General features: G+C 36.6%; 7 protein-coding genes across 13 annotated transcripts in view; 3 read left to right on the top strand and 4 right to left on the bottom strand.

The window, feature by feature from the left end:
• The window catches only part of LOC112283310 (uncharacterized), a 3,191-nt gene extending 1,160 nt beyond the window's left edge, over positions 1-2,031 (bottom strand). The window contains exons 1-3 of one of the 4 annotated variants that reach the window (XM_024521855.3): positions 1,796-2,031; positions 350-1,499; positions 1-119 (exon numbers count right to left, since the gene is read on the bottom strand). The exon at positions 1-119 is cut by the window's left edge and continues 1,160 nt beyond it. In XM_024521855.3, coding sequence (XP_024377623.1) covers positions 1-119; positions 350-1,411 — 1,181 coding nt within the window. In that variant the 5' untranslated portion in view covers positions 1,412-1,499; positions 1,796-2,031. The remainder of the gene's footprint in view (positions 120-349; positions 1,500-1,795) is intronic. The other 3 variants (XM_024521854.3, XM_024521853.3, XM_024521856.3) reach the window with 3 other exon arrangements.
• Positions 2,032-5,839: 3,808 nt separating this feature from the next.
• On the top strand, positions 5,840-7,854 carry LOC112283311 (sufE-like protein 1, chloroplastic/mitochondrial). Of its 2 annotated transcripts, none has more exons than XM_024521857.3 (2): positions 5,840-5,876; positions 6,285-7,854. In XM_024521857.3, the coding sequence occupies exon 2, from the start codon at positions 6,369-6,371 to the stop codon at positions 7,449-7,451; it is 1,083 nt and encodes a 360-aa protein (XP_024377625.1). In that variant the 5' UTR covers positions 5,840-5,876; positions 6,285-6,368; the 3' UTR covers positions 7,452-7,854. The 2 variants fall into 2 exon arrangements, with proteins under 2 accessions (XP_024377625.1, XP_024377626.1); XM_024521858.3 differs by having other exon boundaries at positions 5,840-6,036.
• A 2,952-nt stretch (positions 7,855-10,806) lies between these two features.
• LOC112283898 (uncharacterized) lies at positions 10,807-12,789 on the bottom strand. 2 transcript variants are annotated; one of them, XM_024523231.3, is made up of 2 exons: positions 12,469-12,789; positions 10,807-11,825 (listed from the first exon to the last, which is right to left on the bottom strand). In XM_024523231.3, exons 1-2 carry the CDS (start codon positions 12,487-12,489, stop codon positions 11,055-11,057), a joined length of 792 nt encoding a protein of 263 aa, XP_024378999.1. In that variant the 5' UTR covers positions 12,490-12,789; the 3' UTR covers positions 10,807-11,054. The 2 variants fall into 2 exon arrangements, with proteins under 2 accessions (XP_024378999.1, XP_073390992.1); XM_073534891.2 differs by lacking the exon at positions 12,469-12,789 and adding an exon at positions 12,118-12,458.
• Positions 12,790-23,389: 10,600 nt separating this feature from the next.
• Positions 23,390-24,470, top strand: LOC112283927 (heavy metal-associated isoprenylated plant protein 28). Its single transcript, XM_024523335.3, has one exon. The coding sequence runs from the start codon at positions 23,587-23,589 to the stop codon at positions 24,115-24,117; it is 531 nt and encodes a 176-aa protein (XP_024379103.1). The 5' UTR covers positions 23,390-23,586; the 3' UTR covers positions 24,118-24,470.
• Positions 24,471-32,792: 8,322 nt separating this feature from the next.
• On the top strand, positions 32,793-34,807 carry LOC112283342 (uncharacterized). The gene is made up of 4 exons (XM_024521929.3): positions 32,793-33,067; positions 33,312-33,530; positions 33,850-33,922; positions 34,165-34,807. The coding sequence occupies exons 1-4, from the start codon at positions 33,044-33,046 to the stop codon at positions 34,506-34,508; spliced, it is 660 nt and encodes a 219-aa protein (XP_024377697.1). The 5' UTR covers positions 32,793-33,043; the 3' UTR covers positions 34,509-34,807.
• A 2,882-nt stretch (positions 34,808-37,689) lies between these two features.
• Positions 37,690-42,292, bottom strand: LOC112283067 (cationic amino acid transporter 6, chloroplastic). Of its 2 annotated transcripts, none has more exons than XM_024521337.3 (5): positions 40,942-42,292; positions 40,224-40,479; positions 39,439-40,013; positions 38,944-39,175; positions 37,690-38,766 (listed from the first exon to the last, which is right to left on the bottom strand). In XM_024521337.3, the coding sequence occupies exons 1-5, from the start codon at positions 41,083-41,085 to the stop codon at positions 38,078-38,080; spliced, it is 1,896 nt and encodes a 631-aa protein (XP_024377105.1). In that variant the 5' UTR covers positions 41,086-42,292; the 3' UTR covers positions 37,690-38,077. The 2 variants fall into 2 exon arrangements, with proteins under 2 accessions (XP_024377105.1, XP_090107088.1); XM_090250962.1 differs by having other exon boundaries at positions 40,224-40,740; positions 40,942-41,592.
• An 8,390-nt stretch (positions 42,293-50,682) lies between these two features.
• LOC112284049 (uncharacterized) lies at positions 50,683-54,617 on the bottom strand. The gene is made up of 3 exons (XM_024523552.3): positions 54,033-54,617; positions 52,321-52,427; positions 50,683-51,303 (listed from the first exon to the last, which is right to left on the bottom strand). The coding sequence occupies exons 1-3, from the start codon at positions 54,085-54,087 to the stop codon at positions 51,013-51,015; spliced, it is 453 nt and encodes a 150-aa protein (XP_024379320.1). The 5' UTR covers positions 54,088-54,617; the 3' UTR covers positions 50,683-51,012.
• Between the last annotated feature and the right edge of the window lie 17,137 nt (positions 54,618-71,754).

Here is a 71,754-nt window from a genome sequence, read left to right as displayed (position 1 = left end):
ATGACAGCATCAATCCTTCCTATGGTACCCAGACTGCGAATAAGGATGGTGTAAGTGTAAACATCGGGCGAGACATTGAGTTTGAACATGTCACCAAAGACATTGCAAGCTTCCTCAACCTGCCGCAACACAGACAGAACCAGTGGGTTATGATTCTATACGAGTACAAACATAAACTTAAGATGAAACCAAAGATGACGTGTAGGGTTGGAAACAGCGTACTAATAACTTCCGACGACACTTCTGGGTGCACAATCATAGCATACATTGCAAGGAACAATGGAGTGATTAATTAACTAGAGACGCAGCGCAGAAAAAACCGATATGGAACTCAACAACAATCACTGACCTGATCAGCCTTTGCCAAGCTGTCAATGAGAATGTTGAAGGTGGTGTGATCCGGCACAAACTTCGCTTTCAACATCTGTTTATACATCAACAAGCCGTTTTGAACATCGCCCCCTTTCATGAAAACTTGAATCATAGAACTGTAAGTATAAGCCGTCGGCCGGCCCCCTTCTTTTGTAAACGCAGCAAGTGTCTGCAGTGCCTTCTCCATCATATTGGCCTCACCATAGATGTGGATGAGAGTATTGAATAGCTGCGTGTCCAGTTTAGTGCGATCCTTTTGCATTGATTCAACAAGCCGCTGAACATCGTCGTATCTCCTCGCAGCGCCTAGAAGAGTCAACATTTTAGCGTGAGTGCGGGAGTTGTGACTGTAATAGGGCTGTTTCCTCACATACTCAAAAAACCCCATCGCTTTGTCCACATCTTGCTGGCAGCGTAAAACTTCGTTCACTAAGCTCGGAGTAAAATAAACGCCCAGCTCTTGTAAAGCCTCCTCCGTTCCCTGACCCCATTCCGTATCCCGGAGCACTTGGCAAACCTTTCCTATCAATAACTTCGGGGTGGAGAACCTCGGCGACTGTTGGGGTTGCCGTATTCGTTGCGCAGATTGAACTGGAGGGGCATGAAGGGATGATGATGGCATAGCTTGTAGAAGTGCAGCACCTTGATCATCTGAATCTCTTTCACTGTCCAAAAATACAACATTGCTTGCTAATCTTGCACCTAAGCACGAAGTTCTGCTCTTGACAGACATTCCATTACCACTCAACGCCGAAATGCTACAAGCTCTAACCTTCGAAAGGTCATCAGAGATAGTGACCCCTTCATTAATCGACAATGCATTACTGGGCAATTCAAGACTGCCGGTGTCTCTGCTGCCCAAATCTCTACCCACTTGAGCGCTTGTCCCAGGATGGCATCCTCCTGATGAAAGTTGAGTCGCGCCCAGCTGCAATCCCTTTCCCCAGATTACACCAGGCTCCCTAGAAGTGACCCCTTTGGAGAGTATCGAAAACGGCTGAGACTTCAAGATTTTTAGCGCCGCGTCCCGCCTCGCCATGGCGCCCACCGCGAGTCACGGCTCTCACGAACAAAGCCTTCATACACTTCTCTACGAATGCACTCCATACTCAGTAACAGGCAAAATCCTTCAAATTATACAATCGTTCAACTTAAAACCCCTTCAACAACAAAATTTTAAAAAAAACAAAAAAGTAACCAATTCGCAACCAAAAGAGCTTCCAACACTCCCAATACACGGCACTCTCTCCACTGTCGCTCACGGACAATCCGAAAAGCTAATCTTCATATCCAATGCCCTAATAACATCCTTGATTGATCGTAGCTTCTGAATTTCTGATTCGACACTTCTCGTCAAGGCTGAATGTCAAAAACCCTAATCCACGATCCATTCACAGAAAAACATCCCGAATCCGAAACCCACCTTGCAGTAGTTCAGTTGGTCGAGCATCCCGGATCGCACCACCGCATCATCCTCCACGTTTGAGTGCAGCTGCGTCTCCGCATGCCCTGCCAAACAAATCCACCGCGCATTCCAGCAAAGTACTAAACGACAACTACAACTCTCTCACAGGGTTCACAGTGTGGTGAATCTGCGGAGCAATGGCGGGGACTGGACCCAGGAATTTGCGAAGAGTTTCCCCAAAACCCTAAAGGCCTGCTGCAACGAAGCCATGGGTCTCCGCAAACGGATGTTAAGAGATGAAGTGGACTATTTTTGGATGAGCGCATTCGTCTGTTTGTCATTCGTCGAAGGGTGCTTAAGCAAAAACGAAGGCATTCGTTCCTTAATCTCGAATATGTATGAATATGTATGAATATGTATGAAGTTTAATTGATAGTTTGGAGATCTTGATATTGTGTTGTGGTAATACTACTTCGGGAATTTCGATGTGATTTTTTGGATGGGTTTTCGAGTCTCAAGTATCATGAGAAAAAGAGATAAGTAAAGTATGGTGAAAGAGTGGAAAATTTGTATAAAAATTGGTAGAGGGATTTGACAAAATGTCAGAAAATGTATGTATATATATATATATATATATATACTATTGAAAGATAATAAATGATAAGATAATCTTATTTAAGAATACCAAGTCAAAATATAAAATATATATTAAAAAAACTAGTTTTATAAGTTACATTAAATCATTTTTTAAAATATACTTAAGATTTGATGACTTTTGAAAATCAAATTAAAATAAGGTATAAATATATAGAATTTTTTTATTACATAATTTATTTATTTTATTATTTGTATTATGAATTTTAAAATCTATAGAAAAAATTACAAGAAAGAGCTATACTCATTGATTAAAGGATATATGTTTTATAACACTTTAAATTTGATATTCAATTGCTTGCATAAATTTTTTGATAACACATTGATTTTGGCCTTCTTGTATTAAAGCTAGTTGACAAGCTTGGACACTTCTCTAATTCCTTGCTTGTTGAAGTAGACACTTTATATGCTTGCCACTCTATCCTATTAGATGTCTAAGAAAAGTCAATAATTTTTTTAATACAATATGACATACTCTAAATATGTCATTTAAAAATATTAGATATAAGTTTGTTAATTATGTTGTTGTTGTTGTTGTTGTTGTTTTTCTTTTTTTTCTTTTTTTCTTATAGTTTAAATAATGGTTTCTAAAAAACCTAGAATACTGAGTGAATACTTAAGTTATACATGTTTTACATGTCTAAGTAATAATTTGTAACAAGTATCAAATCATGGTAGCATTCACTATATATATATATATATATATAAGAGAGAATGTTAAATAGATCCATGTTTTTACTAAATTGACCCATCTTTGATGAGGAATATGATAATCATGATGAATATGGTTGATTTTTATTGGTTGTAGATTCAATAGTGAATCTAGTGATCATTGTTTTTTCCCATAATGGTTAAGATGGGTAGACCCATTTAGTAAAAACTTGAATATATATATATATATATATATATATATATTACACTTTTAAAAGATTAAAAAGATTAAATTAAAGAAATATATTTATAAAATATTATGTGATAATATCATTATCTATGTTTTTAATAAAATTATAAACTATTAAACTTTTATACACATATACATATACACATATACACATATATTAAACTTTTCACACATATACATAATTGAAATATTTTAAATACTAAGAAAAAATAAATTAGTATGGGTACTACAAGTATACAACTTTGATTAGAACAAACCTCATCTAACTTGACAGTGATGCAAAACAAAAGTACCTATAATTGTAGTAAAGTTATATACTCTTAATACGTATTGTGCTGGTGTCTTTTAAATTCTAAGCAAGAAACAGCACTCTTCAAAAGAATCAAACAATAACCCAAATCCCATTATCATGAGTTCTAACTCTGATTTTCATATTTTATATTCATACACTAGTTTACAAGCAAAAGCTAACAATTTACAAAACATCAGTAGACCATGGCTAGGGTTTAAGGGGCTCTCACTTCTCCTGGCCTTGTAGGGTTTAAGAGCTTCTGATGTGCATTTCGTGAAGCATGGTTAGGACAGTTTTCGATGAGCGAGACGATGACGAGAGTGACGACGATTGTGATACCATCACCTTCCGAAACTATGATTTTGGTCTTGTCACAATGATTTCTTGCACATGAACAAGTATACAACAACAGCTTGTATACATCATGCTTGCTGAAGCTATAACCTTTCTCGAGGAATTAAGGCGTCATGCTGACTCTCTTAGTTGTAAATGTTTTGGCTGTAGTTGTGAAGCCTGTTGCAGTGGCGCTGACGTCCACAGATTCCGCGGCTTTCTTTTGTGATGTTGCGTCTGGTGTAAACTCGTCAATGCATCGTGTCTCTTGCATCGTGTCTCTTATTCTGTGTCATCATCTGGAAGCTATTCTACCCGGCGAATATTTGCATCATTGTCTGATGTAATCAGGGAAGACAACAGCCATTGACTGGCCTATGTGATTACGTTCATACTATTCGAATGTTTGTCTTGATGTTGTGAACTTGCATGCAGCAGTTGATGGGCTGTCTTACGACGGCTGCTTTAACAAGCTTCATGAAAGCTGCATTTGCATGTGTTTCCCGTAGGAGTCATAGGCATCTGGGGGAGTCGATTGGGCTTAGCCCAATTTAAGAAGGAAGACTTTGCAAACCGTGGATTAAGAGTCTTATCAATTTAAGAAGTTTTGGGGGTTGGAACGATGGGCCAAGCTTCAAAGTCTTCGTGCTTCATTCATACAGACGGCTGAAGCAGCTCGAAATGTGCAACAGATCCTTTACTTGAAGCTGTTAGCTTCTACCACGTCTGTAACAGTAAATTTGCTTTGCATTGGTTAGCTGTCTCATGACTTTCGTGCATTACGTTCCTGCAATTGATGGTGTGGATGTACTTGTGAGGGTTTACTTTGAAGGTGCACTGTCTTTGGTATTTGCAGGATCATTGTTGCTTTGTTCTTTGGACTGGATAAATCCATTAGGTTATCTCTTAATTTCTTGCTATCCCTGGACCTCCTCTCGTGTTTTCTCTTCTATTAAAAAAAATACGCACCGCACTCAGTTGGGTTTTACTTGACTGGTCGCTTTGAAGATATACAAGTACCTTGCGTTTTCTGACTTCGTTTTGTGTTGCATGTGTTACAGATGAATGTCACGATGGTGAATGAGTTTGATGATTGCATCTCAAGGAGTGGCCAATTAACTTGACACCTAAACCAATGCTTGTGATATTCAATAATATGCATGGTTCGAATGAAGGCTGTTTTGCTGCAGGAGTTCAAAACTCGTTTCTCATCTGTAGGCTTCACACGAAGAGTTGAGACAAAACTTTTAGAACCTCGCACCTGTGGATTGTTTACACATTCACATGTACGTAAAGCAAAAATTCTAATTAACCTCAAGGCTAACGAAATACACCGGTTATGTTTCTCCTACGCCAACTCTGAAACTTGGGGTCATCCTCGTGGATTTGCTAAGCTCCATTCTCTTGGCCTCGATCCTCAGTTAGAATTCAAATTTGCTCTACCTTGATTTTCAATGTAAAACGAACCTCACCGATGGGTGAAATGGTTTTTAATTCGAAAATCCTTCTTGGCCTCTTTTCTCGTTGACCGGCCGACCAAATCAAAAAAGTTAATTAAAACAATGTTTAGTAAATCTACAGATTGGTCACTTACAACGAAACGGTAGACCTCCCTGCAGTTTCCGCAAGCATGAGCATGGCGCACATGGTTGAAGGAATGCAGCACAGCACTGACAGGAGTGGAAGTGCGAATTGTTTGTGGCCACACCGTTGCCGGGAGCCACCCCTTAATCAGGAAGCCGTCAGCGGCGTCATGCTTCGATGTTGGCTGCCTCGAAAAAGCTCATGCATCCAATCACTTTTACGTCATCATCCGGTGCAATCTCTCATTCCAATGGAACATATTCCCCGCCTCACATCTCTCACTGTTAGGAGCCTCGGCATTGTTGGGTGCCTTGCCATCCTGCGGGACATAGTTGGTAAGTGGAAGTTCTCTTGTCGAGATTGAATATCGTTTTTTTTCTGTGGACTGGTTCGATTCCTCCAATTGGGATGCTTGATTTGGAACCCCACATCATTGCCAGCCTTCGGCATTGTGTATTGTGTATTGGTATTGATATTGATTGGAGGTTGCAGCTGGTAAGATTGGTATGGATTAGGTCTTTTTGTTGTTGTTTGGGTTGTTGTTTAGAACCAAAGACTTCTGCGTTTGATTTGGATTGAGAAGAGGGAAGGTGGGGCTTTAGGTGTTGTGTGCATTGAGGCAAGGTCTTGTTACGTGGTGCTCTGGAAAATTGTTGGAGGTGACGGGATTGCATATATTTTGGTGGAGAATGACTTGTGTATTGAAATGGGCTGAGATATTTGAAATTGCAAATTCTTTCCAGATTTTAGGTGATTATTGGAGGCGGGTTTTGTGAGGAGATTGCTGCTTACGGATTAGAGCCTCACAGATTCGCTAAAATTTGGCAATGGCCACGGTTGTCACGTGTTGCTCTTGTGCATCTACTTCCCTTGCAAGATCTCCCCCTGTGGCGGCAGAATTTCGTCACCAATCGTGCCTCACAGTTCCTGGGCTCCCGCTTCGCCGGACACACATTTGCCGGCTCTCGTGTGATGGGCCTAATCAAGGTTTCCCTATCCAGAAAAGGATTGCACCAGGAATTCAAAGTTTGAGCTCGAGGAGAGTCTGGAGCTTGGCGTCGTCAGCCCAAGTGCAGACAACAGATAATGCGGAGGAGGAACTTCCGGCCAAGCTGCGTGAGATCGTGCGCTTGTTTCAGGCGGTGGGAGAGCAACGAGCGCGCTACCAGCAACTGCTGTATTATGGCCAGAAACTGAAGCCCCTTGCGAAAGAGTTCTGCACTCCAGAGAATAAAGTTAATGGCTGTGTGTCGCAAGTGTGGGTGGTATGCAAGTTCGGCGAGAATGGGTGTGTTTACTTCGAGGCTGAGTCGGATTCTGCTCTTACGAAGGGCCTGGCAGCTCTGCTAGTTGAGGGGCTTTCGGGCGCGACCCCTGCGGAGGTTTTGAAGGTTTCTCCAGATTTTGTGGAGAAGCTGGGGTTACAGCAGAGCCTCACTCCATCCCGAAGCAACGGCTTCCTCAACATGCTGAAACTGATGCAGAAGAAAACGATGCAATTGTACATGGAATCTTCTGTTCCGAAATCTGACAGCGCTGCGTCGTCTTCCGTAGCAGATGCCGAGCCAAGCCAGGTAGATTCTCCACCATCCAGCAGTGAAGGAAAACCCATGGACGGAAAAGTGACAACAGTGCGAGACTCTATCGTAAGAAAACTTTCGGAGAGGTTGAAGCCCTTGCAATTGGAGGTGGAGGATGTGTCTCACCAACATGCTGGCCATGCTGGCGCGCCGAGAGGTTCCTCCGAGACGCATTTTAATGTGAAGGTGATTTCGGGAGAGTTTCAAGGATTGAGCCTCGTGAAGCGACATCGTCTTATTTACGGATTGCTGCAGGAGGAGCTGCAAAACGGTTTGCATGCTCTCTCCCTTATCACTAAAACCCCAGCTGAGGTTTCCAACAGTCCTTAAGAACTTATCGTTCTACCTCAATTATTTGCCACATCACAGTCATCTGGTCTCATTTCATTTTAGTCTCCATTTTCTTCTATTTTATTTCCCGGTTATTGTATTTTAACGTCCTCCTGCCTTTGTAGCAGTGCGGACAAATTATATGGCACCTCGAGACTGGGCCAGATAAAAGTGAGAATTTAGAGGCTGAATGAGTATTCTGTGTTTCTAGTCACGCCGTTATTATCCTGGTTCACAAATGCTGAACCCTTCGATGGAACGTACAACGCATCAGTATAGACAGTTCCTGTTCTTTGAGTGACTCTGTTCGAGAGATGGATTTTTAGTTGAGCTTATCACGATAGACGTTGCTTATAAAGCTCACCACAACAAATAAATACATAAAACAGAATTCCTTTCTCAAGCCTCACACAATAACCAAATAGTCTCTGAAGTCTGTTGAGTATCTGCTGTCTCTGTAGTTTCACAATCAGTAGGCTTTACCATTCTCTTACTATTCTCAGATATTGATTGCGGAGGTGGATGCTACACCACCTTATTGAATTTCAAAATTGCAATTTTCTGTGAATTAGACTTCTCTAACCGAATTCTGATTTTTGTGCCAACTTTAGTTCTACTCTTACCAGGAAGTTTCGACTGTGGATTACGTATTCCATAACGTAGCAGAATTTGTACCATTGCGCTTTAGTTCTGGATTTGATCCGTACAAAGCTTTGTGTATTTCATAGCTGCCTATGTTCATAAGCACCTGAACATGAAAGGTAGAGGAAACGGATGGAAATGCGATTTCTACAAGGGCTCGAATGAGATTTTTCTATACCCAGTCTAGGACTACATGACGGATCATGCACTTTTGTGTTGAATATCTCCCTTGTAGGTCTATGGTACTGTCAGTCAGGCCGTCGAAACTGATTGATCGTGATGTGCAGTCTTGTTGGTACATGCCAGATCGATTCAATGAAACATCAGCATCACATCTTTGAGGAATTATTGTTTAGGCTAAGTTAACATGGACTTATTGTTTAGGACAAGGAACACTACACTGGTTTTTACAGCAGTGAAGCACGTCAATTAGTCGTTACATGTGTGGATTGCGACATAGGGTAGAAGATATATAATGCCCATGACATCGGCTTTCATGTGTGATAAGTAGTGCCTTCGTGATGTTACCTGTCGATTGTAAGCGATTTACACTTGTAAGCAACTCAGCAGATGTAACGTGTTCAAGCACCCTTGCCAATAAGTCCTGGCAGGGTGAGATTTCTTCTGTTTGAAACAGTGGAAGACCAAGAAAGTGGGCAGACTAATCCTTCCATGAGATATCTTCAAAAAAATAACGATATTGAGTCCTGAGGACTTCGCAGCAGGAAAGGCAACCACAGTTTCTCTGTTACCAGTGCCGAAATGCTCACAATTGCCACTGGAGGGAGTGAATGCACAAGTGAAAAAAACTGACGAATATGTGTTCTTACTCTAGAAAGCCCAAGCACACGACACCTCACCATAAACAGATGATTCCAACGAATAGGGCCTGTGTGTAGCATCAGTAAGCTCCGCTGCGAAGCACAACCGTGAAGCTAAAACCAGGCGAAATGCATAGACCTTAAAAATATATTTTCTTCGCAAATTGGTCAGATGTCAAGCTTTCTACTCTGTTGGTTCGGCAGAAGTTGCCACGCGTGGATTCTCTGAAAGATTTTGTTTTCTCCTTCGCGATCTTTCCTCTCCCCTTATTTTCCATAGCATTCAGGTGTTCATTCGGAAGTGAAGAGTTTGACAGTTCTGGGTTCTGCTTCTCCGACATTGTCAGGAGTTAATGGACACAAACTTGGGTACAGTCTCAAACATTCTCAAATCAATCCTGCACAGAATGAGTGATCCTATGATGATTCTCTTGAGCTTAGTAATAGTAGTAGTAGTGCACTTCCAAACCTAATCAGGAATGCACTTGGCACCATTTCTTTTAACGTAACGCAACCAAGGACAGAACGAAGAATTTTGAATTCTATTTGTGCAGCTTTGTTGCTATGAAGAAGGACAATGATGGTGTGTAAAAACCTGCTTCAACCTGCACGTGTTAAAGGTTTCCCTACTTCAAGAATTATGTGGTCCTTGTTCCATTGTTTACCTTTACACTGTCAAAGTACGGAACATTGCCTTACGTCTTCGTCAAATGTAGTTGCAAGTTCCAAAGCTGAATTTCAGCAAAATTATGATTTTCGCTTTCGGAGCGTGAACCAATATATATTTTGCCCAAAGCTAAGGCGTTTTGAAAATGGTTAAAACAATCAATTGAATCAAATTTTAATTAGATGAAGCAACACTTCAATTAATTTTCTTTTTGCATTATTCACTGATAGAATCTTGAAATACTGTAATTTCAAAATTCTATCGTGAATCTTGTGTTTTTAGTCTACAAATTTTCCTTGAGTGAAAATATCACACAACTTTTTTGGTGGTTACGACGTATCTTCCTAAGCAGCTCATTGCAGGCATTCGACTGAGGCGTAATATTTACTTACATATTTTTTTTACGTAAACAGGTATCTTTACTTGTTTTCATACCCAGACTTCATACTTCTGTGTGTTTTGCTGGAGAAGCTTGACTTGGTGGCATAGGCAACTGGTGATAAGACTTTGTCTTGGACTGTATGTGTGGCGATCGGTCTCCGCATGATTCGTTTTCTAAATAGGTAATTAGCAGCGAAGTAATAGCTTACTTTACAAGACAGACATGCAAGATGACGTGGAGTTGGGAGCAGAGATTTTTCATTGGAATATCGCGTTGCATGAGCAGTGCCACACTGAACTACTACGTTTGGAACTAGGGGCCAGAACATGTAAAATGCTGAACCTTATCACCAACACATGTAATCCACCTCTTTCACATTCACCACGAGTGGCACAATAGTAGTTGGTGCCTGTTTCGGCAAATGAAAGTCCCTGACGTCTTGCAAAATATGCGTAGGAAAGGCCAGACTGAGGATGCCAGTTTCGAAGAAACTGCCAAGTTCGGTGGGTCTCGAAACTAGCAAGGGTTGCTAGAAGTATGTTTCCTTTGACCAACACTGTTCAATCCTACACCCTTGAATCTGTGCATATCCATGGAGGTTTAGTCTGGAAGCTCAGTGTCGAAAAAGGGTGCCGTGTTCATGAATCCCCCAGCGGATAGACTGAAGTTGCATAACAGTAGATTTGGAGAGAACCTATCGATTGTTCCTCCCAGATGACCGATGTTATACAAAGACCAACATTATTAACGACAACTTACCCTGCAATTGGTAAACAACTAATTCAATCATGCCAATAGAGCCTGCGGGAATCAAGACATATCTGGCATTGACGAAGACATAAGTGATAGTAATCTAATCGTTATTTCCTGATAAGAAAATGCCGAATTTTTATAAACAAGTGCAAGCCCTCGATAAATTTCTCGCGAACCTGCATATTATGAATACTGTGCCAAAAGCCAAAACTGTGTGTGCTCGATGCTTCATGAGCTTCACTGTAAAATCTGCCAGCTACAATGGCAACCGTTTCTGTTACCGTCGATGTGATCCCAAGCAACCTCCTCCCTACCTGTCTACAACGATCTTAACTTACTCAATAATACTCTGAATCAATGTGCTGGATGTAGTAAGGATTAGTCACCGGAACTTGGGAGAAGGACCGCTGGGAGCGGTACACTGGTCGTTCACTGCGGCTGCTCACATAGTGCGTCTCGCCATAGAATGGAGTGTACTGGTTGTCCATGGAGATGTACTCGGCGTCGTGGTGACGGTGGCGGTTGAATGAAGGCATGCGGCGCACACCTGGGAATTCTCGCCGAACATTCCTTGGCTCGTAGTCGTTGCATCGATCGTTGTAATCGACGTAGGGCTGTACTCTGCCGAAAGAGGGCAACCTGCCCAATCCTCTGCCGAAGGAGTTGGACCGGGTCAAGCCTCCTCCGTAAGAATGGTTGTGCACCATACGACTGTTGGTATAATGAGTGTCACCTTCGACGTTGTAGTGGCCAGAACGATCACCCCCGTATCCCGAGCTCTCAATGTAGCTGCCTCTCTTGAAAAACTCGGATTTCTTCTTCACCTTCCTCACCTTCCTCAGCGCCCGAATGTCATCTACATAACCGGTGACGGTTACCAGTTGGTTGTACTGGTCGCAAACAACGTCCTGCACGCCGTCGAGCTCTTCCAGAGCCTCCTTCACTTTCTCTTTGCATTTCTCACAGCACATGGGGACCCTCAGCTCCAGCACCGGCACTTCGTTGCCACGGGATCGGCCTGGGTACACTGAGTAGCTCCGAGAGTAGCCCCGGCTCGGTGCACTCTGCTGGTGGTAGCTCGAGTGATATATAGGTTCGCCATAGAACACCTGGACATGAACATGTGCAGCTACAGATTAGCAGAAAGGAACAGCTACGGATACCAAATTCACCGGAGAGAGCAACCACTGCTCTTCCTTACGCAATGTTAAGATGACTCAATTCTGTAAAAGTCTCCGAGAACTAACAGCTTTGTTAGGATAGATGCCTTCGTACACAAAACGAGAATGTGGTCCGTCAGATATCACTCACGTCTAGGATCTGTAAACGGTAGAAGGGAAGAGCATTGAATGGAAAGATCAGGTTACAGATCAACATGTAGTGAGACTGCGCAAACCTTACCCAACTTCGATGCATAATTTAACTATTGTGGCAGTGGTAACAACGAAGAAATAGAATATTCACGTACACGCAACGACTTGTTTGCAAAACCTCTCTTACTGCGACTCGACGGGAAGCGGTTCGAGTACAGTACCGACTTCTACTTCTTTCAAGAGTGCGGGATCTGAGAGGAATGACGGTAATGCCGAAGTCGTAAGAGACACTAAAAAAAACAAACGATACTACTAAAAGCCATGAAAGGGGAGAAGTTAGCGGAGGACAAATCAGTTGCAAAGGATGTAGAAATCAGCACACACGGCGAGTGCGGAGCCTCTGCCAGATTGAGGAAAAGTTAAGGGTAGAGGCATATACCTCTCTCATCCGGCTTCCCATCTTTCGCGACCCTTACAGTCCAACAACAAACAACGCGCAGCGTCACGAAGTTGTGCAACCACTAGTGTACGTTCCACAACGAAAACACAACCCAACCCCACTGTGAGAACTACAACAGTCGATGCTACGCTCCAAAAGCAGCTCCGAAGCGAAGCCTGTCTCGCTGCAACACTCCCGAAATATCCGGTCCTCGAAGCTGGCTTTACCCCCACCAACCCCAACACACACACACACCGCGAGTCTCAACATGAAACGCAAAAGGGAATCATAGCAATCGACAAAAGAGCTAGTTATCTGACTTGATCTGCGAGGAATGAGGCGGTCAGCTTAGGTGCATTATATGAATTGGCTGCTGCTGAGGATCCGAAGGCAAGTTGGGAAAAGGTGGCGGGACTGAGACGCCACCTGGTGGACGCGTGGGATACGAAACAACGTCGAAGGGGATAGTTCCGATATTCACAAAACCATTTACCATATAGAAATAAAAACAAACATATACTGAACGAAAAATGGGGGAATAAGTGCATATATCAAAAAAGAACAACAAAGCAGGGAATTTGGTGAGCTGACTCTTGAGGAATTGAAGTTCACACCCAAACCGTGAGCTTGTCTTCTACCCAATAACGCATTTCGTTACACTTCATCGGTCGCACCATGACACAGGAAGCTCAACGTATTTGAATCGCTTTGTCGATAGCAGTGAATCTGTTGATAAAACACCGATGCGTAAGTAAAAGCCGAAATGAGCGGTGTGACATGAGAACTCGGCCGAGGAATCTTGTAGCTCCGGTGTCGCTTTGACCTGAGCCTTCACCACCGCATCCCCCAACAGGCGCCGCAGATGAAGGTCATGGTTCTGCACCAGGAAGCAGGAAGGCTAATTATGCACCATCGCTCGTGGCTCATTCTGCGCTGGTTCTGACATTACGCCCATGATGCGAGGGTGGGATTGATCCAGTCAACCTCCGCAAAACACCGCCGCGGTGATGAAAACACATAAAAATCTGCAGTGAATTCCTCCGAAGCCTTGCACGTAATCGGGCTTATGGGTTCTAAGTTGTGCTCATATCCTAGACTTGTGGGTTCTAAGTTGCGCTTGTAATCTAAACTTAAGGGATCTAAGTTGTGAATTAGTGTGTGTGTGAATGAGTGTGAGTGCTTGTTGTTGTTGTTGTTGTTGTCGTCTATGTGTAAGACACGAAGAATGTGTGTGCGTAGACGATGTAATGATTTTACTTAAACTGTTATTTTTTATTAACGATGTGAGTGGTTTGGTGAATTTCAGAGTAGGTGTAATTCATTTGAAGACTGGTTCACGGTGAGTGTGACTGTCTATGAATTGAAAAATTGATGTATTTGCTTCGATTAATAAGTAAAAAGCAACATGTGATTACAAAACCCGGGTTTACATATAGATGAATGCCGTTGTTGGATTGAAGGGATGTGGTTTTATCTACCAAGAGATGTGTTATCAGATTACACAAGATTTAAAATAAAAAAATAATAATAAAAAAAACTTTTTATATCATTTTTAGAATCATTTGCATTTTTTAAAATTAAATAAAAATTTAAATTAAAGTTTTTTTTTTATTTTTTTTTATTTTATTTTTTTAAGATGGAGATTGAGCAGCAAATTTTGTCAGAGAGCCCTTTCATTGTGAGTGTTTTTCGTCAACTTTTTTCAGAAGTAATTTGATTCTGTTGTTGAATGTGATGTTTTGTAACACTGTCTTTCAAAAAAGAATAAAATAATTCTGAAGGCACATTCTTTGATTTTCATTTGCATTAAGTATTTTGAAACTATGAACATGAAATCATAATTTTTTTTTTAAATCAGTTTTTCGTTTTTTTTGTCAAAGCATGTTCCACAAACACTCCAACCAAACAAATAAAGCACATGATTTTGCCACTACCTTCAAAGTCATGACAAAGAAATTGAAAACTTGTTTTCTAACTCCTTGAACAAAATCATGCACTATGCTTTTAAAGTTTTATGCTTATGTTTATGTTTATTTTTTTATTTTTTTTTATTTTTTCCTCCATCTTTAAAATAACAACCTTATCACAAGGACCTTCCTAGACAATCTTTTTTTGTGTAATTTGCTTCAATTCTCATATGGAATGTTCTCATGGAAGCCTATAATCAATGCTCCATGCTTTTTATCTAGACTAAAACTTGTGTCTCTATTGCAAAGATCAAACAATTATGGCTCAATTTCTACCACATGGTTGGGCATTTCAACCATAACTGTACCTTTATGGAGGTTTTTCTACAAACTTTTCTCTTGTTTACAATTTATTTTCAATAGAAGAACACCATGGAACATTTTTATATCAAAGAAACCATGAAAATCATAAATGGGGCCAATGGCACCACCATTTATTTTATTTTATTTCTTTATTTTGTAAGAAATTGAAATTCAACACCATGTTGGGTTTGGATTACTTTTTGAAGTGGCATGGTTGAGATACCCAAAGCATTACAAGTTCAACAAAGATCCCAACGTTCCCCCTTCTCTTCTTACAATGCAACCATCCCCTATTTTGATCCATTCTTTGATGCTTGAATGTTTTATTGCGGAGGGGTACTTGCTCTCTTTCCATGCATACATCTATTTCTTGTATTTCATCCCCCTTTCTTTTTCTTTACAATGACTTATTTGAATTTTACATATGGACAGTCACAAAATAGCTTCTGGTGCAAGGAAGGCAAGGAAATTGGTCAAAGATGCCATGGTTGACAATATTGGGGTCAGACTTGGTGAGGAAACCCTAAACATGAACCTGATAAACACTTACTTATATATATATATATATATATATACACACACAATTATACACACTTATATATAGAAATATGGATTATCTTAGGTGAGGAATCCCAGAAGGGTGAGAGTTTGAGGCTGACATGGTGCTGCTGATGTGGCAGTGACTGACACGTGTCAATTTACAAATGACGTGGCATTTAGATTTTGATTGGAATTTGAAGAGTGTTCTCAGAACTTACCTCAAGATCCCTCTCAACTTAGAATGATTTTTTACTGGGTTCTTCACTGTGTATATATATATATATATATCCCCCTTTTTCTTTGTTGAAATGTGTGGATAAATATATATATATATATATATATATAGAAGTGAATGATTAATTGAAGGAGAAAGGGGTTGTGAAGTACATGATTTGACAGGTCTTGCGCATGAATAAAAGTATACAAGTACTATTATATGGAGAATATAGATATTATTATACATGGTTGATGTAATGTAGAAGAAATGAACTAAGAAAATTAAAAGGCCTTATTCCCCACTAAGCTGATTGGATTGAAAAAGGTAGCTATTTGTATAATTGTGTGTATTAAGTAATTATTTTAAAGAAAACTGTATGACATCCTAAGATTTTAGTAGCTAAATTTTTGAATGCAACAGTGTATTATACATTATGCAATCAAATTGCACAGTAATTATTATTTATTTGTAAAATACATTGAGTTCAATTTTTTTTAGCTACATTAACTTGGTAAACCTGCACTCATAGCTTCCCTGCAGAGCTCACAATAGTAATGTTACCATTATAGTTTATTTAATCTCAAATATTGTAGATGTATTTACTGTGACTGTTTAACCTTCACTCATTGGTGAAAAGATAAAAGAGAAAAACACTTACCTAGTTTCCCTTTTTTTACTTTAATAAATCTGTCGCAAATCAAGTTTTACTATTTATTTTAGTATATATATATATATATATATATATGAACAAATCATTTACCATTTTATGGTAACTTAATGTGAAGAAACGGACATCTAGAAGTCGCTGTTGTCGGTAACCACCGCCAGGACCCACCGCGTGTCGGCAACACACCGAAATCGCATGTCGACGAGGAGATCGGTTGCACAGCGGAGATCAGCCACACTCCGAATCCCGAATGCCTACTGCAAGCGAGCGAGATGTCAGTCACAGTCCTTGCCGCACACACGTACCGATCCCAAGTTTGCAGCATGCTGAGCTGATGGCAGTGCTTGAATCTAGCATGGGATCGTACAACTGGAGTTTGTTCTGTTTGTTGCACAGCACTTGTGCATTCCTCCCATCAGTTGTGAGTTCACTCCGCTGGAGCTTTTCCTCAACTGGGTTACTGTCTTCACACTCAGTGGGTTACAATGGCCAAAGTGGTGGGATTCGAGGTTACGGAGTGCGTTAAATTACTCGGACGTCTGTGCTTGGATGTTGCTTGGGCACAGTTTTGGCTGCATCAGGCCGCGAGGTTGAGGTTTGACAGCCAATTTTGAGTGGTAGCCGCCGCGGTTCTGACTGACCTCACAATTTTGTGGTGCATAAACAATTCTGTGGGGTTGTGTGGGTTATGTTTAGATCACAATAAGAAACCAGTCGTGTGTGTGAAATCTTGTCCTCGTGCCAGCTCTCTGCCAGTGTGGAGTTTGTACTCAGACGTGGAAGGCTATATTTGTTCGCAGTTGATGAGCTTCAATCCCTGCTGGCAAGTGCTAATGGCGTGGCCACTGCTGCGGCACAAAACTTTACCTCTACCCCTTGTGGCGGACTTGCTTGTCATTCCAAATATAGTAGAACCGTCACATTTGAAAGTTCACAAGTCTTTTTTTCCAGTGTTGATATTATTATTAACCTTCATCCACCCAGAGCGCGCCCGCGTCATGGACTTGGTGCCACTTGGCGAAGAACGGGATCTGAACTCCGCATAGTTTACAATAGCTTTTCCAACTTTGCACTGAGTAACTCAACGAAACGGGGATTTTTTAGTGGAGCTATGTTAAACAACTCCAGGGCTCGAAAGTGGCGTTGCCAGACTTGGTGACCTGAGCATGCAACGTGATTCGAAGGTTTGGTGTTTTCAAAGTGGGTAGAGCATGGTGTGCCCACATCCCGAAAATGTTTGCAGTAGTTCTTCCTTAAATTTCACAAGTTGTGGTTCTTGCAGAGGACATTACAGAAGCATCCATTCCTGCAACAAAAAAGAAAAGAAAAAAAGAAAAAAAGAAAAAAAGAAAAAAAAAAAAAAAACTTGATTGTGCGATGTTGGAGTTTAAAGCACGGCAAACCATTCCATGAATTTTATGCACAACTTTGACCAGCAGCATACGCTAAGCTAAGAGTTTACATGGGCGGGTGTCATGTGAGTGCGTTCACAATTTAGCCGGCCACGGCACTTGAAATGTTTCAAGCTGCTCACTCAATCCCATAGAAATTCCTTCCGTCACAATCACGAATTTCTATTCGTCAAAACAGAATCTAGCGTTGAAGATGATCTGTACATAATCTCCGCAGTGAAGACAGCAGCATCTTCCAGAAATCCGAACAGAAAAAAGACATAATCGTCACTGGAGTAAAATTGTACATCGGCTGGAGAATGTTTCTTGTAGTTTTTGTATCCGTCTTTGGATAACATGTACATTCAGATATTAATTAACTTGGCCCTGAAATTGATCAAACTTGCACATCCCGGGCAGACAATCGAGTCAATTTACCTCTCAATTATGAATCAGAGGATTCTTTGATAATCCGCGGCACTTGTTTGATCTAATGGCCTTCATCTCCACAAAGTTGAGGGAAAAGCCGTGTTTTGCATGAGCACATGCTCTACTACCTAAGCAACTATTCATACATGCACATAAAAACAAAGATCATTATTTCTCACCGCATTACAAGCACAACAATGCTCTAGAAATTTTCAATTCAACACAATAAGTAGAGATCATAAAAAAGTCTCTAACTTTCTCCTACACATGTCTGTCAAGCTTCAACATAACAAATCCACTTTTTCTGCTCGCCACATCCACATCGAACACCGGCATTACAATAACTTGGCCAGCTGCCGAATGCAATTGTGCTCATTGGATCGATATGCCTGGGCACAATCACGCAACAAGCCTGCTGGTCCACCCTGAATTCCAGAATTCCTTAGAGCTCAACTATGTCCTCGCATCTGTCAAACGCTTGGGCACTACAATTCGACAACGATAAGAGCTCATCAATAGCAGTAATACAATGTCGCTGAATTATATAGTGTGTGTCAAGCTTGTTTGAAAAGGCAACTTGGCTGGCTTTGCCCTCTAAAGGAGCTGTTCATGTCGATCTCCTCGAACCAAACCAACTAGTCTTTGCAACCTAATAACAACCAAACTTGGCCAGTTTGGAAAACCAAGCATTGGCAGCAGGAAAATTGGTGCTAATCACACATAGAAACAGTAATTAGTGTGAGTTTTTGGAGCGGGACTGTGATGTACGTCGGGGATGCATGATTGCAGGAACTGGCTGCTGATGGATATTCAGAGAGCTGCCCAGACCCACGAGGATGGTGGCAGCCTTACATCAGGGAGGTGAATGTGCCGAAGCGGGATGCGTCAGCCATCATTGGCTCCACCACTCCGGCGGGCTATGCCCTGTCATCTGAATAGAAATTAATAGTTTATCGGCGACTAGACGTGGCAATCGATGCTTAGACTATTACTTTCACTGACACGCGAATGATATCGAGAGTTTGGACTGATTCGCGGTTTGTTCATGGCAATAGGAGACCCTTGATTTGGTGTCGTGGGATACATATCGGCTGGAAAAAATTTCAGCCTTGAAAGCTGGGTAATATCCTTCTCAACGGAATATGGAATGTGTTGTATTCCAAAGCGTGACGATGTAGATTTCACCGTTTTTCATGGAAAGCAAGTCCGTAAAAGTAAACTTTAAACACAAAATCTGGGGTTCAGGGGTAGTTTTCTGACCTGAATGAGTATAACTAATGGAGTATTCGGATTCAAATGAGCGGCTGGTAAATCTAATGTAGATAATTCTTTTAATAGTAACGGGGCTTCGAGATTTTCAGTAACTTGAATGTGCATTCGGATTGCTGTGACATGCGCGGTATTGCACCGGAAGATCCCACAAGCTGGCTGGAGTTGGTTCTGGCCAGAGATCACTTTTGGTGTATCCTGAATAGTTAATAGGCCTGACCAGCTTTTTTGACTTCGTCGGTGATTTGATCAAGATAAAGTCACACCTGCGAAATTCTGTGACCAGTACTTTGCTGTTGCTACTTCCAAGAAAAGAAAAATAATTCCATACCAGCACAACACAGAGAGCCTACTACAGTTGGATCTCTGAAGAATAATCAGTTTTTATTTTTACGTCACTATGATCGAATTAGAGGGCCAGACATTTCTCACAAAGATGTTTCAAGTAAATTTTGTATCAACCAAATTATGCTTTTTCTCAAATGTGGAGAGGATTCGGTCCCGCTGTGAAGTGCAATCACCGAAAATTGTTTCTAGAAGGTGCAGTTTTAGACGTCAGGTCCTCTGCGTTCAAAGGAATTGATACGCTTTTACACTACAACGTGTCATTATCATTGAACTGTGTGCCATGCAAGTAGAGACTACCAGGTTTACCAGTACCAAAATTAGGTTTTGAAATGTTACAAATCTTGACAATTCTGCATTACATCAGCTTCGCCGATTTGAATCATGCACAAGTTTTCACATCACTAAAAGCCTTGAAAATCTCAATTGGAAGAGACAGCTGTAAAGTAAGATGTACAAACTATAGTTTTTATTTTCACTCACCGCGCATAATGTAGACCCATCAACAACTACAATTGATTCTTTCAAATGCAATGCCACTTAGTTTTGACAAGTGGCTTCGGCTTGACACTCGCATCTTTTCAGTGCTGGGAAGCCAAAGATCACTATCAAAATCACTATCAATATTATTTTTAGAATTATTACTAGATATACAATATTCTAACATCTATTTTTTTCAAAGTATATATATATATATATATATACATATACACATATAAATACAATATTTGTTTTTCTTTTTCTACATTATATAGTGGAAGATGTTTTGTTACTAAGAGTAGAAGCATATATTTAATTTTGGAAAAATAATATAACAACATAATCTAGCTATAATAAAATAGAAATTTTAGAATTTTTATACTTAAATCAATATGACTTAAAAATAATGATTTTTTTTTTTTTGTTTTGTAAAAAGCTATTTTGCTAGGTACGTGAGAATTTGTGAAATTAAAAAAATTATGCCATGCTTTAAACAAAAATCTCAAAATATATTAGATTTATATGTATTGTTTTCATTAGATTGTGATTTTTTTATTATATTATATCACATTTTATTATATAAAAATAAAAATTAAAAAATATAATTTAAAATATAAAGATATTTTTATAAATAGTTTTTTAAAGATATTAATAAAAATTAATAAAAGTTTCAAAATAAAACTAAAAACAAGCAATATTTTATTCAACTTTCATAGACCATCATATATTCAAATGAATAGGATCTAAGATATTAGAAGCATAAAAGCTTATAATTTAATATTTTTTAAAAGTTGCTATTATTAATTAAAAAAACTTAATTTCATTTATTTTTTTATTTATTTTTTATTTTTTTACATGTATTATCATAGATTTGTTTAATCCTGTCTTATTTTTTAAAATTATTTGTAAGTAAAGTTATTTTAGATATCTTCAATAATAGTTCTATTTTAAAGCATCATCTAGTAATGGTTCGACTTTGGCTACTAATATTAAAGAGAATTTTTAAAGTCTAGAAAATATAAATTAATTTATTAATTATTTGAAAAATTTTAATTTATGAGAAATAACAATTAATGGTCTTACATTCTAATGCAATATTTGTGAAGGAACTCAATGCTTTGGCATTATAGTGTTGCTTTATAAAGTAATAATGAATATTTTACTAAAGATAATATTTGTCAAATATTATATATTCTAATTTTTTTCTTTCATGAAAATATGTTTTAATTGTGTCTATGGCTTTATGTGCAACATCATTAATAGTAGAAGTTTCAAAAAGAAAATTTAAAAGTTTTAATTAAAAAATCAATTACATATAATATTTATATACTAACTAGCACCTTAATTATATTAAAATTCTTTTATATTACAAGAATGCATATATATATATATATATATATATATATATATATATAAATTTAAGTTATAAATTACATGTTAGTTTCTAATTATATTATGAAATCCAAAAAAATAACAATTTATAAAGATTTCATTAAAAACTTCATTTAAATAAAAGTATCTTTTAACATTGTTAATTTTCAAAACTCCTTTTTAGTTTTGACATGTCTTGTAAGATTTATCATTGGATAATTTATTTGTAATTTGTTCTGTATGGTCTTTGATTTTAAGGATGTTTTACACTGTTTTATATTTTACATGTTATATTTCTAAATAAATAATTAATTAGGAATAACCAAGGTATTTCTATGGCAATGGGTTTTAAACAATAAATTTGTATATATAAAAGAGTAACTAATAATAAAAACAACATAAAAATATACAATAGTCTTAAAATCAAGTAACAAAAAACTCTAGATATATGACAATTGTCATGCAATATAAATGGATACTCTAAAAAAGACACTCAAAAGTGTAGAATCTATTAAAAATGAAAAGAAGACAAACTAACTTATGAAAAGAATTTGTTTAAAGCTCTTGTAAAGATTAAGAGAATAATTAGTGAGATTTTTTTATTAGAAATCTCAGATTAATTCTAAAGAAAAAAAAAATAAAGCACCATCTAAGAGATAAAAGAACCACCATTATCAATAACAACAGATATATAAAATAATGTCCCAATCTGAATAATTGAGCAAATTTTAATAGTAGATGTTGAAAACTAAGACCTTTAATTTTAACTTCAAATTAACTATATTAATAAATATGTAGTGAAGGCCCTTGATCTTAGAAAAAGCTATTGTTAAATTAAAAAGATCTTAAAGAGGTATAAAGAATTAAAAAAAAAAAAAAAAAAAAAAAAAAAATCTGAAAGAATGTTTTGAAGGCAAAAGAATTAATAGAAAAATTAGAATCTGCATAATGAAGCAAATTATTAGTAGACTAATTAATAAATATCTTAGAACATATAATTGTAGCAAAGACTATTTTCAATTCCAATTGTATGGTTATACAAAATAAAAAATAAAAAAAACTTTTTTCAAGTACAAGAAGCATATTAAGAACAAGTTTGAGTTAAGAAAATTGAAGCAATAGTTATTTAACTAAAAATAATAAAAATAAAAATAAAAAGACTTGGCAACAAATAATGAAAAGTCAACCAACAACTACAAAATAGAATGGTTCACTCATTCATACTCATTCATTCAGGCCAGTCTAGATGATGGTGTAGAGGGAGGGAGGGAGGGAGGGAGGGAGGGAGAGGGAGTATAATCAATTAATTAATTACCCAGGGTCAGTGGGATTGATTAGATTAGATTACAATAGTCATTGTCTCTCTTTCACTCCTGCCTTCCTTCGTTATCTGGCTTGATGATATTGTTGTTGTTGTTGTTGCAGCAGCTTTCCCAAAACATGGTGATGAGCAGTTCAAGGTTGCGGGAAATATTATTTCCTGGTTTTGCGAAGAAGAAGAAGATGAAGAAGATTCTGCCTGGCGGATAAACTGCAACTGGAGGTGAATAGAACTGGAGTGTGATATTTTTTACTCATCGGGTGTTCCAAGCTGTGCATGTTGTTGTTAGTGGTGTTGTTGGTGAGTAGTATATGATTCAGTCGCCGTTGGGGAATGATTTCGCCACAGATGCTCGAGCTGGGACTGATTATTCTCTCACCTCGAACGGCGATGAGGAGCCTTATGGCGAAACGCAAGTGAATCAGATGAAATGTAACAAGAGACCTTTGATTCCCCAGGTCGGAAACCTTTAAAATACTGTGTGGACAAGTTTGTTGCTGCCACGTTCTGAACCACATCACACGCTTTCACTGCACAATATTAAATTTTCTGTATGTGGTCCCTCCTGGATGGAGACTTGGAAGCCTTCTTAACCGTGATTGATTCGTCTCTTCCAATCTTCAATTCTCATTCAGAACAGCACCATTCTCTGTGCTTATTTTTATTTTTATTTTTTGTGGTTGAGCTCTTTATGCCACACTGTCCCCCTGTGCTTGAAAACCTCAACCGGGTTACGATCACGACTGAAGCGAAGTGTAACCCAAATTGTTTTGGCTTTGACTAGAAGTTGCCACTTCGAGGTGTGTGGGAAATCAGTCATGGACATGACCGAGTTTTTCTTTTCTGCCAACAAACCGTCCTCGTACATGGTCCTAAACGAATCCGGCCGCGCGTACTACAATCGGCGGCCTCACGTGGTGGAGCTTCTGGTGGCCATGTGCTGCAACAAATGCGAGGAGAAGATCCAAGAGATCATGCTGGACATTGAAGGCGTCACCGGAGTGACGGTGAATCCCATTACACAACGAGTCACGGTGTCCGGTTATGTGGACGCGTTGAGAATACTGAAGAGAGCTCGAAAGGTCGACAAACATTCGCAGTTGTTGTTGTTGTTGCCGGAGGCTTCATCGCCGAGGAAACATCATCACCGAAGTGGGTACAGGCCCTCATCTTACGAGATCTCCTGCAGTTTGAAGCACCGGCCTCCAGTTCACCCAACCTCATACAATCGCTACAAACCTGCCCGTGCTGGCCATGACGTGCACGCGCCACGCTTTGAGGGTTCCGTCAGCCCTGTGATCACGAATCCCTGCTACGTCAAGTACTTCGAACCGAATTACTTGCACTGAGAAAACAAAACAAATGCAAAAAAACAAAAACAAAAACACGGCACTTCGATGATGAGGTTTGATGATTCCCCGGGCTATTGTTCAAGCCTCGTTGTACATAGAGCAATCAGTAGAAGTATTGTATAGAATTTGTGCAGTGTTGTTGTTGTTGGTGTCGAGGCTTCGAGTGAACTACATTTTTTTCGCGAAAGCTGCAGCCTCGTCGTTCAGAAAAATCCAGTCCACACATTGTCTAGAGCAATACAGTTACAAAACGAAATGCGAGCGGTGTATTGATTGAGTTTGAGCTCGTTGACATTGTCATGAAGGAGTTCCAAGTGAATGTAAATATGAGTATATTTCTAGTCTATACTTCCCGTCACTGTGTTCTTCTCTTTAATGGTTAAAATCCTTGGATGGGGCTTCAAAAGAGCAATGAATTTTGCAGAAGTTATGTCGATGTCTGCTTCATTCGTTGAGCCTAGAACTGGTTTTCAGATGCACAATGTGTATGAATCTGTTCCACACAGCGCATTTACTCGTTCCTTCAACATGGTTTATGTTCATGCCTGTATGTGTTTTCTGAGTGTGTGGAATGTGCATATAAGTAGTATTTTGTGAAGAAAACCATCACAGAGGTCGGATATTCGCACTGATATCGCATGCAGCATTTCACAACACAAATTGTGAAGGCTACAAATTGTGAACACATTCACTCATTCGGTTGTAGTATGCACTCACAAATATACTTTCTACAACGCAGGTTTGAAAATGAATGTCATCGAGAAGGGTAGCCAGAATCACGTTTCACATTTTTTTCTCTAAAATTATCGGTTGCTATTTATATTCCGTGAGTGAGTTGTGGTTTGGAGATGAGGGTATTATTATTAGTATTAAAGGAGCATCTGATACTGATTTTAAAATTGTGTTGATCTATTAGATGGGTATATATATATATATATATATATATATATATATTATTTATGATCTGCTGACTGAGTTATTAAGATATTGGGACCAAAACCTGCAAGGAACTCAGTTCTTGTACTTTGAAAATCCAGATACACGTATACTTAATTTTTTCATCAGATCTAGGAACTATTATTTTTCACACAACCATTTGTACACAACTTATTGGTGGAGGACAAACTATTTGACGTTGATTAAAAATAAAAAAATAAAAAAAGCAAATAATCATAGAAATCACAATGCTCCTTTAGTATCGACTCCAATTCTAATTAGGCAATCCAATGCACAACAAACCCTTCTTGTTAGTTGACAGATACATTCATCATTTTGTATATTCTCCCCAAGTGGAACAATTCATTATGCAATTACATCACGCCATGTCAACTCCACACAGAACCTCTTATTTCAATGAAAAAAAACTAAAAACTAAAAACAAATGTTGATATAAACAAAATACAGAGAATGATGTCTGAACTGAGCAATAAATCATCTTCTTCTCTTTCTTTCTTCTTCTTCTTCTTCTTCTTCTTCTTCTTATTATTATTATTCCACTATTTAGCCATTTACCTATAGATTTTGCTATTTAGCCATAAAAATGAGTAAACTTGAACAAAGATATTATGAGCCATGTGGATGGTTGCATGCGGCAATGCCATGGGAACATTGGTGGGTGGGTTTTTGGTGAGACCCAAATCTCAATTGCACAAGTAGACAACAATTTTGCAAAAGCCAAAGAAACAGATTTTTTTGTTTCATAAAAATGAGATTCTGTGAGCCTTGTCGACTCATTCAAGCATCAACAACAACGATGATGTGGGAGATTTTCATAGGCATCCATTTTTTAGGCTCCTTTGGCAAAAGAATACTCCTTGTTCTTGTCCTCATTCTTGTCCTCTTGTGCGGCTGAGTTGGGTGGTCAAAAATTGACCCATTGTTGTCATGGCCGTGTGATATTCATACACTCTCTACACATAATTGCACTGTGTCCATGCTTTTGAGGAGAACCAAGAAAATGTGTCTTTGTTTGAGGGCTGACACTGGTTGCAGGTCATGGTCAATCACCCGAAGCAGTGAGCTTAAGAAAACAAACAAACAAAAAAAACAAAACAAAACAAAACAAAAAAATGAAAAATCTAAAAAGTAAATCTAAACAAAAGATCCAAAAAAAATGATAAAACAAATAGACAAGTAGACAAATAGACAGAGAGATAATGTACAAACATGTAGAGTTGTACACCTTCGGGAGGGAGTTTTTTTTTTTTATTTTTTTTTTAATATAATTGTTTTTTTTTTTTTGAGTAGTTTATTAATGATTTTAGAAATTTTATAGATAAAATGAAATCCATCTCTTGGAGGAGTAGTTGAATAAGCACTAATACTACTTAAGTTGTTGAAGTATTTACCAAAGTGCAATGTGGGGAGAGAGGTTGTGTAAAGATAACAGTCTAGAGACTGCAATAAAATGCAGAGTATTTTTAAAATTTTAATACAAGTAGCTGAAAGCTGAGTTGCACTCTAAGTTTTAGAAAATTCATTTGCAAATTAGCAAAGGCTATCAAAGTCAATAATTTTGTGAACCTTTAGTGATGATTTTCAAGTACTTTTGTGAGCATATTCTTTATTGTTTGCTTTGATGGAAAAAATTTCAACCATATCTATCCATCTATATATATATATATATATATATATTTTAATACTTTGAAAATTTGAATGTCATTTACTATTCATGTATGTGTATGTATTGTTTTCATGGAATTTTTTTTCATGCATGTATTATTTGCTCCAAATGGTGACATCATTGGTTTTATTTCATACCAATTCACTTATAGTGCAACATTTAGTAATAAAAAATTTAAAGCAAAAATAAACAACAATAATTGAGACAGAAATTATTAATAATAACCTTAAAGAAAATTTAGGTTTTTCGTTATTTGTTTGTTTTTTTTTTTTTTTCTTAAAATTGCAAAATTGCAAAATTATCTTTAAAACTGGTTCATTTTCCAAAAAAAAAATGTTAAATAATAATAGATATCTTGAATGATAAAAAAATTAAGTTCATTCTATGTAAAACTAAATTACTAAACTTTATATAATATATATAAGAAGTTGAATTTTTTTAAAATGGCTTTTTATTTTTATACTCATTCTTAATTAAGACAAGACTATAATTATTTTGAAAGTACCTTTTAAAAATAAATTCCAGAATTCACTTACAATAAATAAAACTTATAATCATTTTGAAAGTACCTATTAAAAATAAATTCCAGAATTCACTAACAATAAAATAAAACTTATAGATAGGTTCTACAATATTACCTCTACTAAGTTATAGGGTTGATTCACACTGCACAACATAACTTGTAGGAGGTTAAAACTTATGTAGGCCATGACATCATCAATTTGCTCAAAATGTGTTTTATATGTAAACTTGCCATTTGCCTAGTGCATTCCTCCCCAACATACCTAACATCTTACCATCATCGCATATAAGTCACAAAAAGCACATCAACATGTATCTTTCAAGTCTTGAAAAATTCATAAAGAAAGCATTCTCACTCATCTTCTTAAACCAAAATGTTTGACTAGGGTACCATATCAATATCGTGTTTTACCAATGTACAATAATTGTAGATCTGCAAATAAAATAATGCACAACCTTTGATCTTGCAAACAACATTTTTTGAGTATGCCAAAATTCAATTTAATGTTGTGAAAGCACCCTCACAAATTAGCATTAGCAAGATTCTAAAGAAATGTGATAAGTACATAGCAATAGATAATAATCAACTTTAAGCAAAGTTTCAAAGGATGGTTCATTTTCCAAAACTCAAGGAGGTACTTGCTTTGTAGATTTTCCAATGTCAAGCTTGAAATATGATGCTATTATTTGAACTCATTAAGAAGTGATGTTCATAGTTTGTAGAGATGCTTACAATCCTTGAAGATAAAATCAAATTTTCAAATAGCTAGTTTGAGAAGTTTTTTTCTTGTCACAAGTTGAAGGTTATTAAAATACATGGAGAGGCAAGCTCAATTGATCAAGCTAGTATCAATATAACAATGTCTACTTTACACATTCAAATTTCAAGTTATATTTTGTACAATATTTATAATATAGATGAAACAAGAGTATTTTATAATATGATACAAGATTAAACCATTGCTTAACAAAGAATTGTCAACTACAACAAAATAAATAAATAAATAAATAAAAACACAAAGATCACCATTGCATTTATAGCAAATGCCAATAGAATCCACAAGTTGTTTCCTTTTTTTATTAGCCATGCCTACAAGCCTTGTTACTTCAACCACTATACAAACAAATAATTGGACTTTTATTAATGTTCCAATAAAAAAAACATAGATGATTAGGATTTTTTTCTTTTCAAGAATGGTTGAAAAAATTCAATAAAGAGATAGAAAGGGCATGTTGGCAGATCCTTCTTCCAATAGACAATGAACCATCGCATATTACAAATAATTGTATGACTCCAAACATTGATATCTATATGCTTCTTCTAAATACCACATCAAAGATTCAATTAATAAATGCTGGAATTATTGCAGCATTTCAACGGTACTATCAACACTTCTATTTGCAAAATATACTTAACCAAGATAAGCAAAATGAGCTCAAATTATAGAAGATTGATCAACTAATAGACAATGTATTGGTGCCTTGTAGCTTGAAAAAAACTATCTCCAACAGTAATAAAAAATTGCTTCAAGTATATTGGACTGTTTGAGCAAGCACTCAAAGTTGCAAAAATTAACAATCAAAGAAGAGATAGTGGGCATATTTCAGGGTCTTTTATTACATAATTCAATGTAAGTCAAAAACCTACTCAATTCAATGAAAGAGAATAATGCACATGTTGAATAAGACAATCATAAGATTATTCAGCTTGTTCATCATCAATAAGTAAAAAAAAAGCAAAGATGTTGAAAATATCCTCAAGAAAAAATTAGTGTCCATGTCAGTCATATTAAAGAAAAAAAACTTAAAAGTCACAATATATAGCATCAAAAAAATTATATACAAAGATAGTATGGAATAAGATAACTCTCACTTCCAACATCTATTACTTATAAGTAGTAGTTGTTGTCTTAAAAGACAACTTCTACACTTTAACTTTTATACATATAGTCCTTAGATCCTCTCGCATCTTATTAATCAAAAAAGTATCATATACCAAATATTAATTACTCTTATTTAGTCTTTGAATATTTTTTAATTCATACTTTATTTTCTTGACTTTGAGTCTTGGTCCTTGATCTTGTCTTATTTCCATAGGATGTCTTTTTTCACATATCAAGAATCAATCCTTTGACTATTAGTAACTTATTTAAGATAATTTTTTATATAAAATATTTTTTTTTGTTTTTTTTATTTTAATACTCCTACTTTGTTATTTATCAAAGGCTTTCAATCTTATTGCCTCTGTCAACATGTAATATCTATTCTTTATTAATGCCTTTGACAAGAAATCAACATGTATGTCTTTTGTTGCATAATACTTCATATCAATTACTTCCATTTCAATCTTTTTTCTTGTGAAGTGATGTCAAATGTTAATGTATTTGGTCCTTAAATAATGCTTTGGATTCTTTGCAAAAGTCAAACATCCTTGATTGTTACACTCTATTGGAGTTGCTTCCATTTGCACTACTCTAATATCTTCAAAAAGTTATTTTAGCCATATTACCTCTATTGTATCATGGCTTGCTGTCATATACTTTGCTTCTATTATTAACCTTGTAATTCTTGGTTTTTTCTTGCAATTCTATAAAATAACTCTCATTCTAACAAAGAATATATATTAAGTTGTTGACCTTCTATTATTTGCATCTCTAACCCAAGTTGCATCGTAATAACCATACAAAGTAATATTATCACCTCTTAAGCACAATTTAATATGCAAAGTGCTTTTTAAATATTTCATGATTTTTTTGATGGTTGCTCAATGAATTTGTTCTACCTTTGATATGTATTGACTCACAATACTTATTGCATATGCAAGCTCCATTCTTATTCCAACTATTATGTACATAAGTGAGTCTACTTCTCTTTTATATCAAAAACCTTGCATCTGACTAGATTCCTTATCTATAATCTTTATCAACTTCAAATTAATTTCCAAAGGTGTTCCAATAAGCTTGCACTCTTTCATATTGAATTGTTTCAATACGTCTTTAATGTACTTACTTTGCTCATTTTAATAGTCTTTTTAATACAATCTCTTATAAAATCTATTCCTAAACAATAATAAAGCTCTTCCAAATCACTCATCTCATAATCTTTTTCTAACTTTGCTTTTAATCAATCTATCATCTTCAAGGTATCAGTTAAGATGATCAAATCATCAATATAAAAGATGAAAATCAATATGAGCTCATTTGATTGCATTACATACATAGAATGATTAGCCTCATTCTTTACAAACCTTTCATTTACAAAGAATATATCAGTACATTAGTACCATGTCTTTAGTAATTGTTTGAGTTCATATAAAGATTTTTTTAACTTAAAAAAAAGATCTTGTTTTCTTTTTTCAACAAATCCTTGAAGATAATCCATGTATATATTTTTTTTCAAATTTTTATTTAAGAAAGCCTTTTTTACATCCATTTAATGAATTTCTAAGTCCATTTTTGTTCTAATTGCCACAATGATTTTAATGGTAGTAAATTTGGCTACAGAAGCAAATATCTCATTAAAATCAATACCAATAACTTGTGAGTAGCTTTTAGCAACCATTATAATGTTGTATCTTATAATATTACCTAATATATTCTTTTTGGTTTTAAATATCTATTTACAACCAATTGAAGATCAATTTGGTGGAAGTTGAGTCAATTTCCATATTCTATTTTCCATAGGTGATTTATACTCTTTTTCTATAGCATTTTCCTACTTAATAGAATTTGTGGACTTCATTGTATCATATAAACTCAATGGATCAATAAAAAAAATATAATATTAACATGTTATTTACTTACTTGAAAAAAGATGTGGTTCTTCTACTATTTACCAAGTTGTTTTTTAATTCTTAAAGGATATTTTTTTTACTTGATGAAGATTCATCTTCATACATTCCAAGGCCTCTAACAAGCTTCTTCTCTCTTAAAACTTATTTTTTTGCATTCAAAGATTGATACTCCTCCTCATCATCATCATCATCATTTTTAATATCTTGATTTTCTTAATTGTTAGTTCTAACAATTGTAGATAAACTTTTATCTACTTGCTTTAGCTCTTCATCTTGATTTATATTTCCACCATCCTCATTATTATCTTCTTATTCTTTCTTTTCTAGAATTAAAGATGTATCTATAAACAAACCATTACTCCTACTTGGATATATCTCCAAATATCCACAAGTATTCTTATGCTGCAAAACTTCTATATTATGACTCTTAATGATCTTTTGGTTTTTAAACATATTAGCTTATATACCTTGGTACCTTCATAATATCTAAAAAATACATATTTTGTATTTTTTTCCATCAAGTTTGAACATCATAAAATTAAATATCTTTATATAAATAATGCATCTAAAAACATAAAGTTGCTTGCAATTCCAAGCTTCTTATGGAATCATTGATATGAATGTACTTATAGGGCACTTATTCCTTGTATACACTATTGTAACCATAGTTTTTTTTCAATATTCATATTCAAGATTTTGTGCATGAAGCATATTATTTGCCATCTCTATAATAATGCAATTAATTCTTTTAGCAACTTTAATTTGTTTTGGAATATAAAGAGCAAGGGTTTGTCTTGCAATGCCTTGAATCTTCAATAATTCATCAAAATATTTTGACATGTACTCACTTCTATTGTCGATGTGTAATATATTAATCTTCTACTTATATTGCTTTTCTAAAAGTACTTTAAAATCCTTAAACCTTTAGAAATATTTGTTCTTAGCTTTAAGGATATAAATCTATACCTTTTTTAAGAAATAATTAATAAATATAAAAAAATATCTTTCTCTTCCAATTGATGGCATGCCCATTGATCTACAAACATCAAAATGTACAATTTCTAATAATTTGCTAGCATGTATTGTAATTCCACTTAGAAATAAAGATTTTTTTTTTTTTTTTTTTTTTTTTAATTTGCCTTGGATACAACCTTTACGAGCAAGTGTTATGGTATTGTAATTAAATTAACCAAGATCTAAGCTACTTACCATAGATTAGAGATCATTCATTCTTTTGGCATTCGAATGACCAAATCATTCATGCTAAATTTTAAACTTGTTTTAATTTTGTAAAAAATCAACAAATGCCATCACTTCAATTCCATTCACCTTCTTATAATTGATGAAGTAGAGGTTTCCATTTCTAAGGCCTTTGACAATATGTTGTTTACCTAATATAAAACAAGATTAGTTTATCTCAAGAGTTTATGGCCCTTCTAATCCATAGCAATACGGGGCCGGCACCAGCAGAGCCGGTAGGGATGCCAAAGGGAGACCGGCACCCACAGTAGTAGTAGTAGTGTCAGTTCTCATCCCACTCATGAGTACTACTGAGCAACAATAAATATATGTATATATATATATATATAAAGAGAGAGAGAGAGAGAAAAAAAAAAAAAAAAAAAAAAAAAAAGATAGATAGATAGAGATATCCCCACCTATTTATTATCTATTATCAAGTGCCGGCCTGGTTATACATACACATATACAACCCACCTCGGCGTTGCCTTTTTCTGCAGCAGCTTTAGCACATCAAATCACTCCCATCACTCTATGCACGAGAGATCTCATTCCTCGACGACCCTTTCCCTTCCCTGGACGTGGATGCTGCTGTCTGTGTGTTTTTGCTTACACTGTTTGGCTTGCAGGGTGTCATTCTTCTAACTTGTTACAATCAGCAACAGTGCTACCGCAGACTCAAAGAAGAGCGAGAGAGAGAGAGAGATCTATACCTGGCTGCTCACTAGTTCCAACAAGGTGCTATCATGTCGAGGCTGGCGATGGATGATGTGAGAGTCCACACCGATTCATGGTTACACAGTCCTCGGAGATGCGTTCCGTTGGGATGTAGAACTGCTTGTGGGGTGTTTGGTTTTGGTGTTGTTTTGATGCACTAGAGGAGAGAGAAAGATATATATATATATATATATATATACACATAGAGTGAAAGAGAGCTAGAATTGAGGTTTTGGCAGAGAGTGTTGTTGAAGTATGAGTGACTGGTGAGTGTGGCGTGTGTGTGGATGTCTGCAGTTGTTCTATGGGAAGCCCGACAGGGTGCGTTACGTTGCAGGAGGAGGAGGAGGAGGAGACTATCGAAACCGCGACTTCGACTTGGGTCGAACTTATCACCGAAGGGAATACCAACTTGGTCCACAGTACTACTCCGATGGGGAAGATTACTACAGCCATCGATATGGTGGTCGCGCTCCATCGTATCCCAGCTCCAGCAGTGGTCGGGCCATGTTGCCGGTGAGCTGATCTCTCTCCGCTTTTCTCCGGCGTTGCTGAACTGTGGCGTTTTTTGAGGTCGTATGAAATCAGTCGGTGCCAATTTTCAGAGTAGGTGCCATCAATCAGGATGTGTTTCAGAGCAAGTCGGTTTTTCACAGCAGTCTCAGAATACAGGAGAATTCGTGATGTACTGTCCGTTAGAATTGGAATTATTGGTTAATCTAGTCCCTTCCTCCTTCGGCCTTGCAGTTAAAATAGTTAGGTCACTGCTGGGGAAAAAAATATATAAACAAATCACATCACATCACATCACATATGTCTTGAAAATCCTGAGCAGGATGTGATACTCAGAGTTCCAATGGATAGCCAGAGATGTGCGGAAAAGGTGAAGCACGCTTTAGCCACAAATGGTAAGTGATACTCTCTACGGAGTCACCCCCTTAGTTCAAGTTTTCATGTTATTCCAGAGGTAGTTCCAGAGCTGGAAAACATGGTATTTGTGCAACAAATGGGGATTTCGATATCCGGTCCTGTCTCTTCCAGTCAAACGGTATTTCTTCCTCATATTGTAACTAGTGCGAATACCAACTTCTCCCACAACCAAACATTCTAAGTTTCTCTGAAGGAATCTAATGATGCGATTGATGGGCAGGCGTCTACAGCGTTCATTGCTGCGTACCCACAGGGACTGTGACCGTGTCAGGGAACATCGCCCCACAGGCTCTGTTGAAAAGGGTGAAGCAAGTGAAGAGGAAATCAAAGATCCTCTCGTATTCTAGTCACCCTGCTCACATTGTGCCTCACCATGGCTACAGCAGCCCCTCTTCGGCAGCAGCATTGGGGTCTTCGAGCTACAGGCCCGCACACATGATCAGCGATCCTCAGTGGGACCTCACATACTACAACCGCAACGGGCAGCAACCAACTGTGCTCCCGGCAAACCACCACAACTATTACCGACCATCTCACCACCACCATTACAGCAACCTCTACTGATCCTTCCCAACACCAAAAACCTTTCGCAACAACACTAACTATTAGGTTATGGTTTCCTTTCGATCTACAAAACGTGCAAAATCAGGCTCTTCTTGAGCTATCAGAACACCAAACCATGCGCTGTGCAAAAGGTGCTACTGCTCTGAAACCACTGTGAGAGTGTTTTTTATCTTCTTCTTTTTTTTGCTTTTTTTTTTCCTAGCAGAATTGTGAAACATTTATCAAATGACTTGTAGAATTATTAATAATGTTTTTACTATTCATAAAAAATTCAAATATAAACTATGTCCTTGATATGATATTTTGAAATTTATTTTGTTATTTTATTAAAGCTAAAAATAGTCATGTGTCCTTGTACAAGATCTCGTAATGGATAATCTCATCACCGGCCTAATTATTTTTGGTAGTTTCACAACCCTACAATACACTATTTTATCATCTCCCTAACTACTGTTGTTGGCATTATTCCTCTACAACGCATATTTTTTAATCATCCCATAACTCTTTATAGTCACCACAGAATTGTCTTTAAACAAGGGTTTAGGGTTTAGGGAAGTGGAGACACTTACCATTTCTTTTTTTCTCCCATCTTATTGTAATTTTCATACGACTATCCTAAAAATTTGATAGTCCTTTTTGTTTTGAATGGATTGAGTAGGTTTCGGTTTTAGATCATTTCTTTTATTAAAATAGTTCCTACAAGCCTATAAAGATTCTTTTAAAATATTATTGTGACTATGGGTTGTTTAATATTTTTTCAAAAAATCTGATGATCTGGTAGTATTTTTGTTGCATTATATTATATAGATTTTTTATTTACATAATTCTAATAAATTGTAAATTGTATGTTATTAGAAATTTAGTTCTTCTAATGTAATTTAACAACTCTATTGTTCCAATTTATTATGTTTTATTTTAAAATCCAAAATATTAATACCTCATTTTAATTAAATTTAGTTTTATATTTTACAATATATATTATATATTTGTATCTAAGTTTAATACAACTTTGCAAGTATTAAATTTTACATCAAATCTTTTATATTTCATTTATCATTACATATACTTCTTGAAAAAATTATGCTAATAGAAGAATTAAAAAGAATTAAGAATACTTAATTAGATGGTAAATATACATAAGTTAGAAGATAGCATAAAGTTTTTTCTTCTTATCATGAATCTAATATACAATTTTATACAAAACATAATAACTTTCTATCTGCAAATATTGAATTAAAATAGATGAAGAAGTATATATTATAAATGTATCTATTCTAGCATAAAGTTTTTAAATTTGAATGAATTTCTTTTTTTTTCTTCTTTAGGTAATATCTTCCTTTAAAATTAGATAATTACCTAACTTTAAAATCTGTCTTAAATAAATATATTTTAAAAGCAACTTATCTTTAAAATATACCAAATTAGTCAAATTTAAAAAGTTTAAATTTAAGATTTAATTTCTTAATCATATTTGAATGTGTATATATATATATATATACACACACATGATTAAGCAGATCACTATACAAAGTACTAGTTTTTATATTGAAAAAAAAATATCAAAAAAATTATATAATACAAAAAATGGCTTTAAATATACATTTTAATGCTTGAACCATTTATTTCTTTTTAAAGATCAGTTGGAGCTAAGTGCTTTAATTTAATATATCAAAGCAAAGAAGGCTCATATATACAATTAAGTAAAAAAGAAATAAATTAAACTTATTAGATAAAAGTTTATGTATATATATATATATATATATATATATAAAGTTTTCTCTAAAATATTTTTAAAATATTAACAGTTGATTAAGGGTATTTTTTAAAAAATCCTAAAGTTAAATTATATATAATTTAACTTAATATATAATTATATAAAAAATTGAATCCTAAAGTTAGGATTCAATTTTTTATATATATAATATCATGTTTTTAATTTTTAATTTTAAAATAATAAATAGGTAAATTATTTTTTATTGCTAAGATGTATTTGTGGTTGGATATATTAAAAAAATAAATGCATTATTCTATAAAAATTTATGTCAAATGATAATTCAAAAAATATTCCTATTTAAATAATTTAGCATTTTGCAACTATTTTTAATTTTTTCTAAGTTAAAATATAGCATTTTTTAAATAAACTTGTACTAAGTTCTTTAAAAGAAAAGTAATAAAAATATGTTTTTGAATATGATTGACTATTTAAGCAAAATTTTAAATTAAATAAAAAAATAATATGTATCTTCAACTAATAAAATCTCAAAAATATTTCTTAATACTTAGAAAAGAACATCACCACACACAATTAATTTGATTTTGTACAAAAAAACACATAAAAAGAACTTCAAATGGCTTGCTCAAAATCTAAGAAAAAACATTTTGTAACAATATCAAACTTCTTAAAGATTACACTTTAGAAGAACAAGATTTATTTCAAAGAACTCATCAAGATTTCTAGAACTTAATTAATTTAAATGCATTATTATTATAAAGAAAGCTGCTTAATATTGCTCCATAAAGTGCATTGTGGTGTGCAACATAAATTTAGGATAGCTTGTGATGGCATAAGCAAAAATTGTGATAACAAGTTGCAGTGGTAGTAGCAAAATTGTGGTGACATTAGCAACACCTTTAATAAAACACACAAAACAAAACTAAAAATATTCTTGAATCTACTCCATAATAGGCAATAATTTTTTCAAGATCTAACAATTCAGGAATGTTATGTACATATATATATATATAGAGAGAGAGAGAGAGAGAGAGAGAGAGAGAAAAAAAAAATAGGTGCACTAATTATGTTTCTTAAATGCACAATCAGGAGAGGGTTCACCTCATCCACCACAATCTGGTTGAAGCTCACATGACATTTGATTTCTAAGCCACCAAGCATGGCAAAGCAAAGCAATACCATCAACATTGTGGGTCACACTACAAACATGTCTGAAATCAGGAACAGTACTCTTATTTGCACACAAAAAGTGTGGATCAATGAAAATGATGGCACCATGGAATCAAGCAAGCCCTGAAGGACAAACCCTGTAACTGGAGCATGTTAACAAGATCCTACAGCCCCATTGAAAAAAAGAGCAAAAAAAAGAAAAAGTAATCAGAGACGTGATAACAAAACCATCAGATAAAACCAACCTTGTGAATAAAGAGTGCGACTGAAGAGAGCGAGTTTCATAAACACCTTGAACCCTTGTGAAGGGTCATGATCTTTTTTTTGTGTACTGTTATATGGTACAAGTATACAGGTACAGTCAGCTATGTAAGTGTCAATTTTACACCAGCTGATGGGCAAGGGCTGCTTAAACCCAATTCTACATAACCGGGTCAGTTACCCTAAACTAGAAAGGAAGAGAACTGCAATCCGAGAGTACTACTTTGTTGCCTTAAACCCCACTTGAGATGCTAGTTTTGATTGTACAAAGCTGGGCAAAGTTCACCTAATCAACCAATAATATCAAACAGCTATATCCCCAGCGATTCTCTGCTAGCAAAGGAATCTCTTGTCCATTTGCAGGGCATTCGAGAACAGACCACCCATAACACTCATTGACAAAGTGTTAACGCTCTCCTTTCTCAACTGCGTCCATATCCGGAACCAGTGTTACACTGTGGAATGACGACGGAATGACTCGGATCCAAGGAGGCGATTCAAATTTAACTTGTACCACAAGAGGTCTCAGGCCTCCTTCAAATTTCTGCTCCATCTCTTTTTCGAACTCGATTCCTTCCTTGAGTGGAGTGTCCAAAGACGTTCGAGCTCTTTCACCGTCGTAGGTGGAATGGACACCGTAAAGGAGGTAGAATACAACTGCGACGATTGTCCAGGTAACAAACCGGACATATGAAGCCCTGTCCACTGAACCCAGGAGGAAAACGTTCAGGAAAATTGATGCTGCTGCAACCCAAGGCATGCACGGAACACTCCAGTCTTTGTTTTTCTGCGCGGTTGGCACCTTGAACCAAAATAGGGTGGTCATAGCGAGAGCCAGACCACCCAGCAGGTACAAAGCCCAGGTGTGTCGGTTGTGGTGGTCAAACTGCCAAATAGTAACAAATGTAACGGCATCAACGCTGAAGATGGTCAGGAAAGCGATCGTTCGAAAAGGGTTGGTCTTCTCAGGAACGTGGTGCCGGCGATAGATGAGAGCATTGGCAACCATGTAAAAAACGAAGAGAGTGCCAATGGAGATAAGATTAAGAAGTACTGTGAGGTCGGTGAAGAGTGAAATTGCAGCAGTGCATCCACCTGGTAAACACTAACGGTCGCAATTCAGAAAAAATAAGAGAAACAGGTGTCTTTTTTAGTTTTTGTGTACACGAATATGCACATAAGAACTTTGCAACGGTGGTGTGAAGTTCTCTATGAGGAAAAAAATCATTTTTTTCAAAAAAAAAGTGCTACAGGTATAATACCAAAACATACCAAGAAAGACGGTAGCGTTGATAGGTGTGCCAGTTGAAGAATTCACGACAGCAAACCATTGCGGAACTATGTGCGCACGACCAAGCACACACATGTAGCGTGCCTGGCCAAGCATCGCAACAAGAAGTGATGTTATGATACCTAAACTGGCTCCTACACCAATGAAGTTCGTTGCCCATTCCCATCCCACAACGTGCTGAAACGCAGTGGAGAATGGAGCTCCTATGTCAATCTGCAAATAACAAGCCACTTTCAGATCCCTTAAACCCGCCCATATTTCGAATTCCATAGGTGGTCATTGCTTTTGAATATAGTTTAATCAGAGCCATTCATTCCTACCCTCCCCGAACACAGTTCGAACCACTAGAATCCGGCGAGCAATTCGTAGACAAGCTAGAGACATTAGTGCGAACACGACTGAAATTTTTTCACGATTTGTCAACAATTTCTTTGTAAAGATGTCGCCAAAGAGACGGGGAAGAGAGTAGAGCGTACCATGTCATAAGGCTGCAGCATGCACAGGGCGACGGCAATGAGAGAGTACAGCACAGTGACGACGACCACTGAACCTGAGACACCAATAGGCATATTCTTGGCTGGATTTTTCACTTCCTCAGCTGTGGTCGAGACAGAATCAAAACCAATATAGCTAAAATAAACAATTGCAGCTCCACCCAAGATCCCTCTGATTCCCATGGGGACGAAACCTGACGGATTGGCCGCTGGATCGCCGGCGTGAGTGAGATTCTTTGTGTCCCCTTTCACGAATCCGGCGATAATGATGAAAAGTATGAACGCCATGTGAAGAACAGTCATCACCAAGTTGAACACGGAACTTTTCTTGGTGCTGCAGCACAAGAAAACGGTGAGGAACATCACCACCGAGACTGCCACGAGATCAATCTGATTGTACCCTGCAGCCAAACCGCCCACATGCAGGCGCCACGCATCAACTTGTAGCACGCCATACGCACTCGCGGCATATGACGTGAAGCTTCTTGCTACGGCCGCGTTGGACAAGACATATTCCATAAGTAAGTTCGCGCCTACGATGAAAGCAGGGAATTCTCCTGAAAAGAAACAAAAGTTATTTTCCAGATTATGACCGATTCCATGGAAACAAGCAATCCACCAATCCCGACGCGTGATTGCAAGCTAATACAGACAGAAAAAAGCTGCTTTAACGCCTTTTAGAGATATGATTGCATAAATACTGGAAGACAAGAAAGCTGTAATTGAAGGAAGTAGGTGAGGTGCGACAAAACCAGGTACTAACGTACCGAAGGTAATACGCAGGTAGCTGAAGGCACCACCAGCAACCGGCATCTCCACCGCGAACTCAGTGTAGCAAAGAGCAGATAGCAGAGCCGATATTCCAGCGACCAGGTAGGCAAGCACTACTGCAGGTCCAGAAAGGCGAGCAGCACTTCCGGTGGAGACAAAGATCCCGGCGCCTACCATTCCTCCCACTCCCAACGCTATGACATCCCACCAACGCAAATTCCGAGTCATCTCGGCACCAGACATAGCTTTCACCTGAGAAAAACGGGATACAAAAAGAATTTCAATTAACTCCTGAGCACGACAGCAGTGCCATTGAAAATTAGCAACAGGATATACACTGACGATGATGCTTACGGAGCAGACAACAAGCCTGTTCAGTGAGGGAACATTCATTGCCCCATGTGAAGCGTTTCTGCCCAAACGCTAAGAAGGGGCTCAAAGTTCCAGGCTAGACACGGGGTGACAGAGAGATTCGAAGAGGGATCCACAATCGCCTCCGGAATCGCTCGGCATCTGCTCAAGAGGAATATAGCATCACACTAATAAGGGTGGAATTCCCAGAAGGGGTTCATCCTACCGACGATTATTGCTTAAAACTGATAGTTAAGACCTCTAAGTAAAACAACAGATGCGTCAAGAGTGAAGAAGAGAGAAGCGTTGCATGGCGATTGACCGCATAAGAGCATGATTCTGAAATTGATCGCCGCGTCATACCTCGGTCATCTCTTCGGTTAGCGTTGACACGGCCAAGGCGCGATCGCAGAGCCGCCCAGGAGTATCAAGGATCGCGTAGCCATACTCAGAAACACTTGAGAAGCTGGATGGGGCCTGGTACGCAACTCCTTCGCGAACCGCCATGTCGACAACACGAGTCCCACTCAAAATCCTCACTGGCGCAATCACCGAGAGTCCAAGCACGGACTCAAATTACAAGCAGGTGAAGATTTTTTTGTGCCAACAGCTGCTCCACACACAGCAAGTCGACGACGATGCTGGTGCACTCCTCGTCCCACAACATATTAACGAATCGACATGTTCCAGAAGAAGCCTTCCAGCATGAAAAAATGGAGTCTCCAAGATTCAATGAATACTCAACCCCTTTAGAAAGAAATGGGTGTCCTACATTGACCTCAACTGCTTGCACGCAAAGCGCGCGCACACACAAACACACACACACGGAGAGAGAGAGAGAGAGAGACACTCGTATTCAATCTCGAGTGCAGAATAAACGCTCCTCCCAGCTTAGCTCTCCTCGGGAAAAAACCGAGAACTCAAAGTCAAAAACGATGCCCCACAACGTGCAGAGAACCGCATAACGATTCCGGAATCATTCGATCATCTCTAAGACTATCCTGCGTATCAACTACTACCTCAACCACTGGGCAGAGATATCAGTCTCCTAGAAACCTCTCTCCCACTCAGCACATGCTCTCGCATGTACCACCTGTCACCTCCACACTCCAAAAATTAATCACTGACGAGAGAGCTACCACTCCAAAACGAACTAGGCAGTGATTTGACGCCAAAGAATCGCGTCTCACGACTCACGATTCTCTCTCTCTCCCTCTCTCTCTCTCTCGCTCGCTTGCGAAGACAAACGGCACGACGTCACGATTGTACCGTCCCACTTCGAAGTCACCAGTGGTGAAACGTCGAGGAGGAACTGATATAGTGCAAGAGCAGCAACTATCACGGATCCAAGAGGAATCGCCGACCAAGAGAGAGACGGGAAAAGCTGCAACAAACTCCCCGCTGCTCCAAAAGAGTAGGCTTAGCGTTGTTTAATCAGAGGAGAGAAAGGGGCGCAGGTCCATGCGCGCAATTGGCATGGCGCGAACCAACGGGGGGTGGTCGCCGCAGTAAAGGAAATTCCGAGGCCCCTGTCACAGATTGGCAGGCATAACGAGAAAAACGGCTGCTGCTGCTGCGATACTCCACTTCACTCGGACCAGGAGGGAGGGCCTGCCTGCCTGCCTCGCATCGATCGACAAGGGCATGGCAATCGAGGAAAGCAGAAACAAAAGGGCATTTTGCCTGCGTTCCCACGCAATTGATTGTCATCACTCCCCCTCGCCATTTGTCGTATCGGGGCCCCAAGATAAAGACGATGGATGCGTCCTCGGCGAGAGGGGAATGGCTGGGAGGCACCCCCCGCTACGCTACGCTTCGTGGCTACACCCGAGGCTACTCCTCCTCCTCAGTATTTTTCAAACCCACCAACTCGTATGTGTGTGTGTATAGAGAGAGGTCGTAAATATTTTGAATCCCGGGCCCTGTGGTCTTGTAAGTCGCTCCTTAGAACACGACGCTCCCTTCTTGTACGACGGGGCCCTGGGAGAGAGCGAGGGTGGGGAGCGTTTGTTCCCCGCGAGGATGACGTTGTTCCCTGGAGGGATGAACGTGGTGCGCGTTCCCCTGGTCGATGCTTTTTTCGTTTCTTCATCCTCTTTGTGGAATATATCCTTCCTTAGAATTGGATGCAACCTCAACTGAAAACTGGTTGACGTTACATCGTATTTTTCATCCATCCATGCCATTCACTCATTGTAAGACTGTTCGAACCCAACAAGGCAATGATTAGATAAACGTGTTGCATACTTGGTATACTATATTTTTTATTTTATTTTACTAAATTTTAATACTTGTAAACTCTTCTCGAATTTTTACAGATTTTTCTAATGTTTTTTTAATTTTATGATAAAAATATTCTTTTTATGTGCATTCAATATTTTATTTAAAAAAATATTTGCACATGATGTCCTTATGCTTGTCTTAAATGAAATGATGTCACTCTATTAACCCTATGTCCATGTCCATATTTCTATTTAGTTGTGTTTGTACTAAAGAGACTACTTCAATTTTTTACTTTAAGCAAGTTTGTTTCCACGTTTAATTTTCCATAAAAAAATTATGAAAAAAAAAAAAAAAAATGGAAATGAGAAGAATGTTAACACTATTGGGGAATTATTTTGGTTGAACTTCCATGGTCTTATGTCAAGGATATTTGGGCATGAAAGTTGGATCCATGACCAACAAGCACCATTGACATTTATTGTAACTCTAAACCTAATTCTGAAGAAAAAAAAAAGGAAATTAAAATTTAAGTGTGTTTGGAGTGCATTCTGCTCCTTGTGTGAATGATTGAGGAAATCCAATACACTGCCACATAACAGTTCAGGAGTTACATTATGGAGCCGTTTTTTTAAAATGTATGACACTGTTTGAGTACATGGCCCCACAGAACGTTAAGATTCTATGATTCTTTCAAAGTTTTTTTAACAATTGTTGCCATTTGGCATGAAATACTACATCATACAAAAAGCTTGTGTTCAAACTCCAGACAAGTGTTCAAGATATTCCATAAAAATGGGCTTGTGAGTCGATTGAAACTTAAAATTTATGCCCCAAGGCTTAATCAATCAAATAGCACAGGTCCATTCAAACATTGTGTTTTTTAACAACAGAAAACCGTACAAACAAGAAGTCCACCTTATCAATTGAACTTGTGAAAACAATTGTGATTATTGTAATCAACTTTCTGATTGTTGTCACTGTTCTTGATCCCTTGAAGAAGATAAATAGAGAGCATAATGAAATTAGTGGTATAACTATAACATTATAGAGTCTTGTATATATAGTTTAAAATAAACTTTGAAATAAATAACACAAGGACAACATGGAAATGAACTGAAAAATGTGCCACATTGTTTGATAGTATGGCCAAGGAGACTCCACATATATACACACACACACACACAAACACACACAAACCAAATGAGAAATCATAATTGAATGACACCCATGTCCCTATGAATAGGCACATTTTTGTGACTATAAATGCACCAATATATATATGTTGCAAATGAGAACAATGAAGGACTCTAGAGGTCAATGTTTTAAGATTCACCAGAGAAATAAAATAATGTGTATGAAGTGCTCTTAGCCAAATGTGTAGAAGACTTGGCCTAAGACTTTTTCCATGATATTGAGGTTACATACCAAAGGAGTCTTCTATGAAAATGGAATAGGTTCATCTTTGTTGTTCAACAATTCAAATATAAGTGCCTTTGTTTTTGTCTTGATGTGAGTTATAGTGCTTGCCAAGTGGGGCACAAGATGTGATGGAAGATTTTGTCCAATTCCAAGTGGAAATGGCACTTCACAAAAACTTTTTGGCTTGCGGCTTCGACCCGCAAGCTATGCTTTGCCAAATCATGCCATGGCTACCAAAAAGATGCATGCTCCAACTGTGTTTGGAGAATTGTGCTTCTAGGGTCCCTAAAACACCAACAATTTGGATAGTCAAAGTTCCAATTCCTACTCAGATGATTTTGAATAAATTTTTTTGGGATGTGGCTATTTATTGCAAATAAGTCAAATTTCAATGATGGTTTGTTGTTCATGTTTTGTAGAGTGGTTGGAATGATTCCTTATATAAGTTTTTTATGAACATATACTGGAAGTTATTTTGGAATTCAATTTCACTTTTGTACAATCTATATGTGTGTATATGTGCATATATGTGTATTTATTCAGACACAAAAACATATAAATAAAGTAAAAGAATTCATTTTTACAAATTTAACAATCCCCCCCCCAAAAAAAACTCTTGATTTCGAATAGTATTTTATTGAATAATATTAACCAATAAAAAATCATATAGAATTTTACTTTCACTTGTAAAATAAGATAAACACATCTGCGTGAATACCATTTCAAAGGGAGCACCGTTCATTCGCCATGCATCCGTTCATCCATATATACATTCATTCATACTTATATTTATTTCCGACGACAGTGTGAATAGAGCAGAGATTCTTTGCGGCCGCCTGCCAGCAAACTAGTGGACTGACTGACTGTACCTTTGACAAATAAAGAAAATAAAATAAAATAAACACAACGACAAAAATATGAGGCCATATCTCTTTACTGGCATCATTCTTTCTTGTGCCTAAGGATGGGAACATAGACACAGAGAAAGAGAAAGAGAGAAAGAGAAGCCATCACCGCCATAGCCCTCGGCCATGGGTCCTAGTAGAGGCGGAAGTAGGGTAGGGTGGTGGTAGGGCCCCCAACGATGAAATAGTGTGGCCTCATAGAAGGACCCGCCTGTAGACTGAGCACAAAGCACAACAAAGAAGAGAAAAAGATGGCCCAGGCGAAAGAAACAGATAACAGTAGTAATAATAAACAACTGATCAAAAAAAGAAAGAAATTACTCCTCTCGAAAGAAAAAGAGGTGATGGGTAAAGAGTGCAGCAATTATTGCCTAGGTGTAGTCACCCATCCATACATCTATCCATGTATACGGATGAAAGTAGTGGGATGGGGGGGGGGAGTGTGTATGGTTGGACAGGGGAAGGAAGTTGTTACGATTGTCGCCTATTATTGTGTGCGAATGGGGGGTTGTAGGACCCCCTTCTTCCCCAACACTGTGTGCTTCCCCTTCGGCCTACACCCAGCCTCACCGCATTCATCCGTCCCGTCCCCTTCATCCACGTATTCATTCATCCATCCCTCTCTGCACATTAATATGTCTCCCGTTAGTTTTTGTTTTCATCCTTCCCGTGCATGTTCTAGTAAGTAACTCTGTCAGTTTGGTCTGAAGGCGGCACGACCGGTGAGAGTGGGAGATCAGATTCTCTGGAACTGTATAGTGTAGGGATTCTGTGCTCTCACAGTTTGTGTGTGTGTGTGTGTGAGTGTGTGTATAAAATCCGCATGGATTGTTGCTAGAATTCGGGACGAGTGGGAATTGTTGTTGTTGTGGTGGTGGTTCTCTATCTTCCGCAGGTGCCCCCACTCGGTGAATAAAATGATGTCCTTCGGAAGTATATCTCTACTTTCAGACACTTCGAATATAGTGAAGTCTTAGAATGTAACGATTTGTTTAGTATATCCTGATTTTGAACAATTTTGCAATGAGATTATAGAAATGAAAAAAAAAAAAAAAAAAAAAGTTTTCGTGTAAAAAAATTAGTCGCTTTTTGGCATTTTTTTTCTTTTTATGTTGATTTTGTGTGAAAATCGTCCATTAAACAGGGCCTAGCACAAGAAAACTCTATTCATATCACGTAGGGATAAAGTGCATTTCATCTTTTTTTTTTTTTTTTTCTCTCTCTCTCTCTCTCTCTCTCTCCCCCCCCCCCTTTTATTTATTTTCTGGTTTCACAAAATCTATGTGTTAATTTTTTTGCAAATGTAAAAGCCAACCAAGAGAGACTTCTTGATCACACCTAATCATAAGTTTTTGGGAGTTGCAACTTCTGGCCTTCTTTCTTTAAACAGAACAATATATGTTAATGGCCTTTCACACTACTACCCCCACCCAAACTTCAATAAAACTGCTCTTTGAACTGCCACGTCATCTTCTTCAACTTGTGCATCATTCATCCACACTATTTACTGTTAGGATGGCAGGTCCCGTGCTGAGTAAGTGAAGAAGGCTCGCAAAACAAACCCACTGGACCTGAAGAAGAATCCACCTACAATGCTGGAGAGCATAGAAAACACACACCTCCCCACCTGCCTTGGATGTTGCTCCCTCCCCTGGCATCTTTTTAAGGTTTTTATTTTTATTTATTTATTTTATTTGAACTTGAATTTAAATTTATACCTTACAGGTGCTTATATCCCATCTCATTATTTTAATAAAAAGCTTATTTTCATTGTGTTCCCTGTCCTGGTTTCCAGAAATGCGAAGAAGAAGCCAGGTCCACAGCACACAAGGAATTTGTGACCCCATCCGTGGTGGGAGGGAGCAACCTTCATTCATCCAAACCCAGTTTCATTCATCCACAGAATCCTCCCTCGCTGGTATATGTGAAGTAGAGAGCAGAGGGTGGTGGGCATGGAACCAAGTCACCTCACCTCACCACCACACCACAACAACAACAACAACAACAACAATGGACCCACGGAATATGTGTGGCCTACCATCAACACCAGCTGGGAAGCAGCAAGATAGATACACAATATATAACTTGTTGTGTGTGTGTGAGAGTGTGAGCCCCACCTTGAAGGAAGGAAAGGAAACGGAGGATGAGGACAGGCGAAGAAGAAGAAGAAGACCCAGGGGCACCAAAATGGATGCATGGGATTATAAAACATGTGGATACCCTGGGCTGGGCTGGGCACCCTACAACACCAGAGCACTACAACATTTGCAGTACTACTAGCAGTAGTAGTAGTATTTGCAAACAGTGGTCTTCTTCCTCTGCTTCTTTCTGTCTTTCTTTTACTTGTTGCTGTTGTTGTTGTTCCATATTATATGCTTGGTTGATTTGCTGTGCTTTTCTGAGACCAAACGATGGGGGCCCCGCTTTTCCTCCTTTTCCTCCTCCTCCTCCTCCTCTTCAGAGGATCCTCCTTTTGCACTCAATCAGCAAGTATGTATTAATAGGGTATTGCTTGTATGGACAGTCAATGTACAAATACAGTATGTCTAAGCATACATACATATATAGATATGATTGAGTGTTCATAGGAAGAGGAGGAGGAGGAATTGTCGTGTTCCCATTGCAAAGCTATGCTAAGCAAAGTCACAGAGCCAGTCCCAGCGCTGATGCTTTCCTGTACCACCTTCTGGGGACACAGCCCCCATCCCCAGTGCAGACAACAAAGCCCTGCCCCTGCCCCTGCCCCTGCCCTGCCCCTGCCCTGCCCGTTTCACAAAGCTTTTTGTGTTCATGACTTTTGGAATGGCATTTAGATTCCTCCCATGAAGCTTGTTTTTTAGGGTTTCCTTTCCATGAGGGCCTCATGATTTTTGTCTACTCCCTTGTTTTGTTTGTTGAAGTTTCTTGCTGATAGAAGAGTTGGATGTATATTGTGGCCAATAAAATGTTTATATATATATATATATATATATATAAAGGTTTTGTATATGCACAATTAGCCATGTCACAATTCACACTTATACTCCTTGCGATAATTATTCTCTGACACTCAAGTAAAGAATTGCTACTTTGACCCTGAAGAATGTAGAGATAAGAATAGTAGTATTAAATTTCTCAAACAATCTCAACATTTCTAATACCTCCCTTTTGTTTTTAATAATTATAATAAAAAATGGCGTCTGTTATTTTATTTTTATTTTTATTTGATTTGCCTGGTCATGTGTTCTTGTTTTTAACTTGGCCAACCAAATAAGTTTTCAAATATGGTGTTTTGCAATTTAAGGGTGACTTTTTTTTTCAACAGCTTAAACGTCAAACAAAAACAGTATGATTAAGGTAATTACGGTGCAAAAATACAATACAATAGTTCCCATTTGCCTTCCTAAGTTTTACTTTTCAGCAATTGGTTTGTAGGCTTTTCTGAATGGATTTTTTTTTACCAAGTCCTGGGATGAGATCAAAGTAAAATGAAAAGCAAAAGGTTTAGGTCTTCCAAAACAAGGGTCGGTTACCTTATCTGGGACTGGTTCAAGGGACTTTTGTTGATCATTGCTAAGACCTGGAGTTGCTAATCCACAATATATATATATATATATATATATATATATGTAATAAAAATAATACATATGGGAGGTTAGTCTTGAGAAGTAGCAAAGCATTGTTGTTTTTTTACATATTTGGTTGATGAAATAAGTTGTATTTTACTGTCTTAGTAAAAACGTTGAGAAAGATTACAAGGAAATAGAAGAATGTATATGCTTCATATAATTACAAGCATGTTACAATGTTTTTTATAAATAAAATTTGTATTCTTATTTAATTAGTTAATTACTATACACATACATATACATATACATAAATGCCTGATTTTTACTTACTTTTAATTGATTTTTTTTGATTTTTTTTTTGGTGACAATTGGATTTAGGGCATAAGTAGGTAGTAGAGGAGATAGGATCAACACCCCATAACAATAATAAATAGTAATAATAATATCAAGAAATGGAAAAATAAGAAAAGGGAAAAAAAGAGCGTGTGGAAAATGCACAACGAATAAACATCAACAAGAGGAATAGCTACACTCAAGGAATATACTCCAAGTAGCTCTTTCAAGGGCCATACCCATTTCTCAATGCCATGAATCAAATGATATGGAACACAAAGGAAGACAATTAAAAAAAAAAAATTAAAATTGTTGGTGAGGAAGGAGAACACTTTGTAACCAATCTTAAAGAGCTATGGTTCTATTGTAATGTCTTTACCACTACAGGATTCATTGTTATGAATTTTGACATAGTTAGTAAAATTTCATGTGTTAAATTATACTTTGGATTTATCGTAATAAACTGAAAGTTAGAATTATCTCTTTTTTAATAAAAAAAAATCACAAAATATGCCATCATCTCAGGAAAAATAATAATAATTAGTATATATATATATAGACGATTACAACTCCAATTTACGTTTGCTCACAGAATAATTTATGACTTGAACTTCAATGCAGATTGCTTAAGAGGACAGGAACAATCAGATAAAACTACAACACCATCTTCTCTAAGAAGATAAAAACTGTAAATCATTCTACCACCAGTTACATCTCAATCCCCATTATCAAAAGAGTAATTGAACACCATCAACCAGCGACTATAACAAATGTTTATAATAACATTGATTGAGTACCAAGGAGAATCTTCAAAACCAACATTTTTTTTGGAACCCACTCGAACTTTTTCTACTGCAAATTCACATAATGGGACAAGTCATTTGGAAACCACAGTGGAAAGCAAGACTCATAACAGACATTTGTGATTTTAGGGTTTGTTTTACGGGGAGTAGGAGCGCACGCTGGGAGGCAGCAGCAACAGAGCAGGGAGTAGGTGGGTGGGGGCGCCGCAGGGGGCATTAATGCAGAAAAGGCACTGCCGCCTACACACGCCCATGCTGATGCACCATAACTGTTTCTGTCTTTGTGGGGGCCTTGCAGCTCGGCTCTTATCGCAGAGCCTCAGATATGGCGGGCATCGGACACTGTCTTCCTCTTTCCAGCTGGGCCAGCTACCTCGAACGCGCAGCTCACTTCGAACTGCAGATAACGGAGCTTGCATTGCTGTCACGCCTTGAATCTGCATGGCGCCTGCTTGTGCATTGCCCAAGAGAATTGACCAAAGTCGCTTATGCATTTAGTTTCTATCACACTCTCGACCTGATGCGGTGCCCCAACCGCCTTTCACACCCACTAGTCGAAGCAGAATTTGACTGTCTGGGTGGGTGTATGTGAGTAAAAGATGTGGCGTAGGCACAAGTCGCGGTTCCTGCAACATGTGGGTAACTGTTTCATAGCTTGACACAAGAACAGACTGCATTGTGCGCCAGCTTGCTGTCATGTGTGCAATCTGACCAGTTTGGCAGTAATTGTGTAAAGAGAGATGGGATAACTTTCACCTCGGAGTTTTGAGTATCTTCCACCAGGTTCGGAAAGCACACGGACTACTGTCTAAAGAAAGAGCTGTGGCAGGCAAAAGGGTACTGAACAGTGCGTGTGCAACATCTGAGGCATGGTACTGTGAAATCCTCTTTTTTCTTCTTCGATTTAACGTAAAGTAACATGTTCTGCTCGTTGGTGCTTTAAGCAAAACTGCAAGAGACTCTAACCACACGGAGCAGGAGGTGAGGCGTCGTAGCTGGGGGCTGCAGCTCAAAACAAAATTGTCTCTCCCTGCGCGAAATTTAGGTCCTCTTCAAATCAAGTCCCAATTAAAGTGCTTTTTTACTTTCAGCCTGATGGTAGATTATCTACACCACACTTTCACACTGTTTCTATCCTCGAACGGCACTGCCCGTTCAACCTAGCTAAGTAATAGCATTACCATATTCGCATTTGAAACAGCCTCACACTCGATTCACTGGGCGCTCAAATTGAGATTCGTGGCAGTATGGGTCAAGCCATTCAGACTCCGCTCCCCGGGCAGTGGGTACAGCCGCTGGCTTCGTGCCCATCAAATCTTGAAGAACTTCCACTTTGTTCTCGCGCGAAGCGATAGATGTTTTCCTTTCCGCATCCTTCAGCTTCTGTTTCAGGCGTTGCTTTCGGTTGGGCGTCGAAGTTTCCTGACCACCACGGCCGTGCTGTGGAGGTGCACCGTGGGGTCCCAAGTAAATATGTTCGGTGCCTGCCGCAGACTGCACGATAGTAACAAACAAGAGCTTCAGAGAGCGGAATATCTCAGTACATGAAAGGTAAACGAGGTAAAAGGAGGACTTTCGCAACTGTCAAACTTGAGAAAGCCAAAGAGCGAGAATCCTTCATCTACAGAAAGATATGTAAGCATAACCTTCAACATATACACTGTAAAGATATAATGTCTTAGTTGTGCAGTTCGGACCCAGTAAAAAAAGAAAAAAAAAAAAAAAAGAAAAAAAAAAAAAAAAAAAAGAAAAAAAAAGAAAGAATGTAATCGAAGAAAGTTCTACAAGGGAGTCATTCAATGGAATCTCTGTAAGAAAATATTGTGTAGGGAATGGCAATGAGAATACTAGTGAATTACAAAAAATTAAACTATAAACATAAATTACGGTAAAAGACGAGACGTAATATTACACCCAAGCGGTACTCTCGTTAAAGTCTACAACTGATTCCCATTATAACCTTCACTGAGGCTCATAGCAAACCTCCAGTGAGGATTATATCACGCCTGAGCCTCTCTCAGTACGAATGCTCCTCACATATTTTCGAGAAGAAATGGACCACAAGAACAAAAACTGGTCTAAAACCTGAATAATAAGGGACTTGCACACAGAAGGAACGCATCGTTTCCCGAAGGTGAGGGAAGTGAAGCCTTCTGGATACTGTTTCTTGACTAGTGCTTAACCTGTAAAATCCCCGCCACTATCATGACCCCAGAGTTGTGTGACCAGGGAGGAAAGTACATGGGACTGGCTGAGGTTGGGAATTACCAACCAGCCTCACACAAAAACTGAAGTCCAGGAAAACCGTGTTCAGCACCAAGCATTCGTCCTTCTAAGAGCGACTACGTTTAGTTTACAATCATTAAAGATTTAGTGTTTGAATGACTTCATCAAATTTGATCATCCCACAACATGATTATCTTCTATCCGCTCAAAGCTCAAGAGCGTGAATATCAAAACATGTCAAATTGGAAGGTCGTACGGACAGGGCGAAACAACATGCTACTTTACCCTCTGATAGGAAGGTCGAAATGTATCGTGAGATTGAGTACGTTCCTTCCGATTGGCCACTATTGGCCGCCCTACATCTAAACTTGGAATCTCAAATCCGTCAGCATCTGCACAAATCGGGACAATCACCACATCAGCGTCAGAACTGACCGAAAAATATTATTTTAATGAAAAGACAAAGGAAAAGAACTAACAAGTCATTCAACAAGAAGCATTACTCTCAGTAACATGACACACGTGAGTCAATGACAATTGTCTTGTCCTGTTTTCAAATCCGGAGCACATGGGGGAATTCATTCTCTTTTGAATGATAAGAAGAACCTGCTGATCATGCTGTTTCCAGAGAAAAAGAAACAGCCAGTCAGCAAGCTTCCCGCAGTTACTGGGTTGTAACATGGCATGCAACGCATTGTAAAACCAAGAAAAACCCATTCATTCAAGTACGTGAAGTGCTACCTCGCGCGGGAAACCTCACATTTCAGACTCAACCCAACCTTAGCGGGCCTATTCCAAATATTCCGTTTCTTCCCCTAATCGCAGGCAATCAAACAATGTGAGTGGCCTAAATCGGTAATCCACATGGACACCAACATCAGCAACAATCACCACCGTGCAGATTCGGTGAAACTGACCGGCCGAAACAGAATGATTCAGCCTAGACACGTGCACAACAGCATCTTCCAAAACCCGAAAAATCACTGAGCCGAGTGCCGAAACAAAGCCATCAGCGCATCGTGTGCAGATATTCGAAGAGTAGGGCCAGAGCATGTTATAACATTTCAGAACCTACTCGTAATCCTGTCACCGGGCGACATGGGAAGACAAAAGCTATGGCGGGAATGTCTAATAAGTGGAGAAGCAGCTCTATTGAGAGAGATCAATCGCAGTAAAGACATCAACGATAGCAGGAAAAAAAGAAAAATAAACCCCATGAAGGTAACGTAGAACTCCAATAGGACATCCAACCTTGCTGTAGACCACACCAGCGTCTAACGTCCGCTTCTACAAGTCCTGCACTTGAATGCAGACATTTTCCCTCTACCAATGAATTAAGCATCCTAGCTACTAGCCCATTGTAATTTGAAAACCTCTACAAAGAATACACTGGACCATAAGTTTCAAAAGTTACGGGCTCTGTTTCGATCGATGGTTCTCGCACGAGCGCTTCCAATACACAACCGGAACATCAGTACTACGATGCTTCGTTTGGATTAACGGGAACACTGTTCAAAAAATGAACTCGATACGAATCAAAATCTCAGGACAGAAGGTGGTCAATATATGCAGGAGTACTACTCATCTGTAAAGGATCGTTAAGTACGAAGATGATTCCAATACTAAAACAATACCATGTGACGTTTGTTTTCTGGGCGATCTCGGTTGATCCCTAGTCGAGCAAGCTGTGACTTCTTGATCGGCAGGTCAAGCGGCACTTTCACGCATTGAACATCGATGCACAAACAAAGAGCTGGATTGCAAAGGGGAGAATTGGAATTCAACCATCATCCAACATCTATAAAAACTGCGAATTGATCAGGAACAAGGCGGATTCATCACCATGACAAGGGTTACAACCAGGGGAACAGAAAGAAGAAATAATAATAATAATAATAATACTGGAAACCCCCACAGCAAACAGCAAAGCCCTCACACATTCACCAGCACCGCCAAAGAGAGACAAAATGAAACGCAAAAAAGGCTGGAAGTCTAACCCCACTCGTCGTCTTCGGAGGGAGAAGAGGCGGCGCCATTGAGGACAGGATCCATAGCTCCCCGATAAACCGTCAAAGGAGCAGAAACTCATGGATGGAACCAGCTGTTGGATCGCCGCTAGTGCAAGCTCCGGCTGACGATTCACCCACAACCGCTCTCCGTTTTTTCTTTCTCTCCGTCTCTCACTCACTCTGCCAACTCCCCTACCCCACCCACGTCACAACCCAATATCACCTACGCCAACAATCGCAATCCCTCGTCCTGTGCATAACCCCATACCCATCTCAACTTCTCTCTCTCTCTCTCTCTCTCTCTCTCTCTCTCACATACGAAATCCCATACACAACTTCTCTGGGTTACTCAAAACGCTCGCGCCACGCGCGTCAAAGGCGTCAAACCCCTCAAACCCTGCCTCCTTCTTCATAAATAATGAAGGTTCAAAGGCGAAGAGGAGGACATGAGCGATGAGTGCACGGGGAGAAGAGGGAGAAGAGTCCGCCGCGAGAGGGCGAAATCCATTATGCTGGGTGGGGATGGATGGTTGGGGGCTTCTTATCTAAAGCGGGCGATGGCAACCATGATGAAGGACGGAGGGACGGGGAGTGCTCGCAGCCTGCAGGTACACTACAGACCGGGAAACGGCGCCCGGAAACAGACGACGACCACGGCGCCCTTGACGACCACGGCCCCCACCTCTCTCTCTCTCTCGTTCTCTCTCTCTCCTGCGCTCCTGCTTGCGCTGGCGCTAGCGCCACTTCCCGTTGCGATTTCATTCATTCTTGTGACTAATTTTTAGCAAACCACCTCCGGGAATGCTACTTCCGTTTCGATTTTCGCTCAACGAATCTCAATGCTGCGGCTGCTGCTGCTGCTGGCAGAGGGGCTGCGTTTCCTGAAGCTCATCGCTGGCCATCGCACCGCGTCGACCGACGCTGTGAGATCGTTGCTGTGACGCGTTCCGATTTGGAAGCAACCTCGTGTTATGAACGTCACCCTTGTCTGAAGGATCAGTTGTGCACCGAATTCCTAATTTTAGTCTCCCCGCAGCAGTTGTTGCATTGAAATTGTTATATAAATATGTGTGTATTTATTGAAAGATCTGTCATCTCTATTGTAGAGGGGGGTGGGTGGTTTTTTGTTGGATTGTTTGCTTGTTTGATTGTTGGTCTTTGTGAGAGGGCAGATGTTCTGATGTATGGCAGTCAGTTGCGAGAGATGGGCTAACATCGATGGTGTGTGCATGTGAGCTTGTCTGCGGTCCGAATCCCCGCGAGCAACAGCGAATCTCCTTTGCAAACACCAAATCGCGTACGCCTTCAAAATTCCATTTTCTCTTCCCTCTTCCATCGCTTCGTGGGTCCCCTGGGCGTCGTGTCCTCGCGGCGGCCGCCGCTGTGGGGTTCGATCCCTCTTCGCCGCCTTCATAGAAATATAATACTTGAGTCGTTCTGGTCGCGATGACAACGACCATTGAAGCAAGGAGACGTTAATGTATATGCTGATTTGCGTGTTTAACATTTATAGTGGCATTGCTAGAGATGTAAAATTACTGCTCTCCTTTTGATTTACTGTTGAGCAGATTCTCTGAATGGCTTTTCGAGTGATGTCCAGTTGATATGTAGAAATAAGATGCATTGAAGAGATGTGTAATTTTTGTGTTATGTTATTTATTTATTTTAATCCTACTACAGAAAGCTTGGTTAATGTTGTTTGGTCATATTGTAGAGTTTTTGTTGATTTTTGGTCTTCTTGACATCTTTTATTTTGTTAGGTCTTAACTTCCTATTGTGGGTCAACTAGTCATATATGTATATATATATATACACACACACATATGAACACAATATTATATTCCAAAAGTTTGCAAGATTTGTTGTGATATATCTGAAGATAGAAGAAAAAAGTATTCACCAAACCATGTCCATAAAAATATACGTTGATTTATACAATGACATGGAATGTTCTTTTATGAACACTAGAATATTTTTAGAATTGTTTTCATTAATTTTAATCTTTTTTTTTGGGAGTGGGATTTGGAATGGGGCAGTACAGCAAACACATGTCAAGGCCAAATGATACTTGCAAGCACAGATTATCTGTGACCAGATGGTGGGGGCATGACAAGTGTGATCCTAATCAAATAAAAGGACTTGCTAGACGATCAAACCCTAATCCCACATGAAACCAAAAATAGCACAAAATGATAAAAGTGCGACTCCTCGTTTTCAATTCCGGACAATGGCTTCTTTCCTTCCTTTTCACTTAACGGCTATTTGTACACTCTCAATTGAGTATTTTTGGCCAAAACAAGGACATATTAAAACATGTACCTTTCATGATTTGAATACTAATTTATTGTTTCAAAGGGGAAATATGTGTATGATCTGGTTATGTAGGTGTTTACCATACTCTTCTGAGAATATGTATATTTTTATTTTTCTTTAAACACAATTTGAATAAAAATTATTTTATCATATTTTATTGGTTTTTATTAACAGTAGAAATAGCAAGATAGACATGAATGAAAGATGGTTTTACAGGATTCAGTTATGTGCACCAAAAGAATTGACACAGAGTGTCTACTTTAAGACTCAAAACCTCAGGACTTGTCTAGAACAAAAAAAATTGCCTGATTGCAGTATCAAGGAATGTATACATTATTTAACCCCTTCTACTTTTAAACTTACACTTGGAATGGAATCTAAGTACAAAAACTAATTGATATATATATATATATATATATATTCACACATTTATGTTGCTCTTATATATTCTCAAGGGTCACAAAGGATATGGGGGACATAGTCTATTTCCAAGCAAGGCAAAGGGCATGGAATCCACAAAACCCTAATTCCTCTTGCCATTGGGAGGAGCAAGGTTATTGAGCTTGTTGGAATCCATGCATCATCTTCTGCTTGATTTGTGGTGATGGGTCTCCACAACAATTGATGAAAATATAATAAAGAAATGTAAGAATACAATGAGATTCTTTGGTCAATGCAAACAAAAAATATAAAATGGGAGAAAAGGACTTGGTTGTCTATCTTTAATAAATTAAATAAGAGCGCCTTGTAGTATTTTCCACACTTATGGGCCTAGTGGGTCTCTTCTTAATTTAAAGCAAAAATACATATATATATATAGAAATATTTTATCTTGATTTTCACCAATCTGACTTTTGTGAAGTCTAGCTTTAGGGTAGTATACTGTGAAGCCACTTGGGTATTAAATATTAGCATCCACTTGGGTTTTATTTATTACTTTTGCATGCATTGCCGATAAAATCATGCCACCAGTCTATTTATATATATATATATAACTGTCTATATATAGAGGCATATACAACTGGATATTTGTACTGCTAATCATCTTATTCACATAATTAGGATGGTTTCTTTTACCCCAAAACAAAATGTACAATAGCAAAGATCAAAGTTGACCTTCTTGTCTCTTTAAAAATGGCTTGCAATGAAGCGTAGTTTAATATAATTAAACAATAAAAGAAACTATGATAGTATAAGTAAGTTGTTGGCAAAGTTGCATGAAATGTTGTGCACGTTTAAGTTTACTTCAAACATTCAATTGACGGCCAAATATATGTAATATGAAATTTCGAATTAGAAATTGCATTGTTGAAGATGTGAATATCAATCTAATAATATTTTGAAAAAACATTTGTAATATATATACACAAATTATGATTTTGAATGCTTTTGAGTTTATAGTTTTGGGGAAATTATAAAGAATTGTACCCATAATTGTAGAAGAATTAAAATAAACTCTCTAAATTGTCCAACGAATTTAACGTTTAAAAAACACTAATTCGAATCTTGTGTTCAATTGGGTGGGACTTTTAAGTATGCATTTTAGAATGCTTTCAAGCCTATGAAATCAAAACATGTGAAACTTCATGTAATTTCACGGTAATTGTAATTTCCACAGTATGGTTAATTTTAGTATTACCATTTGTAAAAAAAAGATTGCCTTGCTAAATGTACATAAAGTGTAATAAAATATATGTTGAATTTTGGCTATGTAAGGAGAAAGTATAATTTCACATAAGCAACAATATTTTCAAAAAAAAGTAATGTTTTTGTTAAAAACACTGTAATTTTTCTATTTAATTTCTTTAACAGAGAACTAGCAAACTGTAAAAAGGAAAAATATTTATCAAAAAAAGAAAAAAGAAAATCTTAAGACGAAGTATAAATTTAATTTTACTTTCAAACATTTGTTTTGCTTTTTTTTTTTTGTTTTGTTTTTTTTGTTTTTCGTTTATTACTATTATTATTTTCCGAATCTCAATTCCAAATCTTTACAAAATTTCAGCTGAATGCAGAAAAAAGTGATTCCATTCCCAAAAACATTTATTAACAAAGACTCTCTTGAAATATAACCAATTCTATCAACTTGCTCTCAACCCCTCAAAATCCAACCCTTAAATGAACATAAGCCCATATCCAAAATAGACAATAACATAAGAACATAAACAACAAAAAAGGAAAGTTAGGCCTCAATATCAAACTTTATATCAAAAAGAACAAGATTTCATTGTCATTCATTGTTGAGAGTGGATGGATTTTAATGGAAGCCACATCTTTATTGTCTCTTTGTACATAAATGCTAAAAATTTCCGTATATCATTATGGCAAAACAATCAATGAATGTTTATGAAATGAAAGTAATATAAAATAAAATCTTTTGGATTTGTTGAAGCATCGCTCAACCTTTTTAAGAAAATGAAAAAAATATATAATTTCCATGTGTTGCAGTTGGAAGATTCAAAATATGAAATCGATATTTAATGTTGGGCTGCATTCTTCCTTTTATTAATGACTTCTTTGTTATATATGTTAGATTTTTTAAATTTAAATTTATTTTTAATATATATGTTAAGATTTAAAATATTCTTTAAAAATTCATGTATATTTTTTGGTTTTACATGCAATTTTAGATAATTTATTTAATTCACTTTTCTACACATTCTGTTATTTTAAAAGAATTGCTAAACTAACCTAGGCATTTACTAAATTATCCCACCCATCCTAATTGGTTGCAGATCTAACCATTTTTTTTTATTGGTTTTGAACCAATTTGGATTTGACATTGGATAATTTTTTGATGATGGTTAAGATGTATGGATAAATTTAGTAAATGCTTAGGTCAAAATATTATTATTTTTTTAATCTATGAAATACTTATAGGTAATATATTGTAGATTTAAAAATAATTTAAAGTATACAATATTGTTTATTTCAATTTATTTTGATAATTTTTGTGAAAGAAATGAAATGCATATAATTGGATGTTGTAGGATACAATTATACAAACAAGTATTGATTAAATAGTCTTGTTTAATTAATATATTATATAATATATATTAATGTATTATAGTCAAAATTAAATTATAATTAATTAAGATTTATACATCCATCCAATCTACATCCATCTAATTATGCAATAGATATCATCAAAATATTTCATCTGTAGAATACATACCATGGCTGATATTGAGTTCCAAATTAAACTCAACTAGTCATGTTAAAAAGAACACTTGAAGATTCATTTACTTTCCAAATTCTACTATTAAATTTAATTGTAAGCATCTAATATTGCCCCTTAAAGTTGATGATTTACTTTGACAAGGCTACAAACATCCTTCTACCAATTAGAGCACTACAACTTGGTTATAGATTGTCCTTGAATAAAAAAAACTCAATAGAATCTTAACTTCAAGTCGAACCTTCTTCTAAATATTGAGATCTTAAATTGCCTTAATCCTCATGATCATGTCCTCCAAAGTTGTGCCTTTGCTTAGCTGCTTGAATTCAAAGGCAATGGACCCTAATCACAAAAATCAACACTCCTACCATGTCCCAACTCTAATGCCATTGATTCTTAGTTTTTTGAAAACTAGACTCTATAAACTCATTAACAAAGCAAATCTTGTTGCTTTATAAATTGTGAGCAATGAAAGAGAGTCTTCTATAATTGAACTATCAAATTGTAAAGGCAATATACCACCTTTTAGTAAATTAGAGAACACTTCCTTGTCTCAACTTTACAATCTATGATTTTAATCTCTACAAAAATGTAATTTGTTTTTAAGAATCTATTCTAAAAAATTAAAAGAGAAAATTGAAAACAACAAAGTGACTTATAAATCCTATTAAAACTTTGGCATGGCTCTACTAATCAACAAAAAAGAAGAGCTGGCACAACCAAATGAGCCTTGAGAGCTGTTATATTCTTGTCCTGAGATCCAAAGGTGGCAGCCACATTTTCTTCCTTGGTTTTCAAGAGTCTAACAAAGATCCATACCTCTCTTTAATTTAAAGCTCAAAATCCAAGATTAAGGTTGATGGTAATTAAATGAACCTTAGAAGTGCTCTTTTGGCCAAACTAAATTCACCATTTTATTTGGAACATATTTTCCAAAAATAATTGACTACTATTATGCCTTAATTTATAAAAAATTAGAATACTTATGAAGATTAAAGGTAGGCTTATTTTGATTTGAATTTAAATTATTTTTAAATTACTTCAAATTTACTTCTAACTTATATTTGATATCTTTGTTAACATAATTAGATTAAAAAAATTCTAAACATAAGAAAATATAATAAAAATAATAAGAATTAACTTTAAAACATCTAATGATTTATTACCTATACTTATAGTATTTTTTTATTGATTTCAATACACCAATTATTAACTATAGCCATATATATATATGTAAGACTTAAAAAATCAAAATAAAATTTTAAAATATAATTACTTAAAATATACTATTATAAAACATGTTCCAAGTAATATTGTTAAGAAGAAAAAATAAAGTAAAAAATATAATTTCTTAAGTTTTAGCATTTAGAAAGAAATTAATTATTTTTTTATAAAACATAACTAAAAAAATTTATAAGAAATTATTTAATGCTTATAAAGTTTTATTTTTTATTTATTTTTATTTTTTTTAATACAAAAAATCTTCTTTTTAACAAGTTTTAGAAATTTCTATGTCAAATCATAATTTATTTAAAAAACATTCTTCTTTTTTAATTTTTAATTTGACTTAAAATTTCTTTTAGATCTTGATTTTTTATTTATTTATTTTATTTATTTTTACGTTTTTTTTTTCTTTAAATTATTGTTCTTACATACTTAGATCAAAGCACCTTTTTTACTTTATTCCTCGAGTTGTTTTGTTCTTTTATGAATACATTCTTATACATTGAATTCATCTTGTTAATAAGTTTTCATCACTAATTTCCTTGTTTCTATTATATTTCTAATCATTGATGGTATTATTTATTTACTTGTAGCTTTTTAAATTTGCTTTCAAATCACATTCATTGGATTTTTAGTTGTCCAATTAATATATCTATTTTATTAACAAATTTCTTGTTTGAATTAATTTTTATTACTCACGTTTTCTTTTCACCAAATATAGTTTTTGTTTTATCCTATATTTTTTATATTTATATCACTTATTATATTAGAATTTACCTAACATAACATAATTATTCTTTTACATGGATCACATCTAAAAGATAGTACAACTGCCTCTTTTATAATTCTACATATAAAATATATATTTTTATATATATATTTAATATATATTTTGTGCCGCTAAAATATTCACCACGTAATTTCTATTATATATTAAAAAACTTATTCTCCAATTAAATCAAACTTTATTTAAAATATTATTACTTTGTAATCTAAAAAGTATATATTTCTAAATTTATGTCAAATATTTTATTAAAATTTTAATTATAATTGTAATTATAAATTTTATTTATTTATTTTTTTATCTATGTATACATGTTTTTAATTTATTTTAAAAATATTTTAAAAAGAAAATAATCTTTCTAAAACTAATTTTTATGACATCCGAAACTTTAAATAATATTTTATATTTTAAAAATTAAAATAATGACACTTAATATCTTAAATTCATAAATTATTTCTTTAATTTTTTTACATAAAAATATTATTTATAATACAACATTAATATCAATAATTAATCTATAATTTTTATTTCTATTTTTATTTTTTATTCTTTTCGATACAAGTATTTGATTTTAATTTAAATTTATTTTCTAATTCTTATACCATAGCAATGTTAAAATTTGAACTTTAATAGTCTTTCATTTTACTCCGACTACAAGAAGTTTTGTATTACTGTTTGCTTTTGTTTCTTATTAATGGTCATTTAAAAATATGAATCTTACCAGTCTCTTATAGTTTTTGGTTGTTTTTTTCTTCTTTATATAATTTTTTTATAATAAAAATATTTGTTATAATATCACAATTGATTATTATCTTCAATAGTGGTTTTTTATTTGTCATTTTTCTATTACTATCTTTGTAATACTTAAATTTTCCTTCACTTCTATCTCAAATCTTATAGTAGCTAAATAAATTATATTTCTAAATCAACATTCTTTAGATTTCTTTTATATTTTATGACATATGTAATCTTTCTAATAATATTCAATTATTATTATTATTTTAATTAACACTCTATTTTGTAAAATTTAATATACTATGTTTAATTTCTATTTATATGATCATTTGTGATATTTTATAATATATATATTTTTAACAATTTAGATTATTGTGCCATTTTACATTGTACCATATTTAATCTAAAAGATACTTAAGTTGATGATCTTATTGTCTATTATTCAATTTTTGGATTATAATTTTTTTATTTATTTTTATTTATTTTTATTTATTTATAAAAAATTTGGCTTAAAAATTTTATATTATAATTAACAACCATATATACTAGTACATTGAATAAGATAAATAGTATTATATAGAAATAAGTAGAAGTAGGTTAAATTCTTGATATCTTATTAAAAAACTTCTTAGAAGCTTTGTAGACTTTTTACATGTTCATAAGTGATTGATATGTTAACAACTTTGCCAACAAGTTAGCCACATGTTATATACTTTGCTAATAGAATTACAAATTAGTTATGTGGCATTCACATCCAAAAGTCGCCTTGCAAATCAAACACATGTCATATGGCCTATAGAATATTGCCACATAGTTCTTTAGTAGATAGTATATGTAGAAGCAAGAGTGATGCCTTCCTTATTCTTATCAACATCTTTGTTGTGTTTTATGTTAATTCAAGATTTCTCAATTTTTTTGCATTTGGCTATAACCATTCTAATTTTAATTCTATATCTAGCTTTTAATTCTATACTTTCTTTTGATAATACAATAGTATATTTTAATATTTTAATTTCTTTGTGGTTCATGTCTTTGAAATTTTAATAAGAATCATAATTTTTATACTTGTTTTGTTTAAGAAGTGATTAGAAAATCTGACTTCTTATTATTATATTTTTGTCATGGACATACATATTTACTTACATAAAAGTGTCAAGTACAAGATAAATGTAGGTTGATTTGATATTATCTTATGGCAAAGCTTCTTCACAGCTTCTTAGAAGCTTCATAGATACATATTTTATTTTATACATATTTGTAGTAGATTGTTAGGTTAGAAACCTAGTCAACAAGTTAGCCATATGTCGCACATATTAGTAGCTTGTGGATCAATCTAACCATTTGGCACTCATATAAGAAACTTATCTTGTAAGTTAGACACATGTCTTGTAAGTTGGACACATGTTGAAGGTCCTATAAAACATTGCCATGTAACTTCTACTTAGATAATTTATATGGAGGTAAGAGTGAAGCCTTCTTCACTCTTGTGAACACATTTCTTGTTCTTAATTTTGTTTCAAGAAACTATAGTTTTTCTTTTCTTTGGCAATAGCCATTTTAATTCAATATTACACCATCTTTGAGTGTTTATTTAGTCTTTTTGAGTGAGATAAGAGTGTCTCAATCTTTCAATTCTTTAAAATTCATGTCCTTGATAGTTTGAAAATAGTGCTAATTCATTATTCTTGTTTTGTTTTAGAAGTGAGTGGATTATCTCACTTATATTCTTATGTTTTAAAGATTAGAGACTATCCATCTTTAAACTAATTTTTTAGTTTTCTAATATTGGTTTTCTCTCTCAAAGAGAGTGGACTATTCTTCTTTGTAGAAATTTTCATTTGGTATTAGATGTTACAGATTACCTTCCTATAATTTTATTTATGAATTTTTTTGACTTGTCTATAGAAGAAAAAATTATGGATGCAACTCTTGGCGGAAGTGAGAATAGATTTGCAATTATTGTAGATCTTTATGAGTTTGTCTACATTCTTGGAATAGAAATGTTAGGGACACAGTCCTTAGAACCTTCTAGAGACAAGTTTCTAGAACCTTCTAGAGACAAGCTTCTAGAACCTTCTAGAAGCAAGTCTCTGGAACCTTCTAGAAGCTTCTTAGTTTGTAGAAGATGTTAGGGACATAGTCCTTAGAACCTTCTAGAGATAAGTTTCTAGAACCTTCTAGAAGCAAGTCTCTGGAACCTTCTAGAAGCTTCCTAGTTGATAGAAGTTGCTTGAAAAGCTTCCTAAATAGGAGTATATATTGGAATCGAAGCTGAAGAGTTCTTCAGTCTCGACAACACATCTCTTGGAGCTCTAGTTCACCTCTCTGGTGTTGTTCTTGTATTCATCTGATTAATCTAGTTCTTGCCAGTTCTTCTTGAACTTCTTGGTAGATATCAAGTCTGTATTTTGTGTCCGCGACAGTTTGTCGAGACTTCACTCACCTCAGATATCAGAGCTAGTTTCTTCTTTGTTAGAGTGTGGATTACCCCTCTGCTTGGAAGTGTACTAGCACTTTAGAGGTTGCGGATTACCTTCCTCTAAACTGATACTTCTTTTGTTACAATATTGGAGTCTTATTCTTCTTGGAGAGAGTGGATTATCTCTTTTCTTGAAGCTCTTAAGGCATTTTAGAGGTTGCGGAGTACCCTCCTCTAAACCAATGTTGTCTTCTTGTAGAGTCATTTCTGTCCTTCTCTTAGAATAGTCGGGGGCTAAGACATTAGTATGACGGAAAGTTGAGAGTCCAATTTAGATGCTATCATGAATGCCCTCGCTATGTTATCGCAGAGAACTGCAAAGATTGAGGGAGTCATGACAAGGCTTCATAATGATGGAGCATCTTGGATGGCACAATCTAGGTTGCACCAGCCTCAAACTTCTACACTTGGAGAAGCAACTTTACCTCAGGTTCGACAAGCACCGCTGGTTCTACAACATAAGGAACCCCGAGTTAGCCTTCCGGACAAGTTCGATCGTACGCGTTCCAAGTTTCGAGGATTCGTCAACCAAATCAAGTTAATAACAGTTTTACAGCCCGAACGCTATCCAACGGAGGAGTCACGTGTTGGGCTTGTTGAAACCTTACTTATAGGACAAGCTCTATTATGGTTTGCTCCTTTGTTTGAGAAACGATCGTCCATACTAAATAACTTTGAAACCTTTTTGGAGGCATTTACGGAAGCATTTGGTGAACACGACAAGGTTCGATGGGCTACAACAAAGATCTGGTCACTAGGACAAGGGATGCGTTCTACATCAGTCTATGCATCGGACTTCAGGCAATTAGTATGCGACATCAATTGGGACGAAGAAGCGTTGATGAGTCAATTCTATTGGAGTTTAAGGGACGATGTGAAGGATTTGCTGTTAACTCTTCTTGATCCGCAAACGCTCAATAAAGCTATTAGCCAAGCTGTGAAGTGCAATAACCGCCTATTCCAACGTCGCCAAGAACAACGTTCAAGACAACATATGATTCGCCACACCCCAACTATGTCGGCAAGCAGCATGAATTCACATTCAGAGATAGAAGACATGCAAATTGATGCGGTACGTATCAAATCTCTTACTCTAGAAGAAAAAAAACGGCGTATGGAAGAAGGTCTATGCTTGTATTGCGGTGAAGAAGGCCACAAAGTTGGAAACTGCCCCAAGAAGCAAAATCGACGTATTATCAAGACTAGGGGCACGTTTATTCAGGAAAACGAGGATGCCCAGCCACAATAGGAACCGTGCGGCTGGACAGTGAAATATCGCAACAACAACCAGGTTCCTTTCTTTCCGCTCAACCTGTCCTTTGTTTTACAATTCTTTTGCTTATTGGCCCTCAAAAACTAAGAACCTTAGCATTATTAGATTCAAGAGCATCTGCTTGTTTCTTAGACGAAGAATTTACGAAGTGTCATAAGATCCCTTTAGTACAAAAATCCCAACCTGTTCACGTTGAGGTCATAGATGGACGACCTTTATTGTCCGGTAGTGTCACCCATGAATCAGAACCTATAGAAGTGACGTTTAAGGACCATAGTAGTCATATTATTTTCAATATTATTAGAACCCCATCAAATCGTGTTATTCTTGGTCTTTCCTGGTTGGAAAAGCATAACCCATCCATAGATTGGAAGTTGCGGAAGATGACCTTTCCCACAAAACCACCCAAGAGCAAGCCTAGTAGAAAACCCCGAATAGAGAATTCCTTATTTATTGGAGCAAGAGCGTTTATAAGATTGTCTAAAGAAGGCACACCGTTTGTCATTTATGCGGCTCCAACTACTGGGGAGAAGATCTCGACAACAAGTATACTGGAGCAATATAAGGATTTTAAAGACGTATTTCAAAAGAAAAATACCGACATGCTACTGGAACACAGACCATATGATTGCGCCATAGACTTACAGGAAGGAGCACAACCACCTTTTGGCCCAATCTACAATCTATCGCAGATGGAGTTGGTGGAGTTGCGGAAGTACATCGACGAGAATCTAGCCAAGAACTTCATCCGTCATTCAAAATTGTCAGCTGGAGCACCCCATCTTATTTGTGAAGAAGAAAGATGGCTCGTTGCGGATGTGCGTGGACTATCGAGGCCTCAACAGGGTAACAAAGAAGAATCGTTATCCGTTACCTTTGATTTCTAGTCTCTTAGAACAACTTGGACGTACAATGATCTTTACAAAAATTGATCTAAGGGGAGCTTACAACCTCGTACGAATCAAAGAAGGAGATGAGTGGAAGGCAACGTTCCATACAAGGTATGGCCATTTTGAATATAATGTCATGCCCTTTGGTCTTACTAATACTCCAGCGGTCTTTCAACATATGATGAATGACATTTTTTGAGAGTACCTTGACGATTTTGTTGTCATCTATTTGGATGATATTTTGATATTCTCCAAAAATGAGGAAGAGCATGAAAAACATGTTCGTTTGATATTGGAGAAACTATGCGAGTGAGGACTATATGCCAAGTTGGAGAAGTGTTTATTTCACCAAATAGAGATGGAGTTTCTAGGGTTCGTTGCGACTACAGAAGGCTTGAAGATGGACCCCAAGAAGGTGGAAGCAATCGTGTCTTGGGAGGTTTCGAAGACGGTTAGAGACGTACAATGCTTTCTTGATTTTGCCAACTTCTATCAAATCTTTATCAAGAATTACTCTCAAATTGCTGCTCCTCTTACTCGGTTGACATGCAAGGATAAGCTTGAATGGGGACCTCTAGCAGAGAAGGCATTTCAAAACTTGAAGACTGCATTTACTACGGCTCCAATCTTGGTACATCCAGACTTTACAAAGGCCTTCTATTTAGAAACTGATGCTTTGGATTTTGCTTTGGGAGCTGTACTTTCACAAATGGAAGAAGACAAAAAGCTCCATCCGGTTGCATTCTATTCTCGAAAGTTCTCTGCTGCTGAAATCAATTATGAGATCCACGATAAGAAACTTCTTGCTATAGTGGATTCTTTCCAAGAATGGCGTCACTTTCTTGAAGGAGCTGCACATCCAGTGACTGTATACACAGATCACAAGAATTTGGAGTATTTCATGTCGGCTCGAGTTCTAAATCGACGTCAAGCTCGATGGAGTATGTTGCTATCTAGGTTCGATTTTATTATCACTTATCAACCTAGAAAGCAGCAAGGACTATCTGATGCCTTATCTAGGAGATCGTATCTTGTACCAGCACGACTCTGAGTTCTTCAATCTCGCCACGATTTTCCAGCTGCGGGACATTTTGGATTCAACAAGACCTTGGAGCTTATTTCTCGAGATTTTTGGTGGCCCGAAATGTGGAAGGATGTGAAAGATTTTGTCCTCTCCTGCGACATCTGTTCAAGATCCAAGAATCCTCGGCATCGCCCTTATGGACTCCTACAGCCATTGCCGATTCCACGTCGACCATGGTCTTCAATTTCCATGGACTTCATCACAAACCTGCCATCATCGAATTCATTTGACAGCATCTTTATCATGGTAGATCGGCTTACAAAAATGGCGCACTTTGTCCCTTGCAAGAAGACATCGTCCAGTGAAGTCACAGCAAGACTCTTTCTCGATAATGTGTATCGATATCATGGACTATCAGATGATATCGTATCAGATCGAGGAACCCAATTCGTATCAAAGTTTTGGAGATCTCTCTTTGAGATACTGAAGGTGGATATCAAGCTTTCTTCGGCTTTTCATCCTCAAACTGATGGTCAAACGGAACGGGTGAACCAAGTCTTGGAACAATACTTACGATGCAGCATCAACTATCAGTAAGACAATTGGACAACATATCTGCCGCTAACCGAGTTTGCATATAACAACAACCTCCATACGTCGACTCAATACATACCATTCTTTCCAACTATGGGTATCATCCAAAGCTTGATTTATTGAGTCCATCAACAAATAACAATCCGGCAGCTGAAGGATTTGTGAAACAACTATCAAAGCTTGAAAATACGTTGAAGCTTCAATTACAATCCGTTCAAGAATCCTACAAGGTGTCTGCAGATAGATTTCGAAATCAAGCACCTACTTTCAAAATTGGAGATAAAGCATGGCTTCTTCGACAGAATATCAAGACCAAGCGACCATGTGATAAGTTGGACTATCAAAGATTGGGACCATTTATCATCCAAAAGCAAATCAATCCAGTGGCGTACCGTCTGGAATTACCAGCTTCTATGAAGGTACATCCAGTCTTTCATGTTTCTTTGTTGGAGCCTTATCGAGAGTCATCTTTTCCTGGAAGAGTGCAATGTCCACCACCTAGTATTGAAATCGAGAACCATGAGGAATACGAGGTTGAAAAGGTGCTCGATTCTTGACGAAGGTGGGGCAAGTTGGAGTATCTTGTTCATTGGTGCGGCTACGACATTAATGAGCGAATGTGGGAGCCAGCTGAAAATCTCACCAATGCGCCACAAAAGATATAGGAGTTTCATGAACAACATCCTCATAAAACTAAGTCAGTTCGACAATAGCTTCTTTTTGAAGCTTGCTTACCCAAGAATATAAGAAAGGGAGAGAGCACCACCAAAATTCGTAGTTAATGTAGTTATTTTCTCCAAGATAAAATAGAATTTTTTCAGTAGCTATAGTTTGGTCTTCTGATAAGGATAGCCAAGAGATAGATACTATGCCAGTCAGATTATCTCAACCAACTAATTCACGAAGGCGACTCCGAGATGAAGAACCACCTGCACCACGACGACGACGGAGGATACCAAATAACCGATCACTAGTGATTGTATTTGAGTCCGAGCCTGCTTACGATGGTCAACCAGAAGGCATATTTGTAGGACAATTTTACAATGAAGATACGGAAGTTCATGCTTGGTCAGAAGTTGAAGGAGTGGGCCACTATCGTTGGCTTCAAGGGACGATGAACCACTTACCTCGTGAATAATAGTTGGAGTTCATAGCAGACGTTATGCGATAGATCTTCATTTTCTTATGTTGGTACTGATTGACAACAACATTGCTTCTCAGAGACCTCGAAGCTAAAGGAAGGGGTGATGTTAGGGACATAGTCCTTAGAACCTTCTAGAGACAAGTTTCTAGAACCTTCTAGAGACAAGCTTCTAGAACCTTCTAGAGACAAGCTTCTAGAACCTTCTAGAAGCAAGTCTCTGGAACCTTCTAGAATCTTCTTAGTTGGTAGAAGATGTTAGGGACATAGTCCTTAGAACCTTCTAGAGATAAGTTTCTAGAACCTTCTAGAAGCAAGTCTCTAGAACCTTCTAGAAGCTTCCTAGTTGGTAGAAGTTGCTTGAGAAGCTTCCTAAATAGGAGTATATATTGGAATCGAGGCTGAAGAGTTCTTCAGTCTCGACAATACATCTCTTGGAGCTCTAGTTCACCTCTCTGGTGTTGTTCTTGTATTCATCTAATTAATCTAGTTCTTGCCAGTTCTTCTTGAACTTCTTGGTAGATATCAAGTCTGTATTCTGTGTCCGTGACAAGAAATCTCATGTATTTCTAATATCAACTATGGAAGTAGTATTCCAACACCTATAAAAGAAATCAATAATGAAGTTCAAAGTTTATACTAAGAAGTTGTGCAATTGAGAAAAACAAGTAGATCAAGTTCACAACTAAATTTGAGAAGTCTTACTACTACAAGTATGAGAGATGCAAGCATAAGTATGCTGGAGAAGTTTGACAAAACAAAAATAAAATTTTAAGGATTTTTACAACAAGTTTAATTTTAAGCTTTACTTGATTTTTATAACAAATAAAACTCTTTCTAATACCTTGATGGACTTACTCAAGTTGGATTCATAGATGCACTTTTATCTAGGAGTGTTTTTTTTTTTTTTTTTTTTTTTTTTTTTTTTTTGATTTACACATTTTGATGAAAAAAGATTCACCATTCTTTTATAATCTGAATATATTTATTATACTAATTCTATTTTGTCTAATAATTTTTTATAATACATATATTTAGATATACTAAATGTCTAATAATTTTGTATATATTATCAAATATACTAAATATATAATTCAAAATGTAGTTTGGAAGACTTTTTTTTATTCTAATAGTTTTTTTTAATTTATAATACTTAAAATATTCATTATTTTAATCTTACATACTTCTATATATGAAAATATAATTTTTTTCATAATATATTTAATAAGATCTATACTTGTGTATATTAATAAAATATTAAGTGATTAATACATTTTATTATTTTTGTTATTAAGTGAAAGATCTTATTACTTTGTTAAGAATATATGTAAATTTAGGTTGAAGAATTTTTTGTAAGTTATGCATTAATGGATTTGGAACACCTAATTGGCTGTGGATGCAATTATTTATTGTATAAATATTTATGTTTTTTGACAAAAGGATGTGTTTTTGCTTAATGGTTGAATAATGTGGAAAAGTAAATATAGGATAGGTATAGAAAGAGTTTTAAATTGGTATAGAGATTAATATTTTTATTATTTTTATTTTTTTTATTTTTTTGTATTTTTTCATAAAAAATTAAAAATTTTAAGAGTGTGGTGATGAATTAATATAATAAGTACTTGTAGGTCCAGCTAAAATAGATATTTTTGTTTTATTTAGTAAATATAGTACATGAATTTATAATTTTAATTTTGAAATTGTAAATTTAGAAGTAAAAATTAAAATTTAATTAGTAAGCTTAATTGGACAAGAAGAATTTCTTATGAAAAGTTAGAAATTACAAAAGTTTGATAACAAGTCATTGTGATTAATACTACCAGATCTATCAAGTGTAGATATAATTGTCTAGATAAATAGATGTAGTACATGCAATTTTTAAGTGATAATGGAATTGATAGGAATTCAGATTTTATTGATATTAATATAAAAATTATGCAAATTTATAATTTTTTTTCTTGTAGAACTAAAATCATAGGTAGAAATAATGGTGGTTAAAAGTTACATTGATTAAAATTTGCAACAAGAACTTTTTGGTGTAGTAGGCTAATTTTTATAAAAGATATAATTTTTTT

Source organism: Physcomitrium patens, chromosome 6 (assembly GCF_059467195.1).
Source record: "Physcomitrium patens ecotype Gransden chromosome 6, ASM5946719v1, whole genome shotgun sequence".
NCBI classification, from domain to species: Eukaryota; Viridiplantae; Streptophyta; class Bryopsida; order Funariales; family Funariaceae; genus Physcomitrium; species Physcomitrium patens.
The sequence above is the reverse complement of the archived record's forward strand: the minus strand, read 5'-3'. Positions and strand labels throughout refer to the sequence as shown.

Coding starts and splice junctions, on each gene's coding strand:
- LOC112283898 (XM_024523231.3), bottom strand. CDS start 12,489: ATGGGAAGCCGGATGAGAGAG. Junction 11,826..12,468: donor TGGGAAGCCGGATGAGAGAG/GTATATGCCTCT, acceptor GTTCATGTCCAG/GTGTTCTATGGCGAACCTAT.
- LOC112283311 (XM_024521857.3), top strand. CDS start 6,369: ATGGCCACGGTTGTCACGTGTTGCTCTTGTGCATCTACTTCCCTTGCA.
- LOC112283927 (XM_024523335.3), top strand. CDS start 23,587: ATGGACATGACCGAGTTTTTCTTTTCTGCCAACAAACCGTCCTCGTAC.
- LOC112283342 (XM_024521929.3), top strand. CDS start 33,044: ATGTCGAGGCTGGCGATGGATGAT. Junction 33,068..33,311: donor CGAGGCTGGCGATGGATGAT/GTGAGAGTCCAC, acceptor GGATGTCTGCAG/TTGTTCTATGGGAAGCCCGA. Junction 33,531..33,849: donor GTGGTCGGGCCATGTTGCCG/GTGAGCTGATCT, acceptor AATCCTGAGCAG/GATGTGATACTCAGAGTTCC.
- LOC112284049 (XM_024523552.3), bottom strand. CDS start 54,087: ATGGATCCTGTCCTCAATGGCGCCGCCTCTTCTCCCTCCGAAGACGAC. Junction 52,428..54,032: donor CTCCGAAGACGACGAGTGGG/GTTAGACTTCCA, acceptor CGATTTGTGCAG/ATGCTGACGGATTTGAGATT. Junction 51,304..52,320: donor TTCGACCTTCCTATCAGAGG/GTAAAGTAGCAT, acceptor ACTATCGTGCAG/TCTGCGGCAGGCACCGAACA.
- LOC112283067 (XM_024521337.3), bottom strand. CDS start 41,085: ATGGCGGTTCGCGAAGGAGTTGCGTACCAGGCCCCATCCAGCTTCTCA. Junction 39,176..39,438: donor TGCTGCAGCCTTATGACATG/GTACGCTCTACT, acceptor TGTTATTTGCAG/ATTGACATAGGAGCTCCATT. Junction 38,767..38,943: donor CAACGCTACCGTCTTTCTTG/GTATGTTTTGGT, acceptor AGTGTTTACCAG/GTGGATGCACTGCTGCAATT.